Raw genomic sequence first — 72,089 nt, 5'->3', positions numbered from 1 at the left:
AGTTTGCTAAGGTGGGTTTGGGGCATATAAAGCACATGGAAATACAGTATAGGAAGTACATGCAGGAGCGGTACAGGAAGCACATGGAGGTACAGTATATGAAGAACATGGAGGTACAGTATATGAAGAACATGGAGGTACAGTATAGGAAGTACATGTTGGTACAGTATACTAAGCACATGGAGGTACAGTATAGGAAGCATATGGAGGTACACTATAGGAAGAACATAATGTACAATATTGGAAGCACTTGAAGGTACCGTATGGGAAGCACAATGAGATACTGTATAGAATCAGAAGCCCATGGAGGTATAATTATTAAGTACATGGAGATACAGTATATGAAGCATATGGAGATACAGTATATGAAGATCATGAAGGCACAGTATATGAAACACATTGAGGTACAGTATAGGAAGCATATGGAGATACAGTATATCAAGCAAATGGAGATACATTATATGCCACCACAGAACTGGCAGAAAAACTTTCTTGTGAAAGTTGGTGTCAAGATGCTTTCTAAGTAAGATATTCATAATTGATGCTTTTGATGAATTTCAAAAATCCTCCAACTTTCACATATTTCTACTTCTTATCTCCTCTCAATCACATACGCTGATAAAGGTAAAGCAAAATAAGTTCACAATAACGAGATACTAATATAGTTCCCAGGCATAATGAATTCCAGACTCAAACACCTCATATGATGCATGTCTATGCCGTCTAGAGAACATAAACAATAACATATATTTAAAAAGTTGACAAAAAACAGAATAACTATTTGAATTACTCTTCACTTTGCTGGAGATTGATACAGCTCACCAGATACTTGATATCACATGTGCTGAAAGGATCATTTGAATTCTTTATGGTATCACAGGTCTAATTTGAGTTAATTTAGGCTGTAGTTGAAAACAAAAGTACATACTAATGTATCTTTCAGGTAGCGCACATATAGTAAAAGTAAGCTATTCAAAATTAAATTACCATGCAAACCGCAACTTGCCTCTTGCAATGTTACATATATTTCCATAAACTCTTCTTGATACCGTAACCGGTTGAGATAACTTTTTTAATAGAGCAGGCTTTATTATTTAAGTTACAATTCCCATTTCCCAAGGCCTTAGTGTATCTTCAAACTGCAATATTGTTGCTTTCATTTTTATCTAGAATATGGGCAAACTACTAATGTACCATATGCAAACCAGCCAAAAAATATTAATGATCTCTATGCTGAAAATTGTGCTTTAACAGTTCAGGCAAGGAGCAGTGCAGATTCATAGTAGTATAATGCTCATGGTCATACCAAACTAACCTTACCCACTTGCAGTGCAAATATGACGATGTTACTCTGTATTTCTCAGATGGGAAATAAACCTTACAAACCGATCTCCCGTATACAGTATATTTTCTCAATTGGATGGACCAAAAGCAGGGAGCCCTGACAAAGTATCATCTCATAATTCAATACATTTGAACTTTATTACTACATTTTTTGTTGCTTCCGCTAAAATTTCTAACGTCATCTGTAAAAATGTGTGCGTTGTTCATCTAGGATCTTGTCATCCTGTTAAAAAATCCACCCAGGTTAGAACAGATGTAGAAGATTTAATTGCTCCTGCTGATACCATATCACACTATAACGCAGAATATCCCACTTTAATGCAATAAACTTTACTACATCTGTATATACTAAGGATGGACACGGTCCAAATTGAATTTTTGTCAAACCAAAACACGAAAATATTTTACAACCAAAACAAAAATCAAAACATAATTTTTTTTTAGCTCTTGACATTTTGACAATAAATATCATGTGATATTTGTAGCAACCGGACATCCACTGACAATGCGCATTGAAACCTGTTGAGAAGTTTCTTGATCGATTTTAAGGATGCATGAATACATTTCTCTTTTATGCTATTCAGCACAGTTGTCACAGCCTAGTGGAAAAATTCTGAAATCCTTTGTGATGTACTCATGAGGAAACAATTTTTTTACTGTCTGAGAAATACAGAGTGCCGCCCTATCTTTGTCCTACATGTGGGTAAGGTATGTTTCAATATAATCAATAACAATTAAACTGGTATCATGTTAGTAAAAATAGTAATTTTAAATTAGCCAATTTTACTGCATGTAATGTTACAATATAATCATTGTGTCAGTACGAGTTTAAATTATTGTGATAACGAAATATCTATCCATTTGTTCATCTGTTGTACAGATGTAGCCAGACTGTCGCCAGAGCCGGACGAAGAAAAGCAAAATGCTGTTGCTCCATAAAAGCTATGGCTCTCTGTGTGTGGGGGGAGGGTGGTGGTAACTTTTTTGTTTTTGATGGATCCCCCATGGAGAGATTTCCTGCTGCCGGGTGATGTTACACTGGCTACTTCTGTAGGCCTGTAAAAAAGATTGAAAATAATTTGGAACTTAAAAAAATACACTGCTCCCTCATTATTCCTGTGGATTGTGCAGAGGAGTTTTCCATTTACGTTCAAGACCCTTCCTGTTTGTATGTTGATCTAGAATGGGAGCTTAACCTAGGGGTATCACTGATTGCCACTAAAAGTGAAATAAAATGTATAGATTGAAAGTATGTAGACGATACACAGGTTATGAGCTGTAAGCCTCAAAGAAAACCTTACATTCTTGAAATATCCTCTGTGCATCACAGAGAGAGGTGATAAACATATGTACATTTTACATGTTATTTATCAGTATGGTATTGTCCCTACCTTTAGTGCACTAAGCACAGCTGTGAAAATATTCAGCTGCACAGCCTGCTGGCGAACTCCTTTAGCTTGCTTGACACATTCAGCAAAATGATCCAACATTTGCAGCCTGTAATAAACACAAAAACCCAACAGCAACTTGTTGCAATGGGTCTTACACAGCAAAATTCGACACTAAACAGACCATTCTTTTCATATCCATCATTTATTATTACTACCCGTAGGCACAATGAGAAAGCAGGAATTGCAGCAGCAGCTGAACAAAATGGCCAAGTAATGAAAAAGGAGACCACATTATACAGATGAAGCAACAGTAATTGTTTCCCGGCACCGGGGCAAGCTGAAGTTGTGCGTACCACCTCGTCACCAGTCGATTACATCAGGGGGAGTGACGGCGCCTGTGCATTGGAGTGGAAACCTCACAGCTGTGTCTGTAGTTGCATCAACTCCAATGCACAGGCCCCGTCACGCCCCCTAACTTAATCGACTGGTGACTAGGTGGTCTGAATCGACAGAGCATGCTGTGTGACCAGAGACTACTTACCATCCGAACAAGCGGCGTTAGCCGACATGGAGCAGATTGCTGTATTGGGATGTTGCTCACAGTGCGATTTTACTCTGCCAGATTGTAAGTGGCATTTTATTTTTGGGTAGTAAACCTTTTTTTTACAGTACTTCACCATATTGTGCTATTATTAATTTTCAGGACCGGTTTTCTTCTCTGTTCATTGAATTGGACATTCACCTCTGATTTCGACCTAGTAGTCGAAGATAGTCTTCATTTTCCCTTTTTACTATTTATTTAGTATGTATATCTTTTTCCTAGTTATTTGCGCTTCTGTCATTTCTCTTTATATTTCTCTCTTGAGGATCTTGTGGGACCTTAGATAATAAGCAGCACCTACTAGGAGCACTATTACATGTTATATTATTCTCACGTGTAATTTGGAGGTGTTACAGGTGTGCACACCAATTCTTTTGAGAAATATATATATATATTTAGTAACTGGGCTTTGTTTTATAAATGCCAATGTTAAGAGTTACATAGCTGAACGCAAAGTAGGAGCAAATTTGAACGTGTCAACATTGCAGGAAAAAAAAAACTGCAAAAGGTATTGTTTAAAAACAAAACAAAAACACAGAACATTAAAATAAAACAATATTAAAATTCAACGGCAAGAGAGATTTTTTTTTGAAATACAACAAGAAATTATGTTTTTAAATTGATGCTCTAAATGTTCTTCCAGAACGGAGAATAGGCCTGATCTCCCCCCCTGCTCGCGCCCCCCCACCCTCCTCCCACTCGGCTCCGGCATCAAATGACGAAGCAGAGTCATGTGACGTCATGTTGCCATAGCAACACAACGTCACGTGACCCCACAGCGTCATTTGACGCCGGGTTGCCATCGAGTCATATTGCTGGAAGCCAAATCAAGGTAAGGGAATTTACAGAGGCCTTGTGCGGCCCCCTAGCATTTAATTTAAATGCATTCGGGGAAGCACTGGGCCTGTGTAAACACGACGTCCCCCCTAGGGGGCGCACCCCCCAGTTTGCGCACCCCTGGTTTAGAGCTTGAACTAGCATCACATTTTGCTAGGACGTCTCCTTTGCAGAAACTCTGCCTTCAGTAACACTCACCTGAAAGTGACCCAGTTGCTTTAGCAACTGCTTCCCAATTTGCTGCCGCAAATTGAAATGCCACACTGACCTGTGCTTGGATGACACGTGAGGGAACACCACCCCAAAGAGAGCCACAGAAGCATCGATCACAGACACTCCTAGCGGGAGGGGGCCAGGCCAGCTTCTCCGGCTGGGATGCGCAGATATATTGAGGAAGGGTCATGTTCTAAAGCCCCACTTCCAGATGCACTGTTGGGCTGGAGCTGCACAACATGCAAATATCAATTAATAAAAGCAGCAACAGAATAAAACATCTGTGTCACAATCCCCCATAAACCCTCTCTGCCCCCTCCCCCCCCTTGAAGGTTGCGAGTACTGTACCAACCAATGAGAAAACAATTCTCTGGTCTTAAGATGGAAGCTGTACAGCCAACTGGGAAAAATAAGACTGACCTTACAAGAAACAAGCCAAAGACAAGTCTTAGGCCTTGTCCAGGGTGGCGCTGAGCGGGCGCTCCCGCTGGCCGCGATGAAACACATTGCTGCAATGTGTGTGGCCAGCGTGAGCGAGCGTGGCGCTTACCTGCTTGGCGAGACAACCAAATTTGATATAGCTGCTCACTGATGCGTCACGTGAGCAGCTCGCCCAATGAGGGCGAAAGAATAGGAATAATTATAAAGAATTCTAAAATACGAACGCTGAAAGGGGGATGACCCAATCTGGTCTGTTCCATCACAGGGGTAAAATAACCAGAATTATACATGCCCACTGAGTCAAATGACAAACTGGGAAACTGGAAATGTAAGCAGAGATAAGGGTAGTAAACCCCATCATACACTTCCAGCGACAGTGCCTTTTCACAATAAGCTTACAAAAATAATTTAACACTCATTTCGGTACGATTGTTTTGTGAAGGCATCACCCAGCTTTAACTTGGTTCGTTCAATTTGGGACCACACTGATCATGCAACAATCAAGATCATTCGCTACCTTTTGTAGGGGGAGGGGAGGGGGGGTGAGAAATATTGTTTGTCACTCCACATCAATCCCATACCTGATCTTCAATGGATTTGTGGTCAGTCTCCTGCAGCCACGAGCCAAGCAGCACACTGTCATCATAGTGACACAGAGAGCGGAGGAGGGATGTGGTGGTATTGGAAGAGTTGTCGGTTAAGGTGAACTCTGCCACTAGCTCACGAAGAAGCACGTTGAAGTTTCCTATACAAAAGAATGGATATTTAGGTATACATGAATATTTAGAAGAGATAAGAAAACTGTTAATAAATTAAAACAAAATACCATTGCAGATACAAATTAGAGGCTCATTCTATGTTCCTATCACACAGGATGTGAGAACTGGGGGGGGGGGGGGGGAGAGGAGAGGGGTAGGGACCTTTATTCGTGAATACCAAGGTCAAAAACAAGAAGTTGAGAATGACAATTCCAATACGAGAATCTTGTCACATTTTATTGTTTCTTCCTGAGGCTCAAAAACATTGTTGTTCCCAGTTAAGATCCTGGAGCTAGAAGTCCACCAAGTTTTCTATATCAACTTAGCCATTCATAAAAAAAGAGAACATTAAGAGGTTATCTTTACCTTCATACGTCTTGGGGGGCAACAAAGCCAAAATGTCATACAGCCTCAGACGGACCATTGCAGCACTTGCCTTTAGATGTGTCCCATGTGCTTTAATTACAGAAAGGATGCTATAGAGTTAAATCAAGAGGGGAAATAAAAAGTTTGCATTAAACACAATAAATGATTTCAGAAGGACAGTTTATACCGAACCAGGCTCTCTTATTGCAACTACAAATAAAAAAAAATCTAAACTATCTTGAATAGTCAACAGGTTTATTAGATGTTTGAGCACAGCTTCAACAGTTTCATTCATTGGTTCGTAACTCTGTCTTCAAGGCACAGTAGCTGGACCAAGCTTCCAGTAGCATCAGATTATATTCTAATAATATTTACACCAAATTCATTCAGATGTGACTGGCACAATCGGGTTAAAAAAAAACAAAACAAAAAAAAACAGTGTACTGGTCCCTTGGAGCAGCTGTTCCAGGGACCATACAGCGGTGGCAAGTGTGAGCAGGTGGTTTCTTTGGCGTCTCAGATTGCTAATCTGAAGAGGCAATTTGCAACATTGAGGGCCATTGACAATCTTTAACAGAGTTTAGTGCTCACAAAGCAAGCCCTAGCTGGGACTAGTGTTGCAGATGGTGGAGCTGTGAGTGAGGAACAGGTAGGTAGCTGGGTAACAGAAGAAGAAGCAGGGGCAATAGGGAGAGGCAGGCCAGTTCTGAGTTGACAGATCCCAATAGATTTGCCAGATTGAGTGAAGATATTAGGTGTGTCATGGCAGGAATGGCAAGGCTGGGGAGACCGATTCCTTTAGCAGCCTGGGGAATTGTTCATCCAGCACAGAGGACAGGATACTCAGAACAAAAATGTCTTTGGTGGTAGGTGACTCCATTATTAAGAGGGTAGGTAGAAATCTGTTGTTGTGCACACATGAACAGAACCAACTAGTCTTCCGCATGGCAGAAAACTAGTTAGTAAATATATCTGTTGTATCTGTGGTTCCTTAGGGATACAGTATGGCTGTGAACTACTGGTTTAACCTAACCCATTTTTTCCAAACGCCTAAAAACACTTTGCAGGACACACAGTACGAACAAGAATACTTTTCTCTTCTAACCAATTATATGCGGATGTGGCAAAATAATATATTCTATAAAATAATAGTGGAGCACACCTGTGTGCCTCTGGTAACACATGTGTATTGTGACCACATATCAGATGTAAACAAACATTGGTGACATCACAGTATTATCAGCCACACAGGTCATTTCAAAACTACTTTTGTCATTTAGAAAAGAATAGAAGGGGGAAAAAAAATGACACTAACTTGTGATTGGTGCCAATAATTTAATTAAAATAATCTCCTAAAAGCTTTTTTCACCCAGTTTAGTAGTGTGAATAGACCTATATTTTCCGATAGCAATGTAACTTCAGTTTCAGGGACAATATATATTTGGAATGGTCTGCAGTTCAAAAATTGCTCATTAATATATTTACTTTATAATGTTACAGGCGGTGATCAATAAAAACAGAATGGTATATTCTATATTCAAGCAGTGTGAGAGGGTAGCATTTATAATAAAATGCAATCTAGTCCAGGGGGGCGCAAACTTTTTTCCCTTGCGCCCCCGACGGCTGTCCCCTCACTCCCGCGTCCCCCCCAACCCCAACTTACCCGCGCTCCGGCGTAATGACGTCACGTTGCCATAGCAACGTGACGTCACATGACCACGCAGCGTCATTTTGACGCCGCGTTGCCATGGCGCTGCAGGGAGGAAGCCGCCGGAGCCACGGTAAGTTAGGTTTACAGAGGCCCTGCAGCTCCCCCGGCACTTAATTTAAGTGCCTTCGGGAAGCGCGCGGGGCCTCTGTAAACCCCGCGCCCCCCGTCGGCAGTGTCGCGCCCCCCCTGGGGGTCGCGCCCCACAGTTTGCGCACCGCTGATCTAGTCAGTAGTTCTGACATCAGTGAAACACTCCACTATTTGGAAAACAGAGTTTCATTAGCTTGTTACACTGAAGTATAGATGCAGCGGCCGTTATTCGAACAAATCTCGAAATGGATTTCGAGATCTCACCGTGATCCGCACAAGTTTTGCCGGGCAGACTATAATGGCCCATCGGATTAACACAGCAGGGGTCCCTGCTGTGTGAGTCCTACCAGGGTCTGCCTTTCTGTAATAGACGCACAGTAAGAGATAGGCTGAATCAGTCACACTCACAGTGCGCGCCTCTCACAGGCGATCGCGGGGGGTTTATTTAATTTTAAACATTACAGTAATGTAGCAGGGGGTCTCTGGAGCTGAACCGCATTGATTTCAAGTCCGGGGACACCCTACTTCCCAAGATACAGGCCCCGTTATGGGGTGCCGGTATCTCTTATGCATGTAAATGTCTCGCGTCACGTGATCGGGACATTTCCATGCATAGGAGATACCGGCACCCTATAACGGGGCCTGTATCTCGGGAAGCAGGGGATCCCCGGACTTGAAACCAATGCGTTTCAGCTCCGGAGACCCCCTGCTACGATACTGTAATGTTTAAAATTAAATAAACCCCCCGTGATCGCCTATGAGAGGTGCGCAGTTAGTGACTGATTCAGCCTCTTACTGCGCGTCTATTACAGAGAGGCAGATCCCGGCAGGATTCACACAGCAGGGACCCCTGCTGTGTTTATCCGATGGGCCGTTTGCAGCGGCAAAACTTGTGAATATATCGCAGCCTACACGCGGCACAACACAAAATGTACCCAGGTAAATGTTCGGATAATGGCCGCTGCATCTGTAGTAGTTACCAACTATTTGTCTTTTCCACCAAATTTCCCTGGTTCCAATTACAAGCACGCAAAAAAATAAATACAAATTCAATGGTGCAGGTTCCTGATTTAAATGAGATTTAGATGTAAAGACTAATTAAACTGCATAACTTAAGCATTTTATGCAGCCATGCCCCAATTACTTACTGTGACATCATGGTCATGGCACATTCAATGGGTGTCATCAACTTCCTGATCACATCCTCAGTGAGCAGCTCAGGGCAGTGAGCAACAAAACTCTGCATAGCTTGAAAAAAAGTCAATGTTTCATCAAAATATATTAACATAGATGATTCATGATTTAGTCTGCTGTACAAATGGAAAACATTTAATTAATGGCATTTATAGATCCAACTGAAACATTACTGAAATTAAAAAAACGTGTGTATAATACACAAAACAATGTGTATACTATACATTTATACACACATATATACATACATATACACATATATATATACACATATATATATATATATATATATATATATATATACACATACAGGCATACCCCGCTTTAACATACGCAATGGGACCGGAGCATGTATGTAAAGTGAAAATGTACTTAAAGTGAAGCACTATTTTTTTTCCACTTTACGATGCATGTACTGTTCTGCAGACATCATATATATGCATAACTAATGTCAATAATGCATTTGTAACCAAAATAAATACAGTAGGCTTTATAGAAAGAAAATCTTTAATGTCAGCTAATTTTTTCTTACTAGTGCCCCCACAAAATACATACTAAAAAAACCCATCCCTCTAAATACATGTAACCCCACCCCGCCAATACAGTACATATTAAAAATGCCCCCGCCAATACATATTAAAAATGCCCCCGCCAATACATTTTTAAAAGACCCACACCGCCTCAATACATTTTTAAAAGACCCCCCCCCCTATAAATATTTTTAAAAAATCAGGCCGCACGGGTAAAATCATATCTCCTCCAGCACCCCTCATATCACCCTCCCCTGCATCTCCCTCATATCACCCCCCCCCCTGCATCTCCCTCATATCACCCCCCCTGCATCTCCCTCATATCACCTCCCCCTGCATCTCCCTCATATCACCTCCCCTGCATCTCCCTCATATCACCTCCCCCTGCATCTCCCTCATATCACCTCCCCCTGCATCTCCCTCATATCACCTCCCCCTGCATCTCCCTCATATCACCTCCCCCTGCATCTCCCTCATATCACCTCCCCCTGCATCTCCCTCATATCACCTAACCCTGCATCTCCCTCATATCACCTCCCCCTGCATCTCCCTCATATCACCCCCCCTGCATCTCCCTCATATCAACCCCCCCCTGCATCTCCCTCATATTACCACCCTCATATCATCCCCCCTGCATCTCCCTCATATCACCCCCCCTGCATCTCCCTCATATCAACCCCCCCCTGCATCTCCCTCATATTACCACCCTCATATCATCCCCCCTGCATCTCCCTCATATCACCCCCCCTGCATCTCCCTCATATCACCCCCCCTGCATCTCCCTCATATCACTTCCCACCTGCATCTCCCTCACATCACCCCCCACCTGCATGTACCTCACATCACCCCCCACTTGCATGTCCCTCACATCACCCCCCACCTGCATGTCCCTCACACATCACCCCCCACCTGCATGTACCTCACATCACCACCCACCTGCATGTCCCTTACATCACCCCCCACCTGCATGTCCCTCACACATCACCCCCCACCTGCATGTCTCACATCCCCCCCCCACCTGCATGTACCTCACATCACCCCCCACCTGCATGTCCCTCACACATCACCCCCAACTGCATGTCTCACATCCCCCCCTCACCCACCTGCACGTACCTCACATCACCCCCCACCTGCATGTCCCTCACACATCACCCCCACCTGCATGTCTCACATCCCCCCCCACCTGCATGTACCTCACATCACCCCCCACTTGCATGTCCCTCACATCACCCCCCCCCGATGTCCCTCACATCACCCCCCCACCCCATGTCCCTCATATCACCCCCCCATGTCCCTCAATATCACACCACCCCCTGCATGTCCCTCTTCCCTTTCTTTCCCTACCTCAAGCAGCGTGCAGGTTGCGGGCGGCAGAAGCATGGCAGTCAGAGGCGGCACACGCACGCTAGAGCGCGGCTCTGAGCGGGCTCGGGGGAGTGATCGGAAGAACCGAGGGGGGGGGGGGGGGGGGGGGAGTAATCGGAAGAACCGGGGGGGCTCGGGGGAGTGATCGGAAGAACCGAGGGGGGGGGGGGGGAGTAATCGGAAGAACCGGGGGGGCTCAGGGGAGTGATCGGAAGAACCGAGGGGGGGGGGGGAGTAATCGGAATAGCCAGGGAGAGGGTAAGGTGACCGGAAGAGCCAGGGAAAGAGGGAGGGGGGCGGGGGGTGATCGGAATAGCCAGGAAGAGGGGAAGGTGATTGGAAGAGCCGGGGAGAGGATGAACCGGGGAACAGAAGAGCTGGGGGAGCCGGGGAACGGAAGGGCTGGGGGAGCCAGGTGAAGAAAGAGCCGGGGAGAGGAAGAGAGGGCACACCGCCACAGCACGCACACGCCGCCCCCTGGTGTCCGTACTCGCGAAGCACGCGTACGTACACAGGGGGTAAGGTGCAATTAAAAAAAAATGTACGTACTTGCGAGTGTACGTAAAGCGAGTGTATGTAAAACGGGGTATGCCTGTATACACATACATATATACACACACACATGCATACATCTTTATAGCGCCCATCCAAGTACATAGCGCTTTGCAGTAGTAATACACCTGACATCATAATAAGATACATGATAGGAATAAAAGTAGACATTAGGAAAAGGAGTCCTTTCCCCGAACAGCTTACAATGCTTACATATTTAAATACAGGTCTATTTTTTTATTTATTTTTTATTACTCAGACTAGACCCATATTAGGCTGTGATACCTTTTAGCGGACAAAGAGTTTTTCATAGATTAAGTTAGTGTACAGAGGTTTAATTTTCATTGTACACTAGAAAAATAAACTTTTGAAGTTTCGAAAGCTCTGTACATTATAATTTCATCTATGGAGGACTCTGTTTTTCCACTAAAAAAGGTATCACAGCCTACAACACATTTACACTTCTCCAGCACCAATGCGGCTACTAAAACGTTGAACTATAGAATTACCCAATTAAACATCAATTCATTTTTATTCCTAAGTCGGACTGCACCAATAAGGAAATCGGGGGTGTACCATCCTGCTTCTTACCACAGAGAGCTCCAGCGCGACCTTCCAGAGTCACCTGCCAAGTAAAAGAGTCTCCTCTGGCTTTCTCTGCCTCCAACTCTTTTAAGGAACGAGGAAACACATTTCGCCAAAGCAGAAGCATCTTAGGGAGATGGTATCGCACAACTGAGGGGCCTGTGTAAGTTTGAGACAAGAAATTGGTGAGAAGCCATAGGGACTATAGCAATGGACTGTGAACGGAAAGGATGTGAGCAGACAAGACTTGTCTCCATGTATGTTTGGCAAGGATATGACAAGCTTTTACTACAGAGAAGAACAAAAACAAACAAGTACTCACAACACTCACATTTATTTGTAAAAATGCGGGGACTATGGGGAGCTAAATAAGAGGGAGCTTTAGACGGTATAACCAGTGCAGTACTCAGCTTACAGCAGCCCATCTATTCAGGTTCTGAGAGAGAGTGTTAGCTTGATGATAAATCCAAAGGAAGTAGGTTTATGGATCAGGCACCACATTATATTATCACTAACCCAACTACTCTGTTCCCAAAAAGCGCCTATGAGCGATGCACACTTTTCCATTATCCTTTTCTATTATTCCAAGTTACAGAAATTCAACTTTTGCCATAGAAATGAGTTACATAGCAAGACAGGGATTCATCCGGCTGTGATGCAATTACCAACGGATTGGGGTGCGATACCCCGATGAACCCCAGCCAAAGGCAGGTATTCCTTGTGCTTGGTTTCTACTTTGTGCATCTCTCAAACAGGAAGGGTACAGAGAAGATGCAGAGCAGCGTACGTACCTAATGTCATTAGAGCTCCAAGCAATAGCCATCCAGCCTGCGTGCGTTATAACGATAGTCTGCTATTTTGTGAAGCAGTGCGTAACAAGTCTTCGGCTATGCTGACAACCATCTGCAACAACAAAATCAAAATAATGAGACGGACTTCATACAGTATACAGATTGGCAACAGTAATACTCAGGAACCAGAATAACCTTCACTAAACTGCTGCAGTGCATAATAGCATGTGTTGGATTGCTTAGAATGGGTTTAGTTGCCATGGAAGTGAAGAGACCTAGAACATGAGCACAAAGTAGATTGCATTTGAGAAATAACTTGGAAATTAGGTCAGAAAGGTGAGGAAGGGATGTAGATTGGCAATATTGCAGAAATGGAAACAAAATTTGGCGAGGTACCGATTGTGAGGGGTGAGGGAGGAGTACAAAAATGACACCCGTGCATCTAGCTTGGAGTCTACAAAGTATAGTGGAGACTTACAATTCAATTGAGAAATTAGGTACAGATGTAGGGTTAGAAGGAAGGGAACTGATAAGCTCTGTTTTTGACATGTTAGGTTAGAGATGATAATGGGACATCCACGAGCAAATAGCAGAAAAACAGTTACACACAATTGGAATGAAAGAGGAGAGGTCAGGAGATGAGAGGATTGAGAGAGAAAATTGTAGAGGGGGGGGTGAGGGGAGAAGATGGGAGACTTTCTCCTTGGTAACTGGTGTGGATGTGGCTTGACAAAGTCGTGTCGAATAGCGTTGATTTCATCTCTAAAGTGGTTAGCTAGATATAGAGCTATAAGGCCAGAAGTGGGACCTTGGGTGGAAGGACAAAGAGAGTTGAAAGTTGAAAACAGACATTGTGAATTGGTGGATAGTAGATATGTGAGAGTAAAAGTAGTTTTGTTTAGAAAGGATTTGGGCAGAATTACAGGCAAAGAGAATTAATTTGCGGTGCATAAATCAGCTTTAGAGAGTGATTTCCTCCATTGACATTTAGTGAGGGAACAGAGACGACAGAACATAATATTAAGCAAGTAACCATCACAATGTGAAGCAGAGCTGGACAACCGCTCAGAGACCAAAGAATGAGGTCAAAGAGGAAATAAGAGGAAGCTGGAGTATTAGGGTTATCAATAGGAATATTAAAGTCTGCTAGAATGAGTGAGGAAGTCAGGAATGAGCAGGAGTGGAAGCCAGGCAACAAAATTGTCTGCAATACGGAGAGACAGGGGAGTGTTTTTTTCAAATGAGGGTAACGAGAGGGAAGGACAAGGGGGTATTACTTGGAAAGTGCATCAATGAGAGAGAAGAAGGCCTCCTCCACCATGTCTGCTCCCTGGTCAGGGGTATGACTAAAGGAAAGGCCACTGTAAGACAGTGCAGCAGGTGAGATAGTAACAGGTGGCGTTAGCCAAGTTTCAGTAATGTCTATTAGGCTGAACGAGTACGGTATATACACATATAAATACAGGCATACCCCGTTTTACGTACACCCGCTTTACGTACACTCGCAAGTACGTACATTTATTTTTAGTTACACCATACCCCTTTGTACGTACGCATGCTTCGTGAGTACGGACACCAGGGGGCGGCGTGCGTGCGTGCGCACCTCTCATCAATACTGCAACCTCCTTCATTGTGGTCCCTAACTGAGTGGGAGTGCAGGTAAGGGGTAAGGGGGAACGGGGCCAGATGGCAGGGGGAACGGGGAGATCGGGCGCACCATCAATCAGCTGCTATAGCAGTGATTCCGCCCGCACTGCAGCTCCTGGCTTTTCTCCCTCCGCTCTCCTCCTCCCTTCTCCCTCCTCCCTCCTCCCTCCTCAGAGCTCGCTCTAGCCTGCTGCTGCTGTAGAATGGAACTTTGCATGTGAGTTACAGGCTACGGGGAGGAGGAGGAGGTGCTCTTCTACTGCATTCTGTGCTTGTGTGTGTGTCTGTCTGTGTGTGTGTGTTTCTGTGTCTGTGTGTGTGTGTTTCTGTGTCTGTCTGTGTGTGTGTGTGTGTGTCTGTGTGTGTGTGTGTCTGTCTGAGTGTGTGTGTCTGTCTGAGTGTGTGTGTGTGTGTGTCTGAGTGTGTGTGTCTGCCTGAGTGTCTGAGTGTGTCTATCTGAGTGTGTGTGTGTCTATCTGAGTGTATGTGTGTCTGAGTGTGTGTGTGTGTCTATCTGAGTGTGTGTGTGTCTATCTGAGTGTGTGTGTGTCTGTCTGAGTGTGTGTGTGTCTGTCTGAGTGTGTGTGTGTCTGTCTGAGTGTGTGTGTGTCTGTCTGAGTGTGTGTGTGTCTGTCTGAGTGTGTGTGTGTCTGTCTGAGTGTGTGTGTGTCTGTCTGAGTGTGTGTGTGTGTGTGTCTGTCTGAGTGTGTGTGTGTGTGTCTGTCTGAGTGTGTGTGTGTGTGTCTGTCTGAGTGTGTGTGTGTGTGTGTGTCTGAGTGTGTGTGTGTGTGTGTCTGAGTGTGTGTGTGTGTGTGTCTGAGTGTGTGTGTGTGTGTGTCTGTCTGCGTGTGTGTGTCTGTCTGCGTGTGTGTGTCTGTCTGCGTGTGTGTGTCTGTCTGCGTGTGTGTGTCTGTCTGCGTGTGTGTGTCTGTCTGCGTGTGTGTGCCTGTCTGTCTGCGCGTGTCTGCGCGTGTGTCTGCGCGTGTGTCTGCGCGTGTGTCTGCACGTGTGTCTGCACGTGTGTCTGTGTCTGAGTGCGTGCGTGTGTCTGTGTCTGAGTGCACGTGCGTGCGTGACTAAGTGCGTGTGCATGCGTGACTGAGTGAGAGTGCGTGAGAGATTGTGTGACTGAGGGAGTGCGTGAGAGATTGTGTGACTGAGGGAGTGCGTGAGAGATTGTGTGACTGAGGGAGTGCGTGAGAGATTGTGTGACTGAGGGAGTGCGTGAGAGATTGTGTGACAGAGGGAGTGTGTGCGTGACTGAGGGAGTGCGTGCAAGCCAAGCTGATCAAGGACCTGAGTAAGGCCGTGCGTATAGTGCCGGCGATGCCACCCAAAAACAAACACATTGCTGCCGCCGCCGCGTGCGCTTATAGTAAGCGCGAGAGCGGCAATGCGACGGAGCAGACTTTGGAAGCCGGGAATATTTGATTTTCAAGGGCTGTCACCTCATGTGACAGCCCCTGAACAAATCAAATGCCCGGGAGCATATAACTTTCGCTAGCTATGATGGGTGATGTCGCCGGTCGCGGGCACTATACGCACGGCCTAAGGAAGCACAGCATTGTAAAACACTGTACAGTACTGTACAGTATTGTACTGTACTGTTTTCACCAAAGTCACAAAAAATAAGTCCCAAAAATATATCAGTCAGTCAAATAAATGCACCTCACCTTCATGCCCTTTCAGTAAAAATACTGTACAGTAGAAGATATGCCCTCTCCTTCATCCTTCCTACATATTTTTAAAATAATTTTCCATTCATCCATGTTGTATCTGTCAGCACATAAGAAAAATCAGCTGACATTAAAGATTTTATTTCAATAAAGCCTACTGTATTTATTTTGGTTACAAATGCATTATTTACATCAGTTATGCACATATATGATGTTTGCAGTACAGTACATGCATTGTAAAGTGGAAAAAAGGTAGTGCTTCACTATAAGTACATTTTCACTTTACATACATGCTCCGGTCCCATTGCGTATATTAAAGCGGGGTATGCCTGTACACACATGCACAGACACACAGTTTGTGAGAGACATAAACAATGAGCAATATTTACCAAGCGGTGCTAAGCTGCAAGGCTTACAGTAACCTAGTAATTATGGCCCATTAAGTATTGAAAGACCAGATACATTTTGTTTCTTACCTTTCCTTTGGCGTGAGGAATACCCAAAGGACACTGATGTACACCGCCTAGTAGAGCAGCCATTGCAAAGCTGTAACCGCTAACCGCTTCAGGGGAATTCTTCAAGTTGTTTAGTCTTTCTACACACCTGTCCAGCAGCGGTGTAAGCTGAAAGGGTAGTGCCACAGCAACACAGCGCAGGCACCATGCAGCTGCGAGTCTGGCTGCCATGCTGGGGTGAAGGAGGACAGACGTCACTGTGTCCAAAAGTCCTAAATACAAACGGCAAAAGGTTGAAACACTTCATAGCAGTGCAAAGGGGAAACACGAAGACAAACTGCACTCACATGGTAGTTTCAGCTTTATGTGCTAAGCAGTTTTCTTGATTTGGCTTGTTTTAAAAATAGCCTTTGGGGCAACGCAGGTGTAGGCTGAAGAGGTTCAACATAGAGGGGTGTTAGGCCAAATAACAGGTGGATTCTCATATTTCTTCATATCCTCTTAAGGACTTTAGCATGTGAGAACGTATTTAAGTTTTCTGTTTTTATCCCATTATTTTCTGAAACGGTCTTTGAAACGCTTTTTCTTTAAACAATCACTATATATATATATATATATATATAACAAAAGAAACAGCGCACAATCCTAGGGCATTACCAGAAAAATTGGATTTATTATAAAAAGTAGGGGGGAAGACAATGCCCACTTACAAGATGGATTAAATAGAAATCACATAAAGGTTTCTTTATAACTGTGTGGTGGTACGGCTTTAAATGCCCACCGCCAGCTGAGGGAACCTCCGGATTGTAGCCCGAGACACCATCTGCCTCTCGGGCTACGACACACACACACACACACACACACGCACGCACACACGCATGCACGCACGAACGTGTAACCTTTCCACTCCAAAATGTTGTCCGATATGGAGAACTGGTTGAAGGGTCCCTGTGTGTACAGGTCAACGTAAGAGCAGAATGCACAATAAAAATATTCATTACTATTACTGTACTAAATTAAACTGATGCCAGGGAAACCACAATGCAGGTTTCAATCACTAAATGAATGGTAAAAGCAATTATTTGGAGATGTGGTGCAGGCTTGGGAGACGAAGCAAAACAAAAACACACACCTCAAAAATGACTAGTTTAGAAGCCTGCTTCCATTATTTAGACTTTTAAGGATATTTTAGCAAAGAATTACAATGTACGTCTTGCTTTCTAATACATCCACACTATTACTGCCCTCACTTACAGAACAGGTACCTTGAGTAAAGTTCGGTAGTAGAATTCAGAGTTGATAATGGTATTATAGAACTCCAGGGTTATCACTTTGTAGGATGTATTAACCATCTCTTAACATTTGAGAATTCATGTATGTGCAGCCATGTAAGTTTTTCATGGCAGGGACTACCCAATCACATTGTTTTCAAAATGATTTATTGTTGACACTGTTACTAGCCAAAGTTGTATTTTTCATTTCCAAAAATGCTAAAAAATAAAACTCTGCTTCATTGTTGTACAGAAGTAGAAAATAATACACACAAGATGTTAATGGCTATTTTTTACTTTCTAGGCTATGTACGGCTGCTTATAGGTTTATACATATTGCAGAACAAACCTGTGTAACGCCAACTCTCACTTCTCGACTGATTGATCCTCCGCCTTTCAACATTTCTCCTCCACTCTTAAGGAATCCGGAGCCTCCCCGCAGAAATCCTGTGGCCATAAGTTCCAACACCTCCTCTAACGTGGCCCTCTTAACATTCTGTCGCATGACTTTAGTGAATAAGATAAAAAGTAAAACAAAACAAATTAAAAAAGTTCCAACACCTCCTCTAACGTGGCCCTCTTAACATTCTGTCGCATGACTTTAGTGAATAAGATAAAAAGTAAAACAAAACAAATTAAAAAAAAAAATCTAACTTGAAATGTACAGGTCATTGACGATGGCATTAGGAATGGAGCTCTTGTAGAGAAATAGAGATGTGCAAGGACAGCTGTCTAGGGATTTACACTAATAGTGTCTTCATCCCTCATTGGACTCTGGCTTTACTGCTGGGTTTCCTAATCCAAGAAGAAGTTTGATGCTTTGTTATTAAGCCGCACATGGCAAGACTCTACAATAATGAATTTCTGAGAGATTTCTCCTTGACCACTGGAATTTTACTAGAAGTACTTTGCTGGTTACTGACTGGGGATTTTGGTTATTCCCACCCACCTTCTGTACGAGTCCTAATGAATGCAACCGAGCTGCTGTAAACCTACCTGTTGCTTGCTTTGGCATTAATGCCGTGGCCATAACCGTTCCCAAGAGTTTAGAAACTGCGACTCTCACTCCATAGATGGAGCCTTCTAAGGCCTTAAAACAAAGTGTTGCTACGTTCTCCAGCTCGGCTGTCCACATGAAAACGGCCTCGGTCTGCAGCTCCAGCAGGCACTGCGAAAAAAAAACATTACTTAAGTAATAATCTCCGAAGAACAGGGCATTACTGGCCAATAATTCCCTGGCTGGAAGAGTTGAAGGCCCGAGGCGCAGCCAAGGGACTTTAACCCAGACAGGGCATTATTGGCCAGTAATACCATGTTCTGAGGGGATTATTACTATTATAGGCTAAATGTAGGCTAATTATGTTTTCTTTACATTTTTCATAAAAAAAGATAGGACACTTTTGTAGTCATATTGATTTTTATCAGCATGATCATCTACATTCTTATGTTTTTACTGCAAGTTTATTAAAAGAAAATTGTACATACACACAACCACCCTTTATAAATACACACACACACACACACACACACACACACACACACACACACACACACACACACACACACACACACACACAGCAGCCCCCCCTATACACACAAACACACTCTGCAACCCCCCTCTATACGGAAACACACTCTGCAGTCCCCCCTCCTGTACACCCACAAACACACACAGCAATGCCCCCTGTAAACCCACAAAACTGCAGAGACACACACACATACCAAAACACACTCAACTCGTATTAACTCAATACGGCATAAACTGCAATACTAGGCAAGCTCCACAGGCAGCGAAAGGGTTACATTTAAAATGTTGAGCATTTCTATATAGCCACTTCATAAATCTGTTCCTGATCAACCCCATCCATAGAGGAGGAGCATAAATAAGTCTCAAATACCTTTTTTGTGCTCAAATTCAGTTTTAATGATCAGTACACTTAAGCCTTAAAGAATTTTACTGAGTTTTTAATGAAAAAAAAAAAAGGCACCTTTACAACAAATGTGAAAATTGAATATTCTCTAAAAGTAAAGTAGTAGAAGACTATGAGGCTTATTTGATAAGCTCCAAAGCACACCGATGTTGAAGTCTCTGGCATATATGGTTTAGTACTAAATTAAAAAATCTAACCCACGTGAATAATTGCGATAGGTATAATATCTGACATACTGTTGAACAATTATATCCAATAGTGTCTTTAGTATGTTGGTTCTTTCTTCAGAAATTACGAAGATACCTCTCAGATCTTAAGCTTAAATGCAACAATATGCAGGTAGTCTTTGTTATCCAACGTTTCTCTTTTGCAACAAATGGAATATCCAACGCTTTACAATGCAACCCTAAGGGCCGGTTTTTTAAGCCAGAATGCGTTATCCGATGCCTGAATGCGTTATCCAACGCTCACCCCCACTGATTAACATGGGACTCACTTTACAACGGTTTTACAATCCAACGCTACTTCCAGAACGGATTCCGTTGGATAACCGAGGACTGCCTGTACATGTATAATTACTTTCGTTCTACAATTGCTATTTAAATCTGAATAAAATACTGCTTTTTCACCAGCACAAAATGGTCATTTGCTACAAATTTGAGATAAAGCTACAAGTATCATCAGAAAATCATAAAAAGATTGACTACCCATTTGGAAGTTCATTAGTTATGTTATCAAGCAAACACAATAATATCCATTTAGTATTGCTTTGCATGATTGTCTACACCAGTGATTTTCAACCAGGGTTTCGTGGAACCCCGGGGTTCGCGAGCACCCCTCAGGGGTTCCACAGCCGCCAGGGGGGGGGGAGAGCTGGGAGAACTCTCCTATGCTGTCCCAGGGCCCCGCGGCGGAACCCCCACATAGCAAGGACCCGGCGGCTACGGAGCTCAGCAGCAGCCACACGGTCACTGCTATCCTTCCTCTCCCTGTGTCGGAAGTCGTGTCAACTTCCTGCTGACAGGGGGGAGAGGAAGGATCAGGCAAGAGCACGCAGCTCCCTCAAAGAGAGAGAGAGAGGGGTGTGTCAGTCTCTGTGTGTCAGTGTTAGAGCACGTGTCAAAGAGTGTGTGTGTGTAAGCGAGAGAGGGAGTGTGTGTGTGTATGCGAGTGGGGGAGTGTGTGTGTAAGCGAGTGGGGAATGTTAGCGAGTTGCAGAGTGTATGTGTTTGTATAAGCAAGTGGGGGAGTGTGTGTCAGCGAGTGGGGGGAGTGTGTGTGTGTAAGCGAGTGGGGGAGTGTGTGTAAGCGAATGGGGGAGTGTGTGTGTAAGCGAATGGGGGAATGTGTGTGTAAGCACATGGGGGAGTGTGTGTGTGTAAGCGAGTGGGGGAGTGTGTGTGTGTGTGTGTAAGCGAGTGGGGGAGTTTGTGGGTGTATGCGAGTAGGGAAGTGTGTGTGTGTGTGTGTATGAGAGTGGGGGAGTATGTGGGTGTATGCGAGTGGGGGAGTATGTGGGTGTATGCGAGTGGAGGAGTATGTGGTTGTATAAGCGAGTGGGGGAGTGTGTGTAATGGGGGAGTGTGTGTGTAAGCGAGTTGGGGAGTGTGTGTGTGTAAGCGAGCGGGGGAGTGTGTGTGTGTAAGCGATTGGGGGAGTGTGTGTGTGTGTGTAAGCGAGTGGGGGAGTGTGTATAAGCGAAGTTGGGGAGTGTGTGTGTGTAAGCGAGTTGTGGAGTGTGTGTGTGTGTGTAAGAGAGTGGGGTGTGTGTGTAAGCAAGTGGGGGAATGTGTGTAAGCAAGTGGGGGAGTGTGTGTGTAAGCAAGTGGGGGAGTGTGTGTGTAAGAGTAGGGGAGTGTAGGTGTGTGTATAAGCGAGTGGGGGAGTGTGTGTGTATAAGAGAGAGGGTGAGTGTGTGTGTATGCAAGTGAAGGAATGTGTGTGAGCGACTGGGGGAGTGGGTGTGTGAGCAAGTGGGGGAGTGAGTGTGTGAGCAAGCGAGTGAGGAATGTTAGCGAGTTGCGGAGTGTGTGTGTTTGTGTAAGCGAGTGGGGGAGTGTGTGCCAGCGAGTGGGGGGAGTGTGTGTGTATGTGTAAGCGAGTGGGTGAGTGTGTGTGTGTAAGCGAGTGGGGGAGTGTGTGTGTGTAAGCAAATGGGGGAGTTTGTGGGTGTGTAAGCGAGTGGGGGAGTGTGTGGGTGTGTAAGCGAGTGGGGGAGTGTGTGGGTGTATAAGCGAGTGGGGGAGTATGTGGGTGTATAAGCGAGTGGGGGAGTATGTGGGTGTATAAGCGAGTGGGGGAGTATGTGGGTGTGTAAGCGAGTGGGGGAGTGTGTGGGTGTGTAAGCGAGTGGGGGAGTGTGTGGGTGTATAAGCGAGTGGGGGAGTGTGTGGGTGTATAAGCGAGTGGGGGAGTATGTGGGTGTATAAGCGAGTGGGGGAGTATGTGGGTGTGTAAGCGAGTGGGGGAGTGTGTGGGTGTGTAAGCGAGTGGGGGAGTGTGTGGGTGTATAAGCGAGTGGGGGAGTATGTGGGTGTATAAGCGAGTGGGGGAGTATGTGAGTGTATAAGCGAGTGGGGGAGTATGTGGGTGTATAAGCGAGTGGGGGAGTATGTGGGTGTATAAGCGAGTGGGGGAGTATGTGGGTGTATAAGCGAGTGGGGGAGTATGTGGGTGTATAAGCAAGTGGGGGAGTATGTGGGTGTATAAGCGAGTGGGGGAGTGTGTGTGTGTGTGTAAGCGAGTGGAGGAGTGTGTGTAAGCGAATGGGGGAGTGTGTGTGTGTAAGCGAGTTGGGGAGTGAGTGTGTGTAAGCGAGTTGGGGAGTGTGTGTGTAAGCAAGTTCCACAGCCGCCATGGGGGGGGGGAGAGCTGGGAGAACTCTCCTATGCTGTCCCAGGGCCCCGCGGCGGAACCCCCACATAGCAAGGACCCGGCGGCTACGGAGCTCAGCAGCAGCCACACGGTCACTGCTATCCTTCCTCTCCCTGTGTCGGAAGTCGTGTCAACTTCCTGCTGACAGGGGGGAGAGGAAGGATCAGGCAAGAGCACGCAGCTCCCTCAAAGAGAGAGAGAGAGGGGTGTGTCAGTCTCTGTGTGTCACTGTTAGAGCATGTGTCAAAGAGTGTATGTGTGTGTGTGTGTAAGCGAGAGGGGGAGAGTGTGTGTATGCGAGTGGGGGAGTGTGTGTGAGCGAGTGTGTGTGTGTGTGTATGTGAGCAAGTGGGGGAGTGTGTGAGCGAGTGGGGGTGTGTGTGTATGTGAGCAAGTGGGGGAGTGTGTGTGTGAGCGAGTGGGGGAGTGTGCGTGTGTGTGTGTAAGCAAGTGGGGGGTGTGTGTATAAGAGAGAGGGGGAGTGTGTGTGTATGCAAGTGGAGGAATGTGTGTAAGCGAGTGGGGAATGTTATCGAGCTGCGGAGTGTGTGTGTGTGTAAGCGAGTGGGGAATGTTAGCGAGCTGCGGAGTGTGTGTGTGTAAGCGAATGGGGGAATGTGTGTGTGTAAGCGAATGGGGGAATGTGTGTGTGTAAGCGCATGGGGCAGTGTGTGCGTAAGCGAATGGGGGAGTGTGTGTGTAAGCGAGCGGGGGAGTGTGTGGGTGTATGCGAGTGGGGGAGTGTGTGGGTGTATGCGAGCGGGGGAGTGTGTGGGTGTATGCGTGTGGGGGAGTGTGTGGGTGTATGCGAGTGGGGGAGTGTATGGGTGTATGCGTGTGGGGGAGTGTGTGGGTGTATGCGTGTGGGGGAGTATGTGGGTGTATGCGAGTGGGGGAGTATGTGGGTGTATGCGAGTGGGGGAGTATGTGGGTGTATGCGAGTGGGGGAGTATGCGGGTGTATGCGAGTGGGGGAGTATGCGGGTGTATGCGAGTGGGGGAGTATGTGGGTGTATGCGAGTGGGGGACTGTGTGTGTATGCGAGTGGGGGAGTGTGTGGGTGTATGCGAGTGGGGGACTGTGTGTGTATGCGAGTGGGGGAGTGTGTGGGTGTGTAAGCGAGTGGGGGAGTGTGTGGGTGTATAAGCGAGTGGGGGAGTATGTGGGTGTATAAGCGAGTGGGGGAGTATGTGAGTGTATAAGCGAGTGGGGGAGTATGTGGGTGTATAAGCGAGTGGGGGAGTATGTGGGTGTATAAGCGAGTGGGGGAGTATGTGGGTGTATAAGCGAGTGGGGGAGTATGTGGGTGTATAAGCAAGTGGGGGAGTATGTGGGTGTATAAGCGAGTGGGGGAGTGTGTGTGTGTGTGTAAGCGAGTGGAGGAGTGTGTGTAAGCGAATGGGGGAGTGTGTGTGTGTAAGCGAGTTGGGGAGTGAGTGTGTGTAAGCGAGTTGGGGAGTGTGTGTGTAAGCAAGTTCCACAGCCGCCATGGGGGGGGGGAGAGCTGGGAGAACTCTCCTATGCTGTCCCAGGGCCCCGCGGCGGAACCCCCACATAGCAAGGACCCGGCGGCTACGGAGCTCAGCAGCAGCCACACGGTCACTGCTATCCTTCCTCTCCCTGTGTCGGAAGTCGTGTCAACTTCCTGCTGACAGGGGGGAGAGGAAGGATCAGGCAAGAGCACGCAGCTCCCTCAAAGAGAGAGAGAGAGGGGTGTGTCAGTCTCTGTGTGTCACTGTTAGAGCATGTGTCAAAGAGTGTATGTGTGTGTGTGTGTAAGCGAGAGGGGGAGAGTGTGTGTATGCGAGTGGGGGAGTGTGTGTGAGCGAGTGTGTGTGTGTGTGTGTATGTGAGCAAGTGGGGGAGTGTGTGAGCGAGTGGGGGTGTGTGTGTATGTGAGCAAGTGGGGGAGTGTGTGTGTGAGCGAGTGGGGGAGTGTGCGTGTGTGTGTGTAAGCAAGTGGGGGGTGTGTGTATAAGAGAGAGGGGGAGTGTGTGTGTATGCAAGTGGAGGAATGTGTGTAAGCGAGTGGGGAATGTTATCGAGCTGCGGAGTGTGTGTGTGTGTAAGCGAGTGGGGAATGTTAGCGAGCTGCGGAGTGTGTGTGTGTAAGCGAATGGGGGAATGTGTGTGTGTAAGCGAATGGGGGAATGTGTGTGTGTAAGCGCATGGGGCAGTGTGTGCGTAAGCGAATGGGGGAGTGTGTGTGTAAGCGAGCGGGGGAGTGTGTGGGTGTATGCGAGTGGGGGAGTGTGTGGGTGTATGCGAGCGGGGGAGTGTGTGGGTGTATGCGTGTGGGGGAGTGTGTGGGTGTATGCGAGTGGGGGAGTGTATGGGTGTATGCGTGTGGGGGAGTGTGTGGGTGTATGCGTGTGGGGGAGTATGTGGGTGTATGCGAGTGGGGGAGTATGTGGGTGTATGCGAGTGGGGGAGTATGTGGGTGTATGCGAGTGGGGGAGTATGCGGGTGTATGCGAGTGGGGGAGTATGCGGGTGTATGCGAGTGGGGGAGTATGTGGGTGTATGCGAGTGGGGGACTGTGTGTGTATGCGAGTGGGGGAGTGTGTGGGTGTATGCGAGTGGGGGACTGTGTGTGTATGCGAGTGGGGGAGTGTGTGGGTGTATGCGAGTGGGGGAGTATGTGGGTGTATGCGAGTGGGGGAGTATGTGGGTGTATAAGCGAGTGGGGGAGTGTGTGTAAGCGAGTTGGGGAGTGTGTGTGTGTGTGTAAGCGAGTGGGGGAGTGTGTATGCGAGTGGGGGAGTGTGTGTGTATGCGAGTGGGGGAGTGTGTGTGTGGGAGTGTGTGTGTAAGCGAGAGGGGGAGTTTGTGTGTATGCGAGTGGGGGAGTGTGTGTGTGGGAGTGTGTGTGTAAGCGAGAGGGGGAGTGTGTGTGTTTGTGTGTGTAAGAAAGTGGGGGTTTGTGTAAGCAAGTGGGGGAGTGTGTGTGTAAGCAAGTGGGGGAGTGTGTGTGTAAGCAAGTGGGGGAGTGTGTGCGTAAGCGAGTGGGGGAGTGTGTGCGTAAGCGAGTGGGGGAGTTTGTGCGTAAGCGAGTGGGGGAGTTTGTGCGTAAGCGAGTGGGGGACTTTGTGCGTAAGCGAGTGGGGGAGTTTGTGCGTAAGCGAGTGGGGGAGTTTGTGCGTAAGCGAGTGGGGGAGTTTGTGTGTAAGCGAGTGGGGGAGTTTGTGTGTAAGCGAGTGGGGGAGTTTGTGTGTAAGCGAGTGGGGGAGTTTGTGTGTAAGCGAGAGGGGGAGTTTGTGTGTAAGCGAGAGGGGGAGTTTGTGTGTAAGCGAGAGGGGGAGTTTGTGTGTAAGCGAGAGGGGGAGTTTGTGAGTAAGAGAGTGGGGGAGTGTATGTGTAAGCGAGTGGGGGAGTGTATGTGTAAGCGAGTGGGGGAGTGTATGTGTAAGCGAGTGGGGGAGTGTATGTGTAAGCGAGTGGGGGAGTGTGTGTATGCGAGTGGGGAAGTGTGTGTGTAAGCGAGTGGGGGAGTGTGTGTGTGTGTGTGTATGCGAGTGGGGGAGTGTGTGGGTGTATGCGAGTGGGGGAGTGTGTGTATTGTATTGTATGTCTTTATTTATATAGCGCCATTAATGTACATAGCGCTTCACAGTAGTAATACATGTGGTAATCGAATAAATAACAGATAATATAAATAACAGATCATGGGAATAAGTGCTTTAGACAAACATAACATTAAGGAAGAGGAGTCCCTGCCCCGAGGAGCTTACAATCTAATTGGTAGGTAGGGAGAACGTACAGAGACAGTAGGAGGGAGTTCTGGTAAGTGCGTCTGCAGGGGGCCAAGCTTTATGTATCATGTGTTCAGAATGTTCACAGTGCTATTCGTATGCTTCTTTAAGCAAGTGTGTCTTAAGGTGGGTCTTAAAGGTGGATAGAGAGGGTGCTAGTCGGGTACTGAGGGGAAGGGCATTCCAGAGGTGTGGGGCAGTCAGTGAAAAATGTTTAAGGCGGGAGAGGGCTTTAGATAAAAAGGGGGTAGAAAGAAGACATCCTTGAGCAGAACGCAAGAGTCGGGGTGGTGCATAGCGAGAAATTAGGGCTGAGATGTAAGGAGGGGCAGAAGAGTGTAAAGCTTTAAACGTGAGGAGAAGAATGGAGTGTGAGATGCGGGATTTGATTGGAAGCCAGGAGAGGGATTTCAGGAGGGGAGATGCTGAGACAGATCTAGGAAAGAGTAGAGTGATTCTGGCAGCAGCATTTAGGATAGATTGTAGGGGAGACAGGTGAGAGGCAGGAAGGCCGGACAGCAGGAAGTTACAGTAATCAAGACGGGAGAGAATGAGGGCCTGAGTCAGAGTTTTAGCAGTCGAGCAACAGAGGATGAGAGGGGGAGTTTGTGTGTGTATGTGTGTGTAAGCGAGTGGGGGAGTGTGTGTATGCGAGTGGGGGAGTGTGTGTGTAAGCGAGTGGGGGTGTGTGTGTGTGTGTGTATATGTAAGCGAATGGGGGAGTGTGTGTATATGTAAGCGAATGGGGGAGTGTGTGTGTGTAAGCAAGTGGGGGAATGTGTGTGTGTAAGCAAGTGAGGGAATGTGTGTGTGTGTGTGTGTGTGTGTGTGTGTGTGTAAGCAAATGGGGGAGTGTGTGTGTGTGTAAGCAAGTGGGGGAATGTGTGTGTGTGTGTAAGCAAGTGGGGGAATGTGTGTGTGTGTGTAAGCAAGTGGGGGAATGTGTGTGTGTGTGTAAGCAAGTGGGGGAATGTGTGTGTAAGCAAGTGGGGGAATGTGTGTGTAAGCAAGTGGGGGAATGTGTGTGTAAGCAAGTGGGGGAATGTGTGTGTAAGCAAGTGGGGGAATGTGTGTGTAAGCAAGTAGGGGAATGTGTGTGTAAGCGTGGGGGAGTGTGTGTAAGAGTGGGGGAGTGTGTGTGTGTAAGAGAGTGGTGGACTGAGTGTGTAAGAGTAAGAGAGTGGTGGACTGTGTGTGTAAGAGTAAGAGAGTGGGGGAGTTTGTGTGTGTGTGTAAGCGAGAGGGGGAGTTTGTGTGTGTGTGTGTGTAAGCGAGAGGGGGAGTTTGTGTGTGTGTAAGCGAGAGGGGGAGTTTGTGTGTGTGTAAGCGAGAGGGGGAGTTTGTGTTGTGTGTGTAAGCGAGAGGGGGAGTTTGTGTGTGTGTAAGCGAGAGGGGGAGTTTGTGTGTGTGTAAGCGAGAGGGGGAGTTTGTGTGTGTGTAAGCGAGAGGGGGAGTTTGTGTGTGTGTAAGCGAGAGGGGGAGTTTGTGTGTGTGTAAGCGAGAGGGGGAGTTGTGTGTGTGTAAGCGAGAGGAGGAGTTTGTGTGTAAGCGAGAGGGGGAGTGTATGTGTAAGCGAGTGGGGGAGTGTCTGTAAGCGAGTGGGGGAGTGTATGTGTGTGCAAGAGGGGTAGAGTGAGGGGGGAGGGGAGAGTGTGTGGCGGAGGAAAGAGACAGGGGTAAGGGGGTGGGGGAGAGAGACGGGAGCGACGAGAGAATGGGGGCGAGGGTTGGGGTTCTTCAGAATTTCAAAATCGAATTCTGGGGTTCCCCAACCAAAAAAAGGTTTAAAACCACTGGTCTACACAGTATATTATTTGTTTTGTAGCTTCATGCAGTTCTTATTCACATTACACAGTGGTTACTCACCTTGGCTACAGCACATCGTACAGCCATGGACCTGTCAGTCAGAAGGGAACGAGCGTTCTTGTAGATGTCTCTGTGGCTGGAAGATGCAGCCCCTCCGAGACCGCCAAGGACCTTCTGCAAACTCATTAGGATTTCACTGCGACCCTGCGACTTAAACGGCACAAGAGAACAGTCACAATACCAGATAACGTAGGACAACTTAAGCTTTATACAGTTGCATTCGCCCTTCTGTCTAAAAGGAAGTAAAGATAGATAATTGCAGCGACTATAAATCATAAATAAAAAAATTAAAAAAGTTACTTAACACTAGGTTTTAAATAAAAGAAAATAGCTACTTTATACCAACCTGAATATAGCAAATTTATGTGGAACTCTATTTTGATGTTATTTTCAGTGTATGTATGTGTGTATGTATGTATGTATGTATGTATGTATGTATGTATGTATGTATGTATGTATGTATGTATGTACCGTGTATGTGTTTCACTAGATGTGCTAAAACTGAGCTTTGTCTGTGTTTTATGTTCTGTCTCTGGTTTTAAATATATATTGCCATGCTCAGTAGCACTCCTCTGTGACACTCATATGCTTATATATATGGTGTGGTTATTTTGGGGGTTCAATAGGAGCTTGTTAGGTGTCCAGTATATATATATATATATATATATATATACACATTACAGCATAGCAGCAAAAAGGAGACAGCACTCAGGTGAATGAAAATGAATGTATTAAATACAGCACATAACTTGGAGTATAACTTGGAGTTATGTGCTGTATTTAATACATTCATTTTTCATTCACCTGAGTGCCGTCTCCTTTTTGCTGCTATGCGGTAATGTATACTTTTATTATTTATATGGGACATGCACCTATTCATTATTGAATTTCTATTGGAGTGCCAGTGATTTTTTATCACATATACATACATACATACATACATACATACATACATACATACATACATATATATTTTACATTGAAAACCGCATGCAGTCGAGTTGATCATAGTTTAGTCGCACCATCCTGGAGACACCTTCACTAGACTGATGATTTCCAGAGGTTAGATATGTTTCAGATCACTGCTTAACCAATAACGGAGTGTGATGGCATCTTTGGAAAGATGACTATGAGCACATGACTGTTCCGCGTACTCCAGCTACATCAGAGGTACTTGTAAAAAGCCAAAAACAGCTGTTACGATATGACTGCTCTTGAGAAATGTCCTAAGGGAGGACCGAAATGTTGAAAGCTTCATAAATAAATTGTATTATTCATGCATCGAGACCCGTCACCCTGCTTATATGATTTTGTGTTCAATTTTCATTAACTTCTTCTTACCAAGGCTCTAGAGCAGGAGTGGCCAACTTCAATACTCAATGTTCACCAACAGGTCAGGTTTTCAGGCTATCCTAGCTTCATCACATCAGTGATCAATCAGTTGCTCCGTTAGAATGGCAGCCACCTGTGCTGAAGCAGGGATATCCTGAAAACCTGGCCTGTTGATGGCCATTGATGAATGGAGTTGGCCACCCGTGCTCTAGATATTCGTAGAAACTGGGATCATAAACTCGAGAAGTTTTTAGAAGGCCATCTAATTGTGCATCTTACCTCAGCACTTTTCAGTGACTTTAAGAGGTTATTCACGGTTTCAGGAAAGGAGCTTCCCAGCATCCTACCCATCTTCTCATAAAATGCTCCGACACAAGCAACAGCGGCCCTGAAAGAGGCAGAAGCTATCAGTACCCATTTCAAGTACATACATCAAAATAAGCGTTTAGAATAAGTGCTAATGTATGGTCCCGTGTGTGACCCGGATATATAGATACAGATAAAATATACACAGATGCTGGTGACCCTGATAGTACCTCAGCAGAACAGTTTTGTCTGTAATTAGCATTCAGTTATGCATTTGTTACAAATTGTTGCCAGAGAAGGACCGCGGCTGATTAAATAGTCTGCTTCAGTATGTACAAGACTATTAAAAAGAATATTAAACTAAATACCTTCCAGTCCAGTGTACCAGACTGGTTGCAATATGGATATGAGGGACCTTGTAATAACTGGCACATGCAAAGATAGATGGATAGCTTGTGCCTCAGTGTGGTATATATGTTGGAACCAGTCTCATGTCTGTCAATGATGTACCGGACAGACAGCTGTATATATAACCACAACTGATTGAATGGTTACTCTAAGAGAGTACACGGTGGAGTTAGTAGTGAGTGATCAGTGCACAGTATCTCAAACTCACATACTAAATATTTCCAGAGGTTGGTATACCTAGAAATAGTACTCAAATCTTAAGGGTAAACAAAATAAATGAAATAAAAAGGTCCTTAAAGGCGACGCAGGGTATTAAAAATGAACACTAAAGCTACTGTGTAGCTAGGGAAAAGAGGCTTCAAAGTGGGAGCCTTAGACACCCTAATGGGTTAAGTATACACAAGGTCTCCCACAAGGCGCACTAACAGTATCTAGTTAGTGCCATAGATAGCCTAAGCCTATGTGGAAGCAGTGAAACAAATGTATAATACAAGCTAAACTGTAAGCTGCTTCTCAGGGTCCTCCGTGGAAACAGCACAAATAGTACAGTAGGGATAAGCAGGTATCTGGGTATATTGCTAATATGTCAGTAGGTGTTTAAAAAGATACCCGAAAACCAGTTGGTAATAGTGACCTATGTATAGGGTATGTATATATAAGTAGTGTCACCCAGGTTGCTCAGGGAAGTGGACACAGTTCAAAGGGTATCAGGCAATCAGACTTATCAGTTGACCTGAATATATACACTATTCCACATTTAATGTAATGGAGATCTATACAGGTCGCTGGGTATATACTGTGCATATGTGCAGTGTGGGTGCAGCGGATATGGTCTCCAATACACTCAAACATGTAAAAGTACCAAGATAGATAGTACCTGAGTGGATGAGACCAGAATGCGTTATGAACACTGCATCAATCGGATTATATCTACAGAGATTCCACCCTGCGTGGTGTATTCATGAACACCACAGAACGTTAGCTAGCCGGGTGGAGAGAAGTATATCTCATATAGCAGCAAGCCTAGATATAGCTCAGCCCTGTGAAGGCTGCCACGGGGCGCAGCAAGCCTAGATATAGCTCAGCCCTGTGAAGGCTGCCACGGGGCTACGCTAGACGCCACCGCACTGACACATGTGCTGACGTCACAGAGGAGTGGCCACCACCGACGGCCGTTTCGCGTCGCACTGACGCTTTCTCAAGGTGGCCCCGCCTCTATGGTAGCCGAACGTTTAAATAGGCGAGCGTAGCCTTGGCAACAGTGGCGCTAAGTTAAGTATATGTGTTAGTAATAAAACATGTGTTTGTGTTGCTATTTATTTGTGTGAAAGTTCTGGCTGGCTTCCTGATAGAACCTGAGTAAATTCAGAACAGTAAGGCAGCAAATGAAGGGTTGCCGAGACGGATAAGTGAGTGATTGTATGCAATAGACACTAAATGGTAGAATGGAGGCATATACCATCAGGGGTAAATATGTTTACAAATATATCAATAAATCTATAAACATATGCCATCCAAGAGGCTCATGGTGATACGGAACAGAGAGATAGTACCTAGCTGTAAATGTGCCAGTACATAATGCTGGGATATGGAGTGGATACAGTATAGGCTATGGTGAATAAGGGGTGTTACAGCCCAAATGCTGGAGCCAAAGTGAATATCACACTTACACCCCATGGTTATCAGATCCTGGCAGTATGAGTACATATGGTCTTATCGTGATGTCAAAAGTGGCATAAGGTATAAAAAATATTCTAACCAATAAATGCGGCAAACATAAATCCCTTATTTAAACCCTGCGGATAGAGTTCCTAGGGTATAAATCCACTTTGCCTCGTTTTTGAGGAGTTCTCTGTCCCAGTCACCCCCTTCTGATTGTTTCTGGGAGTTGGTATATGCCCTTAAAACGTAAGTTGGAAATGTCACCTCCATGTGCAGTGTTAACGTGTTTGGCAAGTGGGGTGTCAGTTTTATTGCGTATGGTCCCTATGTGTTCTAGGACCCTACGTCTCAGCTGCCAACTTGTTTTCCCCACATATTTCTTGCCGCATGTGCACACTGCTTGGTAGATCACCCCAGTAGTTCTGCAGTTCACAAAATTCCGTATTTTAAAGGTTTTACTATCATCCCAATTACCAAAGGTTTTGGTGACCTGAACGTACTGACATGCACGGCACCCCTTGCACTTATAGTTACCCGGAGATCTTTTGTCTAGCCAAGTGCCTGAAGTGATGGGTTCAAGATGGCTATGGACTAGAAGATCCCTGATGTTAGTAGATCTTCTGCTGACCATAGTTGGTCTGGGTTTCAAGACTCCCCGTAGATCCGTGTCCTCTAAGAGAACATGCCAATGTTTGTTGACAATGTTAAAGATGGTTTTCCATTGTCTATTATAAGTGCCAATGAGGCGAATTGTTTTTTGCTCACGTGGTTTGGGTTTGGGATTCAGCAGAGATGCCCGGAGTGTATGCTTGGCTCTATTATAAGCCTTCCTAACGCTGTTCTTACTATAACCTCTCGAGAGCAAGCATTGGCACATAGATTGTGCTTGTGATTCAAATTCTTCATCATTCGAGCAATTTCTCTTAACTCTCAAATATTGGCCAGTTGGAATGCCATTTATGAGATTCTGAGGGTGATGACTATCAGCGTGGAGTAAACTATTAGTTGCGGTGGTTTTACGATGAATTGTAGTCTCAATTCTACCATTGGTTGCACAAGTTATTTTAAGATCTAGGAAGACTATGCTGTCAGGCCCTATATCGTAAGTGAGTCGAAGGTTAAGGGAATTACAGTTAAGTTTGTTGATGAAGTCAACAAACAGTGTACGAGGTCCCTTCCAGAGAATAATGATATCATCAATGTATCTTGCCCATAAAATAATATGGGTAGTGTAGATATCATTTTCTTCAGAGAACACTATTTCTGCCTCCCACCACCCCAGGTACAGGTTCGCATATGAGGGGGCACAAGTCGTCCCCATTGCAGTCCCCTGTACCTGGTGGTAGAGTTTGTTGTTAAACAGAAAGTAGTTCTTCGTCAGTACAAACCAAAGCAATTGTTCAATGAATTTGTTATGGTTATTGTACAATAGGCCTCTGGTTTTCAGAAAGTACAGTGTGGCATTTATGCCATGTTCGTGTATGATGCTCGTATATAAGGCCTCAACGTCCATGCTAATGAGTGTTTCATTATCAACCACAATATCATCAATTCGTGTGAGAATATCTGTGGTATCTCTCAAATAGGACAGAAGTGCTACCACGAACGGTCTCAGTACTTTATCCAAATAGACACTTGCCTGTTCACTCAAGTTGTTAATCCCGGAGACAATTGGTCGTCCCGGTGGTGGCCTCGTAAGCTTGTGGATTTTTGGGAGGCTATAGAATGTGGCTATTTTAGGGACCTTACTGTACATGCCATTCAATTCACGCTTGTTGATCACTTTATCTGCTAAGCCTGTATTGAGGATGGTGAGTAATTCCTGATTGTACTGAATAGTTGGGTCCTTACTCAGGACCTCGTAGCAGGTTCGGTCGGATAGGAGCCTCAGGTTTTCTTTGATACAGTATTCTCCTCTCTTCCCATAATCACAATGTTCCCCCCTTATCAGAGGATTTGATGACTATTGACGAGTTTGAACGTAGATCATCCAAGGCCTTTCTTTCCTGAGCACTAAGGTTACCAGTGTTGGTAGCATATCTAATATTTTCCAAGTCGGTAACCACCAACTTGGTAAATACCTCCACATTGGGACAAATTCCTAATGGAGGAATAAACGTGGCTCTGGGTTTGAGATCTGTGAATGGCCCCTCACCAATAGGTCTATTGGACTCTTCTTCAAGTGAGGCCAGGTTGAGAAGGTTCTCACGGTCAAGTTGGTCTAAGTCAGGTAGGCTTAGGTTCTTATTAATAAAGTCCTCTCTCCGTTTAAAGAACTTATGTAACAATAAATTACGCCCAAAAAGGTTAACGTCCTTCACCCATTCAAAGATGTTACGGTCGGATGAAGGGGAAAATGACAAGCCTTTTGAGAGAGCTTTCAAGTGGAATTCGTCAAGGGCTAATTGAGACAAGTTAATCACTTGACTATTCTCCTCCTGTGATGTTGTCAATACCTGCGCCTCCTTCTCGACCGCCTCCTCCCTCCTTGACCCCTGAAACCCCATTGGTCTCTGTCTTGAAGATCTACTCCTCTTACCCCTTCGTGTCTTGGATTTGGAAAAGGAATTACACTGTCTGTATCCTTGCCTAAAAAAGAGTTTTGCCCACCTTCAACTCCTGTATGTCTAAGTTCTAATTCGCCCTCATCGTTGGAAGTGTCCCAATCAGTGCTGGAATCATTGGGTGTGGGCCTGAATGTTTTTTTAGGGTTATCGTGTTTGAACACATACTCATCCACTCAGGTACTATCTATCTTGGTACTTTTACATGTTTGAGTGTATTGGAGACCATATACGCTGCACCCACAATGCACATATGCACAGTATATACCCAGCGACCTGTATAGATCTCCATTACATTAAATGTGGAATAGTGTATATATTCAGGTCAACTGATAAGTCTGATTGCCTGATACCCTTTGAACTGTGTCCACTTCCCTGAGCAACCTGGGTGACACTAATTATATATACACATACCCTATACATAGGTCACTATTACAATATACCCAGGTTACTATTAGCAATATACCCAGGTACCTGCTTATCCCTACTGTACTATTTGTGCTGTTTCCACAGAGGATCCTGAGAAGCAGCTTACAGTTTAGCTTGTATTATACATTTGTTTCACTGCTTCCACATAGGCTTAGGCTATCTATGGCACTAACTAGATACTGTTAGTGCGCCTTGTGGGAGACCTTGTGTATACTTAACCCATTAGGGTGTCTAAGGCTCCCACTTTGAAGCCTCTTTTCCCTAGCTACACAGTAGCTTTAGTGTTCATTTTTAATACCCTGCGTCGCCTTTAAGGACCTTTTTATTTCATTTATTTTGTTTACCCTTAAGATTTGAGTACTATTTCTAGGTATACCAACCTCTGGAAATATTTAGTATGTGAGTTTGAGATACTGTGCACTGATCACTCACTACTAACTCCACCGTGTACTCTCTTAGAGTAACCATTCAATCAGTTGTGGTTATATATACAGCTGTCTGTCCGGTACATCATTGACAGACATGAGACTGGTTCCAACATATATACCACACTGAGGCACAAGTGCCTCATCTATCTTTGCATGTGCCAGTTATTACAAGGTCCCTCATATCCATATTGCAACCAGTCTGGTACACTGGACTGGGAGGTATTTAGTTTAATATTCTTTTTAATAGTTTTGTGTGTCTATTCCTTCATTCATTTTACCCTTATATATTAATAAAGGTCATTTTATTCATTTAAGTTCATTACCACACGAGTGCTTGTTTAAAAGGGGTCCTTTCTTGCCTAGGCAAGCGTAGTTTTTGTTACCTGATTTCTTTACCCCTGGCACCGTCTCTTAGACAGTAGCTTGAGGTTACATCCCCTCTTCCCCCCATCCCATTTATTTTCAGTATGTACAAAACAGATGGTCACCCTACTGCAGCCTTCAAACTTACAGTTTAGTTGGTAGATAGGCAGCAGTGTCGTCTTTACTCTTGATCATTTCATTGCACTTGTCCAGGATTTGGAAGACAGTGAAAGTGTCTCCAATGCTGTAGAGTGTGGCAAGGTTCTTGGCTAATAGTTTGCGAGTGGGCGGTCCTGGGGAGCTGCTTATGAGACCGGTGACCTGTTCCACGAGCTTCTTCTGGTTGTCTTTGATGTCCGTCTGTGATAGGAATGTACTTTTATTTAGTTTACATCTCGTGTATGCAGCACAATACAAGAAGTTTGCAATCAACACATTAGTTCCTGAAACACAAAAAGGTCGAACAGCCTTGCCCACGGTCACAAGGAGCAGACCCACAGCTCACCAGTTTACTGAACAGCGCCTTAACCCTTCATTGCCAGAGAATAAGCAAAATATTGGTAAGTGAGAGATTCCATGTTCTAAATATACACATTGAATAAAGCATTGCCAAGCAATAAATCCCTTTCACTAAATTGGTATACATAAATTGAGAAACAAATGTCATGTGAAAGGCTTCGGGGACAATATTTAACTTTGTCCATTAAGTGAAATGCAATCAATTGTGCTGCCTTGTTTGCAGTAAAAAAAAAGCAGTTAATGTATTTGTGCTAGTCATTGTGCCATCAAGAAATAAAATATGGGTGGTATTCAGCACTCCAAGCTGGATGACATTTAAAGGGTCAAGTCCTCAGTAGGAACCAAGTGTATTGATGGCAGTGACATGGTTAAGGGGTTACATCTGGGTGATCGATTACTTGAAACCACAATCTGACATCTATAAGTATTTATAAAGACATTTTTTTTACAGTTTGTTTGGAAACATGAGCTGCGACTCAGGAGGTGTTATATTGCCTCTAGTTACTACCTTCTGTGTTTATCACTGTTTCCAACATGCATTTGTCCACACAAAACTCTCCTCTTGCCCCTCTCCTTATCTTTGTTGGCTCTCTGATAAGGACAATGAGGGCTATGGGTAAATTAAATACTTCATTGGAAAACTCACACTCATTCAGAACGCCTTAAGACATACAATTTGTAACTAACTTCAAATGCAACAAAAGTAGCCAGATCTTAGCTTTTAGCATTGTTACATGTATTTAAGGATGCAAATTTAAAATGGTTAAAAAGTGTTTTCAAAAACGATTGTGGTTGGTTACATGGGATTTAACTGTTTCCAAAGAGATAACACACATATAATGTATTAGAATGTTAGAAACAGAAGGAAATATAGAAGATACTAGCTGATATACCCGGCGTTGCCCAGGCGTGGAAGGGCAGGGGGCATGGAGTGGAAGGGCGGGGGGGGGGAGGGGGTGTGGAAGGGTAGGGGGGGTGAGGGGCGTGGAAGGGCGGGGGAGGGACCAAGGGGCGTGGAGGGCAAAGGTCAGGGGGGCAAAGGGCAGGGAGGGGCAGGGGGGCAAAGGGCAGGGAGGGGCGGCAATGGACAGGGGGGGCATCACAGCCACAGGCTGCACCCACTGACACAGGGAACTTCACAGCCACAGGCTGCACCTTGTCCCACACAGAGCAGCACCCACTACCAGGCTAAGGACAGACCCAGTCACGTCCTGTACAAAGGCCGTGGCACTTACACACCCCCTGCACACAGGCCGCGGGTGGCACTGACCTGCCGGTAGCCGCTGTCCGTGGGGTTGAAGTCGCTGCCCCTGGGCCGCAGGGAGAGCTGCAGGTGTGGGAACCCGTGCAGCCAGTACAGGAGGCGGGTCACAGTGCGGAGAGTGCGGGGAGAGGACACAGCGGCATCCCTGGGAGGAGAGCGCGGGGGCGCGCAGCGCGTGCACACAATTGAAAGCCATGGGGGGTGTCCCGGGTGCTCGATCCGCTCCCCCGCTGACTGTAGCGGCCCCGGGGGGGGGGGGGGGGTGGTGAAAGCGCGGGAAACAGGGAGACACGGGGAGAGGAGGTGTGCGCATGGCATCCCGGGGAGGAGAGCGTGGGGCGCGCGGCGCGTGCTTGAGAGCTGTGGGGGGTGTCCCGGGAGCTCGCTCCGCTCCCCCGCTGACTGGTGGGGGGGGGGGGGTAAAAGCGCGGGAAACGGGGAGACACGGGGAGAGGAGGAGGTGCGCGCGGGTCACGATGAGTTGTAGGCTGATGTTCGGGGAGGAAGAGGCGGAGCCTCCGGGACCGGCGGGTAAGAGAGCGGGAGATGTGTGTGTGTGTGTCGTCACTCTGCCTCAGGCCAATGAGAGGTGTGCGGGGGCGGGCGGCCCAAGGGACCAATGAGATTTCCCCTAGGGACACAGGAGATGCAGACAGGCATACAGTGCTTTCACAAATATATAATAAGATATGATGTGACTTCAGTCAACTAAATGCATTATTGTATAATGAGAATTAAGAATCTATGGGCAGCACTACTATGTGTCACGGGAGACCAGGTTTATTAACACCTTTTTATGACGGGATCATTGATTGAACAAAGCAAGGAGGTAAAAGAAATTGTAATTTATTTCAGGAAAAGACATACACACAATGTAACACAATTTACAACGTTAACACACTTACTGGGAACAGGGCTAACGAATACATCTATCCTAAGAATGAAATTCCCAAAAATGACCTCTGTAGGAACCCTTTTCCTTGACCGGTAGGTACTCACGAAAGTCCTGGAACTGATCTCGGCGCAATGCCAACTGCGACCGCTACGTTCTCAAAAAGCGGGACTTAGAAACTTTTCTGAGTTGAAAATCTTTAAAGCCGGCTCGAGTCTATTCAGTAGAGAGCATCTTTGAATTTGCCGCTGTTGGTTTGGCACTTGGAATCTGCGCTCCTGATTGGCTGCAAGTCCCTTTATGGGTTTCAGTGTCTCCCTCACTAACATCTGCAGCCTATCAAAGCGTGGGAATTCTCCTGCCAGCCAATCACCGATTTGCCAGTATTGTAAAGCTGGGTGGGCACCTTTCTCAGTCTGTCAAGGGGCATGCGCCAACCTGGCACCTCTGCCTTTTTGCATACTGAGCCCACCCGCTGTCCAGGCTCCACAGAGTATGGGTTCTGGCAAACGGTGGTCGGATAGCCCCGTGTTAGCCCAGGAGGCGGGTACTCAAGCAGAACTGCAGTACCCCTCCTGTTCTAACACCTTGGCATCCCTGAGACTTTCAAGTCCTGACTTCTCACAGACCCATAGGCACCAAGCGTGGTAGCCATCTGGTCTGCTCGGAAGCCATGACTTGGAAATCCCACAGTTCATTTACAGGTTACCAGTACATATACCTATTAAATATAATCCTTTAATAAAATATACTGTGTCTTATGTGTGGTAAAATATATAAGTCTCTGTTCTGGTGTCAGGGATGGAGTGAGTGTATATAGCACCTACCCTCACTAGCCTCATACTTGGCACACTTTAGAAAAATAACTTGTAAAACTTTTACACACACGAACCACTCTCAACTTTATCACTTACCTGGAGTGCCCCCTGAACCGCAATACTAGGTCCAGGGTACCTGGGCATGTATCTGGGTACCACTCTTTATACTAGGGACCCCATGGGTGACCGTAGGTATACATTAGCCCCTTCATGCCCGTTTACCTTGTCTGGAAGATGCTGCAGCAGGAATCCTGGCGGTGAGTCACAATAGCGTTTTCAGAGTCAGGGTTTGCCCGGAGCAATGTGCTTGGCTGTATCCGAGAATCTCACTCGATTCCCGGATCCAATTCCTGGGGTATCCCATAACTCTGGAACCCCGATACATAGCCACATTCTGTGAAGAATTTCTCCGACAAACCAGCTCTGAAACTTACAGCCTAGAAACCTCCCGATCCCAGCATCCCAGGAAAGGCAAAACACACATGATTCTTTATTGTCGCATAATTTGCACCCAGTCACAGTAATGCATTTAGGACATCTGGGTCCAAGAGCTGACACTCTAGGACCTCAACTCACGGATCAGGGGTAAGCAAGTGGGCTGAACCTTTATTAGTGAGCTTGGTTAACCCCTTCACCGTTACACTATGGTGCTCAAAACTTCACAGACCAGTGTTTCTGTGCAGGCAATACATATTACTTCTTTGCAACTTTTTCTGTGTACATCAGCGCCGCCCCAAAAGCGGGCGCCTGATGGGGTTCTCCCAGACCTGCTCCCATCTGCACAGAACCAGCGTGCCAAGGATTAACATTTGCTTGTACTATGTGGAACATCAACTCTACCCAATGGAATGTTAATGAGCCAAGAGGGCAAAGGCCTTTGAATTCACAGCTGCATTCAATCTGAACCATTTCAGTGTACATCTGTGTCGCCCCAAAGGCTGACAGACTTTGGCGCAGCCGTTGGACAGTCAAAGGGTGTGAGCTGTTTGCTGATATTAAAGGTTCTTATTTCAATCTGAAACTCAACAGCCCTTTTATCCCCTCTACCCAATTTTCCAACTCGGTCCATGAAATGTATAACTTCTGTTCTTGTAATGTAACCATATATTGTAATAACTCTATGCCAAGGACAAACCTGAAAACGAGGTTCCTACCTGGTAAAACATTTTTATATAAAAAAAAAAAAACTGACCTGTTGACCTAAATAATTACCGCCTCATTTTTTTAAATACTCTTACTTTTCAATTAAATATAATTTTCCAGAAGTAAATAAAACACAAGGATAGGATCATTGTTGAGCCTTGCAGCCACAAATCTACCATGTAAAAATTGCTTACAAAAAATATTTGAGGAACACTACTTGGCTCAGGAGTTGCTAGGGCAAGTCCAAAGCTGCAGAGGCCAGGGCTGAGGCATTCAAGGAGCCGTCCTACAAGGCAGCAAAAAAGTGAAACAAATTATTAATCATGATGACTCAATGAAAAACATGACTGAGGTTCCTATGAATAATGTGCATCTTTCTATTATCACCAGGTCCTACGTAATGGCTTGATACAGTGGCTCAGTGAGTAAAGACACTGACTTTGATAACGACACAGAGTTTGAAAATGGAAACTGAGCAGGGGTTCAAATCCCGGTGTCAGCTCTTCGTGACCTTGCACAAATCACTTTATCTTGCTGTGCCTCAAACTAAAAACAAATTGAAAAGCTCTTCAGGGCTATATACAATGCTGCATACTGTGCACTATACTGTAATTGTGAAGTGCTTTGTGTTTAGAAGAAAAGGGCTATATGAAATAAAGTTATTATTGTCACCCACCTTTGATACGTGAATGAGACCGCAGTCACCATTATTAATATATGCACAGGAGTGAATGACAGGTGCTACAAGGGTATTTATACAGTAGTACCAGTGTTGATCAAAAGAATGATCAGAAAGAATCCCCTTATATATAGCACTCAATTGTCATATATATTATTTAGAGTGGACACAAATGGTCCTGCTGTAAATTACAACAAATCTATTGTTGTAATTTCCAGCAGGACCATTTGTGTCCACTCGAAATAATATATATGACAATTGAGTGCTATTTATAAGGGGATTCTTTCTGATCATTCTTTTGATCAACACTGGTGCTACTGTCACCCACCTTTATCTGTTTGGCTAATAACGATAGCATAATTAGTTCTTAAATAGAACAGCTGCGTTGCACAGCGACATATATATTCCCAATAGCGCTATGTACATTAATGGCGCTATATAAATAAAGACATACAATACAATAGTGGTGCTATTTTTCTTGCAGAACCTAATCCTCAATACAATAGCTGTAATGAAGTCACTAGGATAGCAATATAAACAAGAAAACTTCCATAACGAAAAAGTAGCCGACACTGACATTCTACCTCATGGCTTTTTGCTATAGGACTTTTCTGTAATGTGTTTCATTTGACTGTGCATATTATTTTTGGTTTCGATTATTTATATGATTTATCAAAGCGCGATACAGAGTATCACTCTCTTTCTGGCTGTAACTGCCATTCAAATGTTTTTGGAAGTTTCTTACCTTTTTTGCCTTCGTTACAGTTTACATGCAAAAAAAATAAAATAAAGAGTGGGTCAGCAATTTGCTTGTAGGTAGAGCTCACAATGGGTCTTATCCCTAAAACACACCAGAGCATTTGGTTACCATGGAAATACAGTATGTCCAGCAACAAATATACACATACTGTACTTGTGTTACATTTAACCGGTTATCTCTCTTTGTCCTTATCTAGGATTGCCCTTTAAGCACTTTTTAGATAGAATACTAGTTATGTAATTATTCAAAGGAAATACAACTGATTTCCACATAAAACATGTAATGAATGCTGAACACAGACTTCTTGGTGTATTAATTAAATGCATTGACAGAATGGGTGACAGTTTATAAAATGGTAATCAAGAAACCTACCCTGTTTGCAGCGGTAAGTACTTTGTCCAGGAACCGCAACCATTCAAAGATGAAGACAGACTTCTTAGCCTCTGTGATCTGCACCAAGGCATCTTCCTTCAGCAGCAAGCTGTGAGCCAGCTCAATTCCTGCTCTGATGCTTTGTCCACCTCAGATCCCTGATGCCTGAGGAAGACAAACAAGTTAGCACCTATTTCCACACAATGTCTTACTGCTCTCTCCTGGGCAGACACCCGCTAATGATTTGTAATGGATATAAGAGCCCCTGCTACCACTCCCCTGGGTATTTGCATCTCTCTAAATCCTCCCCAGATTATGCACCCTCCTTTATTACCCTTCCAGGTTACACTCTCCCCCATTATTATCCCTCCCCAGGATATACAGCCCCTTATCTCCCAAACCTCAGGATATATACCCCTCTTATTTCCCCTCCCAAGGCTATATGCATCCACTTTTTTTTTATCACTCCCCAGGATATATACACACATCCCTTATTCCCCTTCCCCAGGATGGGTGGATACATCCATCTCACATTAGCCCTCTCTGGTTATACAGCTGCTGTCAGATGCCTCTGCGGATTCCTCTTCCAGGAAGCTTCTTCTCTCCCTTCACCACACGTCGTGAGCGCGACAAACAAAAACGCGTCATGAGCGCGACAAGCAAAACCGGCTGCTGGTCCTCGGCCGCGCGTTGACACAATCACGTTTGCGGTAGCCATCTTGCATACGGTCAACTGTGCCCCTGACAGCCTCGCTCCCCGGCAACAAATCAATAATATAAAACCCCACACTAGATGTGACAATACAGTAGTTTGCACCACTGACACTGAGATTTTTAACACCAATAAATATGTATTTACAGTGTATCGTTTTAAACACAATCTGTACTATAGACACGAATACACGGTTATCTCAGCATATGGATCTTTCATGTCAACTCACTTCTTGAGGCGCGGCGGGCAACGTCTTATTTTGCCAGAAACAGTGATGACGGGAGAGTTGTTTTGCCAGTAACAGTGATGGCGGGAGAATTGTTTTGCCAGTAACAATGATGGCGAGAGAGTTGTTTGCCAGTAGCAGCGAGGGCACGTTCGGTGCGGTCACGCGTCAGATATCGTACGTTGCAGACGTCACCTCGCTGACATACTTGACTATAACTGCTGCCGTCGTCTCCGCGTGGTAAGAACACGGGGTCACGTGGAAGGAGGGGCGGGGTGAGGTTATATAAAGCCCCGCGCAGTGTGACGCTGCTGCAGTTGTTGTGTTGGGGAGAGCAGTAGTGTGTTATACGGCACATTATAAGGACACGTGTTATCTGTAGGAGATAAGTGGAGGGGGTGACATTGACCTGATGGCAACGGGTTTGCTTTATTAAGGCAGTCCATAAAAAGCAGCCCTCCCACGAGGGAAACATAACCGCAGTGTATAGCAATCCTCGGCACGTGCGCAGCAGATACTGTGCTATCTCTAGTAACCCAGCAAGACCCATGCACCGGCTGAAAGTGTTTCTGTAACCTGCAGCATGGTGGCATTCTGTATTTTAAGTTGACCTTGATAACAGGGCTGGGTTTTCAAGGGAAGTGAGCGCCATCGCCTTATGTAAGCAGCTAACCAGAAACTACAGTGATTTGTACAATTATTTGGAAGGGGGATGAAAGAAATACAAATGAGCCTCTCAGATATTTCTATATTAAAGCTAATTTAGTTACTGTAGGCTTAGATCTGTTCACCCCCCCCCCCCCCCTTAGGTTTCTGGCAACTTATTTCCCTACAAAAACACCACTGACAACAGAAATAGAGAGGCTTTTCTTAAGAGAAGGATCAACCCATGCTTTGAATTAAGGGATATTTTTAACAGATGGCAGAGGTATATGGAGTATAAACAGTACTGGTGGATTATGTACATGACTATCATCAAACTAAGTAGTTGTCTAGGAGCTCTTCATTAGGCTACCACATAGAGACAAGTCTAAGGGAGGCATTTCTGTATTAAAGATTCTCCCAGACAAAATATAAGTACCATGCCATAACTACCTTTTATGATGTTTTATTATCTAAAATAAATAAGGCACATCCAGTGAACTAGGGTTTGGAAATATAAAAAACTACAATAATTAGTATAAAACAAATGTGATCCATATATGTACAATAGAAAAATATATCAACTCTTAATTATTGGGGGGGGGGGGGGATCTATAATGTATAAAAGGGGAAATGTAGAAGGCATTGGCTCTTAACATTTATTACAGATTAAATGTTTTTTTTTTTTTTTATCAATTTCATTTTAAAATAAGTCACACTTCCCCCTGTCCTTGAACATTAGAGATGGGTGGGGAAGTGAGTAAGAGGCAGAGCGCAAACACTGGGCAAAGCGATCCTCCAGGGGTGTATCACTGCATTTGAGGGTTGGGTGAAATATAGGGGTCCAAAGATCCTGGTTTACTTGGCGGCTCTGCCTTCTCTGAAGATGCCTCGTCTGAAACTGCATATTTCTAGCTTACCTTAAAATGTCAACAATTACTATGGCTGACTGATACAGCAGTAATAAAAAATGTACATATCGACATCGTCATTTTTTTTATTATTGCAATATTACTATCATATCAGTATAACGCCCAACTCTACAGTGACGGTTGAGGGATTAAGTACTTGGCCTAATATGGTATGCCAATAATGAACTGATCAGTGACAATCAGTTTTATGAGCACAGAGTGGGGAAATCGTTACTACTATAAAGGGTTTTTTTTTCTGTTCAAAGCAAATTTGTTGTTGACTGGGCCTTAGTATTAAGAAATAACTTTTTAAGTGCAGTTTGGGAATAAGTCCAATTAATAATATGTTCTTGTATAGCGCTGCTAGTTTTACGTAGCGCTTTACAGAGACATTTTGCAGGCACAGGTCCCTGTCCCATGGAGTTTACTATCTTATGTTTTTGGTGCTTGAGGCACAGGGGAGATAAGGTGACTTGCCCAAGGTCACAGGGAGCCGACACGAGTAAAGAGTTTTAGTGCGCGCTGGCTGTCAAATGTCTCCCTGGAGATACCTCTTTAATGCTGCTCCCCGTCTCCCGTGATCAGCGAGGCTTGAGAGGACTCACACACATATAACAAAAAGAATGGGGGCGCAGAGAAGGAAAAGAATAACTGAAAGTGCATAAGTACATTTATAAATTCATATTAAAATAACAAGTACACAACTTACGATAAAAGTGGAATCATATGGATCCAAGTACACAGAATGGGTATATCACTCAAACGGAAGGTCCGTAGTCCAGGCAATATCCCCCTCTGGATCGCAGTTGGCGTGTGCTTAGGGGAAGTTCTAAACTGGCGTCCACGTGTAGTGATCCCTGCACTCATGTAGGCAGTGCTAGGCGTATAGCGTTGTCACGTAATTACCCAGCATGCAATGGCTATCCTATGCGTTTCGTGTCACACTACATCAGGGGGACAGGGAACAGGTTCCCCTGCTTCAAACTCCGTGCCAGTCAGTGTCTTTACTCACTTAGCCGCTCCTCCAATTGACAATAGTTTAAAAATAATGTTGCTCTCTTTCTCCCTCCTTTTATCTATTTTTGATTTAAAAAAAATTATTTGGGATTTCTTTCTTTTAGACACCAAACATTCACAAAATATGAATGTAATTGAGATTTTTGTTGCATGAAGTGATTGGTTTATATACACATCCTCTCAAATTTTCAATATGTGAGTTATCTGAGTGACCCTTACATCTTACTTTTTGTTTTGGGTAATTCCAGTGTGTTACCTCCATATGTATAGACTTGGGTACGGTACCTCGCATCAGCGGCTAGAGAAATATTCCTCAGGCTGAGGTCTCCCCTCCCCCACCCCCCCTTTGCTTCGAGGAATCAAAATTAGATTGTGAAGTCTGCAGAGATTTAAAGTGTCTACTGTATTTTGACTTTTACAGAATATTGCATAGTTTGTGTTATAAATCTACATATATCAGTTATAATACATTTTGCACCATACGAGGCTTGGCCAAGTATACATAAAAGGGTTGAATGTCTTTCTACTTTAAAAAAGGGCTTTTTACCAAAAATATCCAGGTATACGACTACATTGAGAGCAAAGATTTAATCTAGCCCATTGGTCTGCAATTGGGATTTGTGAACAGCCAATTCATGTACACAACATCAAAATAGTGCTGTGCTATTAAATGTAGTTTTCCAAATTCCTTGTTTTATTCATTTTAGTAATGGGTACTAGAACACAATGGGTGATGCAGTATGTATGAAGACTTGCAAAATGAAGCATGACTCAAATTAAGTCCTGCAAAAATGTCTATCATTTTTACTCTGTTTTCACTTTGCTGGCACCTTTAGTGAGTGGTTTGGGGAGTTGTAATGGCTGAAGAAAATGGATTAATCTTGATAAACATTCCCATGATCAGATGATAGCATGACAACAATCTACTGTACAACAAACTTGGAAACGGGAAAAAAAACTAGAATGCATTTGCTATATAAGGAATTAGGGTGTTATCCGGTTCTAAGGAAAGTTCAAAGTTTCAGCACTTATTCTAATTATATTGTGTCCATCTTCTGCTGTTGTACAGTATTACATAACTGCAGAATAATTAGTGTGCATATTAATCATTTACTCACATGGTGCAAATGCAGCACAGGAGTATATAAGAAGCAAATCAGTGATGTCAAGATAACTTCTTAGAAAGCAATATATGATGGTAGAATATACTAATATAACATATTAAGTCCCTGTTTTTAGGGTATTACAATGTAGATTAGTGGTTAGAAACCTACATTTCAAGATAAATCAACCTGTGCCCCTTCCCGTCTGTCCAGTTTTTATTTCTATTTAGTATAAACGTACAGGGGGTTATTAGACTGCAGCAGATGTAAGTTATTTGAATAATGATGAGTGGTGTCGTGAAAATGTAGATGGACTACCGCTTTAAAATAAACCTTAAGACCACTATTAAGTTACGTTTTAAAATCGCTTACACAGAATGTGCCAAAGGTGTATCGTAATTGTATTTTATGCATACATCGATAATTTAGTGTACAGTATGTTTTTTCTTAAAAGGTTGTACTTTATTCATAATATACATTTTTAAGTAAATCAAACTACAGTTTAAGCACAACACCCCCCCCCCCCCCTCTGTTATCAGATTCCAGGTTGGTCGTCAGCATGGAACCCGTCGCCAAGAAGATCTTGAAAGGCATTATATTGCTGGAAGTGGCCGGTGTGGTTGGGGCATACGCTCTGTTTCATAAATTGAACGTGAGCCAAGGTAGTACTGAGGTGCACACAAAGTTACACAACACAAAGTACCTGCAAGTAAAGACAACTGTATGCAGTCTCGTACACAGAATAGCACCTGCAACATATCTATTTTTTTTTTTAATGCGAAATAATATCAAAATGTGAATTTTCATCTTTGGGTATTTATCTTGATTTAAAGGGGCAGTCCCACGTGGCAGGTAAAAAAACATGAGTATATTCCACTAACTTAGAAAAATTAAACTAATCTTAAAGTAAGTATCCTGTTAAAAAAAAGCACGTTTTACTTTTCTCCAGGCCCATTGAATTCATGCATACAGGTAGCTACTTATCTGTTTAATCAATGATGGTTTTGTAGCCCTTTTTCTGACGCCTTCCTAAGGGACTACTGGTACTGTACACAACCTGCGGCTCCAGGAGATCTGAGCCTCCGCTAGCTGGGAGCCTGGGGTAACGGTTCTAGCGCAGCGCCTCCACTTGCCCAGGATCCCCGTTATGTAAGATTGCCCTGGGCAAGAAACATACCATACAGTGCGTGCAACCAAGTTTTACTATGCATAGGCAGTCTTATCTTATTCTCTATATAACACTGGCGACACACTTTATTCGAGCTCGGCTAGTCCCACGAATTCGGGTATACCCGGGTGTATTGAGGTTTGTGACTGTTTTCTGCCCGAGTGCATTGGGTTATTTTCCAGCCAGGGATTGAAGCATTTTATTCCCGCTGGCTGCAATACTGCACAGTATATATATATACTGCATTACAATTCATGAATTTATGCCATCTGGTAGACACGCGAAGCATTGCAGCCTATTAAATCCTAATCATTATCATTTAACAGATCAGCCGCCCGTCAGCCGCCCGTCAGCCGCCCGTCAGCCGCCCGTCAGCCAGGCATGAACCCAGGCTGGGAAGGCAAACACAACGGGGCTTGTCAGAGGTGAGGAGCGGCGCATTCCAGGTATCTGCCAGGTACATACTGGGTATTTGCTCGAATAAAGTGTGTCGGTGCAGTAACATCACACATAACTTGCATATATATTATAACGTTAGAGTCCTTATACTATAGTGGCTCAGCCACACCTCTAGGGAATTTGTCCGGTATAACAGTGGCTCCGCCACGCTCTTATAGAGGTTGTCCTTGTAAAGTATTGGGTAGTATGCTCAGTCCGCTAGCCACTTGCTAGTGTCACTACAGAGGTATTCCTAAGGCGGGATCAGCGCCTGATGAGCGGTGTTGGTGCACTTTCCATTACAATGTACCTTCCGGTCACGGCGGTGACCGTTCCTTCTTCACAAAGGATCCGTGCCTCCGCTCCTTGTCCTCCCGATGTCGCGGTGTCCTGCCGTCTGATCCCAGATGACGGCGACCGGCCACAACTCGGTGCGTTGTCCCTAACTAAAGTGACAATTCCTTCCGCTATCGATCGTCCCTGCAGTACCGCAGCCTACGGTGACTCAGGGAATTCTCCTATGGACCTGAGGGGAATAGCTGACCTATGCAGGCGGGTCACTGACCCCCTGCACTCACACTACCTCCTCCGGCTCTGTCCTCCTCTCCTCCCTAGCGTGGTCTCCCTCTCCACTTCCTCTTCCTTCTAATCCCAGCTTTCTCATTGGCTCCTAGCGTCAGGTGACTGATCCAGAGCTCCTGGAAGTTGTAGTCCATTAATAGAGCGTTTCCCTTATTGGCCTGGCGTTCGCGCGCTCCATCGCGCATGCGCGACCTCCACTTTGTTAGTGCCCTCTGCAACATTGCGCAATAACATGGCGGCACCCTGTACTATCGTGCCGTCGCGGAACCTGCCGCACTCCCTCCGCGCGCACACATAAAGTACCTAACACACCCTTACAGTTTTATACCTATTCTTATACCCAAAAGGTCGAAATAGATGTTGCCTGTGAGTAGGTTTACTGGCTACGCACTTCTTTGCCCAGGCTGTGCTGGAAAGCTGTGTAATACAGCAGGCATAAGCTTTTAGGTCCATGTTATAATGGATAAGAAGTAAAGAAGGACACTGCTCATTTGCATGTCATTACCCAGAGTACCTGGCTACAGTGGAAGCACTGTTAAGCGATAATGGTGAAAGACAGGGTTGCAGACCTCTGAGCTATGCAATTTCACCACATAGCATTTTTATTTACTGTATGTACGGTGGAGGGTTTTTGTCAATTTTGTTTACCCACCATAACTATTTTTTGTCTGGTTATACCTATTTCACAAACAATGGACAAAACAAATACACAAATGTACCTCTAATTTTGAGAAGAATAAGATAAACAATGTAAAGACCAACAGATTTGGTTAAGGCCTACCATGGAAAATACGGTTAAAAAAAGATTTGTGAAATATTTTTTTTTAGATTGTTCATCTCCATTTAACCTACTAACATGCCACTGTCCTTCGTTCTTTTTTTGACTCTGCAGGGACTGTTCCTTTAAACTCTGTACGTTGAAGTGACATGGTGTTAGTTAGTTTTGTTTAGACAGCTTGTACAATTATCTTAAAAAAATATTGTTTTACTCTGGTTTCCACATGGTTTGATAGATCCAAAACAAGGGATGATTCACTCAATATGTAATAAGGTGAGAGATAAAGAGGATGAGCCCCAGCTCAGCTAATACAGTGTTAATATGTTCTAGAGGGGTACTGTCAGGGAATAAAGATGAGGCATATACAAGGAAAGAAGAATCCATAAATGACTCACCCAACCTCTTCCAGATTAAATAATATATTAATGTTAATAATACTTTATTAATGGTTAAAACCTTCTAGGTCCTTCAAAACCAAGTGATAACCCCTGTTAGGGTTTATGGTGTAGAAGTGTCCTTACATTTAAAACCTCAATAGCGCTGGCATGTGGCATAAAGCCATGTATGAGACAGTTGGTATGACATTAGCCCACCCATGAAGAAGTTCCTCCCGGAACGAAAAGCGCGTCGGGTGATGTGCTGCTTTTCACGTCACTAAGTGTGACTGAGACGCAGGTCTCAGTCAAGGCATTAGACAGGCAGTGTGTTCTATTACGCTAAGCTCTGGCTAACAATCTATAGCTAGATAAAAAGATGTGGACCCACAAGGTAAACACTAGCAGTCAGTATATTAAACCAATACTGTCTATGGAGCACTAACTCGATTTCAGTATACCATTACTGAAGCCGATACACAAAATATAATCTGTCCGGTAAATAGAGGCAGGCATGTGAGACACAGTACGCTACAGCGTCTATCAATAGTAACAGCCTACCCTCATCTTTACTATTTGGATAAGCATTCAATTAGAATGATAAATATTTGATGGTTGTGACAATTATCCACACACCTATTTTATCTGTATATACATTGAACACGATCACTCTTCTGGAACCAGGATCACATGTACAGTAGGATGTGAATGACTCCAGTGATTTAACGCAACCCCTTTTGAAAGCACACAAAGTCCTTCTATATTCTTTAACTTTATTGGGGGAGTCAACAGAAATATAAAAGGTACTTGAAGATGGTGTAATGTAGTGCGTGTGCTTCAATAGCTGATGGTGCCTTGGTATAAAGGGGGGCGGGTAAAAAAGGATGGCCTTTGCAGGGGTGTAATGGAGGAAGAATGTACTCACTAAGCCAGCTTGTTAGATCTAAAGCACATGTTCCTGTGACAAGCAGGAAGAGTCAAAGGACCATTCCATAAACAGAAATGGGTAGGGGAACAACAAGGCTAAACCAAACGCATGGTAATGAGAATGGGAGGTTGCCAGGGCAACCAACTGGTGGGAGTGTAAAGATAGAAAGTGTCAATAATGTATCTTTACACATGCAGCTAGCTGCTGGAACAGGGGAACTAACAAGCAGCTGAATTAAGGAGACAGAAATCTGTGAGCTGCAAAGAGACACAGAAAATGTGTAATCCTGTTCCAGGACAATCACAGATAAAGTTACTTCCTGACACAATCCATGAGACAGTTTTTTTTCACGGTTTTTTTTTTTCATTTCTGGGCTCTAAAACGGCCCATGACTTATTTTGTATATATACCGTTCACATAATTATCACTAACAGTATCACAAAATTGGCTATTACCAGTCTCGCCATATATCAACTTTAGAATATCAATATATTATACAGTGGCTCTCTTGGGATCAAATATTATTACTAGGAATGCTTTAACATCCTATTACAGCTCTTACTGATCATACAGACAGTAACATTCATTTCTAACTGACCCTACCAATAGAGACACCAATATATAGGATTCAGGATACTGACTCTTCAAAGGTCACACAAACTGTGTGACAACCATACATGGCTTTATGCCACATGCCAGCGCTATTGAGGTTTTAAATTTAAGGACACTTCTACACCATAAACTCTTACAGGGGTTATCACTTGGTTTTGAAGGACCTAGTAGATTTTAACCATTAATAGTAGTTCTCAGTAATAAAGTATTTACATTAATATATTTATTTAATATAGTAGTTTCATAAAAGTTATTGTAATTTGTTTTAAGAACTTTGTAAATCAGCAAAATGTTTGAGGGAAACTTGTTGATTTGCACTCAACACTTCTCAATTTTTGTATAAAAATATTGGAAAAGTTGACAAATTCGATTATTTTCAGGAACGTTTCTAACAAGTGGCTTTCTACGTAAGATATTTGCTTTTGAGGATTTTTTAGTGAAGTTTGATAACTTTAATAACTTTTTTGGAAGCTGCAAATGGCCAACATTTGCTAAGCTTCACCAATCTGTAGAACAGGTGTGCAAACGGGGGGGGGGGGGGGGACACAAAATGTTGAAAGGGGGGGCGCTGCGCTTGCAAAGGCCCCGTGCTCTTTTCCACAACATTTAAATTGATTGCCTGGGGAAGAGCGCCGGACCTCTAAATTGCTTCTTCCGTTCTCTCCAGCTTCTCTTGACACTCGTCGCTATGACAATGCAACAAAATGCCAACGCATCACATGACAACGCAACATCGCAATGCCATGACGATAACGTCTCAACGTCACAGAGAGAGATGCCAAAGAGGGGGGGGGGTGTGGAAGTTAAGAGCAGGCAGAGGATGCTACTTAAAAATTTTGCACACCCCCTGCTCTAGAAAATATTTTCCTTTCGATCTCTGGACTCTCACCGTTTCTATTTTTCTACTTCTGTCTAAGTACTGTAACGGATTTTCTGACCTGGCCTGACCCACCCAATCCCATATTGGCCCCTGTGGTCTAACCAGTCCCCATTACAGTGTGATGTCCGGTGGTGCACCTGTTGGCAACAGGACTCCTGAGTCTCCCGCATGATGTTGTGTGGGGATTGCCAACCCAGACAGGCAGCTGAGGTAGTGTGCTTGAGTCCTACCTAGATCCAGTGCAGCGCCTCCACCTCATCAGGATCCCAGCGTGAGCTTGTGGATGGTCCTGATGAGGACTCCTCTGTGGTGCTCCTCTCTGTGCAATGATTCCACACTTACACACGAGAGTGTCTTTAATCAGGAGCATCTTTATTGAATACGGTGGGCCAGCTGCCCTCCACAATGGGTGTATTTAGCCCTCCATTGTTCACCGTACTTCCCTTTGAAAGGTATAGTCCTCCAAATGTAGGGATTCCCTATCCCCGCAGGGATATCTACCCTGTGCCAGGTCCCTGGTCACAGTCTCATAAGCAGCAGCTTAGAACAGAATCACTCTTAACTCCTTCCAGAACTGGGAAGAACTATTACCTAATCCTTCAACAGCTTAGCAACTACTTCTGAACTCCTAACTTTTGATCAGTGCTGTGCCTTATGTATCCTCAGGGGGCTGACACAACTCTGACATCACTAATTATGGATTCAGAGCATGTGACCACTCCCATCCATACATAGGGCACCTCACCAGGGTGTGAGGGCAAACCTCCATAATTACTGCTGGCATGCCCATAATTTACGAGGCCTTATTGTCAGCAGGAGAGATGACTGCAGCCATTTTACAGCATGGTTACAGTACTCTCTGGGACTGATTGTAAAAACTCCAAGGCCAGTCGCACTTTGGGTGAAAACTCCAATTGACTTGAATCAGCGTTTCTGCCATCAGCTGATCCGGAGTTTAAGGAATCAGACCCTTTATGCTCAGTTTGTTTTCTTATTTGTGACTCAATGGGATTAACTTTGCTCCTAATCTTTTCAAGTCTAGGTTGTACCCTGGCTAAACAGTAAATGTATTTAAATTTCACCCAGCATCCATCTGTCTAAGTCTTCTGGTGCATGTGGGAGACAGACCGGGAGTCATAAAAATGCAATGACGAATGTCACTCTCAGTCTGACAGTATCTCCCGATAAAGTAATTTGCTCGATACCCTGCATCATCGTGTTTGACTATCCCGCATCGTGCTTTGATGACTCCGGCCTTAACTTCTAACAACAAAGCTCTGTAACACCATATGTCATAGGTGGCAAATAAGTGAAAGACTGTAAAGTACCATCAACTCTAAAAATAGGTCAAACATTATACAATAGCTGTTGTCCTATCATCTTCTTGTATTTGTTTGTCCATTTTTGGTACCGTTTTAGCCCCAGTTGTTTAGATCTTGTACCATTTAGACTATTGAGGCATTATGTGGACCTAAAGTAAGGGGTGGTTACATTTAGATTAGAAATTTGTGTTAAAATACTCACCTTTTATAAAAGTATTCTATATTGTGATTGTTACAATAAATATAATATGAATATAGGTGGGTTTTGTACATTTGATTGTAATGTGTTCCACTGATAAATCGCTAATCTTTCTGCCTTTCACTAGATTTCAGGTATACAATGAACAGAAGATTTTCCTCTGTTTTAGAAGGTACATTTTTTTCTTCTGCTTTTATATAGTTCACGGTGGCACTGCCTTGCAGTCTGTGCTGTTATAATTGGTAGGTTTGTGAGTTAAGTCTCAAATTCTGTAACGATTCGAAATTCACTTCTTCCTAAAAGTCAGATAAAATGTAGGCAATAGAAAAGCAGAAGAGTGGTAAGGGGAGTCCCTGAAATGAACTGTGGAAAATATAAGGCCAATCACTCGTAGGTCAACATTGAAATAAACAGAACTTTTTTTTTTTTTTTTTATAACTTTCTTTTATTGGTTTTTACAATGGTAGTACAGTCCACAATCACATTGGTATCATTTAGTCAGCTTTATGACATACAACATCGAGACAAACATGGTAGGGGGAAGACGTGAGAGGGGATGGGGAGGGGGGGAGGGGGGGCAGGTGGGGGGGCAGGTATCGGCGGGAGGGGGGGAGGGGGGGCAGGTATCGGCTAGAGGGAGAGTGTAAATTCCTCCGGGTTTTCCATTGCCGCTGACTCTTTCCGCGTGTTTAGAACTGACTCATTAGTCATCCCGCCAAGCCCAAAGACCAGGGGCAGTCGGAGGTCTCCTGCCTTTGTCCTATATGTCGAGCTATGTGTCAACCCTCTCGTGTGTCTGTTCCGCCACCGAAGGAGAGCCCATCTGCTACTATCAAAGCCAGACGCTGGCATTGCTCATCCCTGGGATATCGTTCTGTGCCAACCACAATGACCAGACTTTTTGAAAATTTGAACCAGTGTCGTTGACTAGACTTGTCAACTTTTCCATCTGGCAAGCGAACCAAATTCTATTCCGAATTTTGTCTATCGATGGAATTGCATTCTGATTCCATAACGCTGCGGTCTCGCACCTCATCGCCGTAGCAAAGTGTGCTATGAGTTTGTTTCCTGATCTAGATACCTCGTCAGTGGGCTTACCTAATAAGAAAACCCACGGATCTAGTTGAATTTTGAGGCCCAAGAAGACCCTTTGAAGCCAATCTCTAATTTGTGTCCAGACGGGTATGATTCGTGAACAAGACCACAGCATATGTACCAGATCTCCCTGTTCCCCACACTGTCTAGGGCAGAGAGGGGAAGCTCCCGCGACAAATTTTGCCAATCTAACTGGGGTGAGGTACCACCTCAACAATACTTTATATGAGTTCTCCTTCAGTGTCGTACAAATCGAGCTGCTGGCCGCAGCGTTGAAGATCGCCGTCCACTCTTCGTCTGCTAACGGTCCAGTCAAGTCTGTTTCCCATTGAGTCATGAAACTGGGTCTATGTGAGTCATCAATGTCCGCCCTGGCCACCTCCCTGTAAAGGGCAGATACGAGTCCCCGTGTATCGGTTCCCCGATCACAGAGCTTTTCAAAATTAGTTAGCGGTGGTCTGTTTGGGTGTTTGGTATAAAATGCCCGAACCTGGAGGTATCTAATAAAATCTGTGTTGGGTAAGCCCGTTTCTGACTGTAAAATCTCAAATGTTTTGATTGTGTCTCGGCCCTCCAGGTCCTTAAGCCTTCTTAAGCCCCCTTTTTGCCAGTGTGTGAAGTTCCTGCCGATTAGCCCTGGAGCAAAGTCCGGATTGCCATACAAAGGGGCCATTAATGAATCTTTAGAGGTCAATGAGTGCCTATCTTTGGTCGATTCCCAGACCGAGAGAGAGTTCAACACAGAGGGTAGCGGATTCTTTAGCTCTTTCAGCCTAACCTTGGGATCCCAGATAATATCCTTGAGCTCTAGCGGGGCACATACCTCCCTCTCCAAAGCTACCCAGCGCCTCAGCTCCGGATCACCATGCCACTGCGTTATTTGGCACAGTTGGGCCGCTTTATAGTAAGCCATCAAGGTCGGCACTGCCAGACCTCCAGTTTCCTTAGGCCTTTGCATGATTGACATTTTTATCCGTGGTTTTTTATTTTTCCAAATGAATTTCGTAACTGCTTTCTGCAGTGCTATAATGTCTGATCTTACCACGGGTATCGGAAGAGTTTGGAACAGGTATAGTATCCTGGGGAGAAGGTTCATTTTCACACAGAAGATCCTACCAATCCAGGATATCCCATAAGCTGACCACTCTTTGAGTTCCTTTGTAAGGGCTCTTAGGAGTCTCGGGTAGTTCTCTTGGTAGAGATTGCGGTTATGTTTAGTGAGAAATATTCCTAAATATTTTATAGCTCTGGTCTGCCATTTAAATTGAAAGTTAAGCTCAATTAGCTTCTCTGTCTCTTTTGGAATATTTAGGTTCAGCGCCTCCGATTTCGATTGGTTAATCTTAAAACCGGAGATTCTGCTGAATTTATCCAGTAGCCCGAAGAACTTTTTTTTTTAACACAACTGGTCACTGTAGAATCACTTGAGTTATTATTTAAAAAATAAGTTTTCTGTTTTAAAATGATGGCTTCACCATAATAAGTTGATTGTATTGAAGTACCACATTTTCTGTTTGCATTGAAGGTTTTTGAATGCACTACGATAGCACTACTGAATGTGGAGTTACTGGACAGAAAAAGGGGAGGGTGGCTGATTTTCTAAGCATGGCCTACAGGCATTGTCTTAATTTTTAACCTTTTAGAGTGACATTTATGAAGGTCCCTGAAAGCCACAAGGGCCGGCACTCCAGGGACCCTGAATGTCATACCTTTTTTTGCTCGTTCTCGAATGGGAGATTGCATTCATGATTGGAAAGGAAAAACACTCCTATTTCAGTCATCGGAATGCTGGTTGTAACTGATTGCTATTGAAGTGATCACGTGGTTGCGATCCCTGTATCATATAAGTTAAATTAAAGCAGCAATACGGGTTTTACTTTATTTTTTTATTACAGGATTGAAGCAGGGGTTTTCGGAGCTGCACTGTATTCATTTCAGCTCATTGGACCCCCTGCTTCTAGAGATAACGTCATCCAGTGCGGCATTCTATTGGCCCGCGTGACTGGGATGTTTAAACTGAAAAGAGATAACCGTCACACCCTACAAAGTTAATTCTGGAAGTAAGGTGTCCCCAGAGCTGAAATTAACACAGTTCAGCTCTTCGCCTATAATAAATTTAAACAATGATACCTGTATTGCTGCATTAACATATTAGTAATGTGTTTAAATATTCATATATAAATCACACTAGAAAAGTTGTTTTTCACCCGAAGTAAAGAGTGGCATGAAACACCTAATCTAAAAAAACCTTTTGTTCATATATAGTGTACTATAAATCCAATGAATGGTCTGGAATATATGGCACACGGGAACTTGATGCAGAAACGTGGTCTACAATAAAAAAATAGTTTTGTTGGTCATAGATTTTATGTTAAACAAGTATTTTAGAAAGTTTGTAACAGTAATGTGTCTTTTTTTGCAGGTTTTTTGTGATGGTTATTACACAAACTTCTGCTGCATCTACAAAATCAAGCAATGTAGGATTATTCAAAATAGTCAAGTGAAATCCATCTTCATCCACATGAACAGTGTGACAAACATGTGGCTAGTATTTAGCCTTTGTGTTGATACGTAGCCGAATAAACTCGAGTTGTCCACTTCTGTCATTTATTTGCGAAAGAGAAGGGTTTGCCTTTTAAACAGTGCTAATTTTATTTAGTACCATTTCAAAGGCACTTAACAATTAAAGATGGAGAGATGTAGCCACGTTGGCTATAGTTTTGTTCTGCCTGTTGCATATACTCGCTCCACAAGGCTTTCTGAAGAGTTCCTCAATAGTGCTGTTCAGCTTACAGTTTTGTAATTTCTTTTTTTGTGGCTTAGACCCCTTTTATATGTAGAAGTAATATTGCTATTGAGAGCAAGAAATTACAGTTTGGTATATATCCCGTTTAGTAGATCAGTCGATTAAAACCATAATGCTCATCATTGCATTCGATCCGCGACTCGCATAAGCTACTTTCATTTGCGCGGCCCCATATTTCTTGCGTAAGGATCACTACAAAACTCCTATTGAAAAAAGGTCCAACGCTCAAATGGATATACATAAAACATATACAATAAATACCCTATACATTCAGGTATATGTGCTTACACTTTCAACCTATGACCCACCTGTCACTCTATCCCTAGACACAGGAATAAGGTTTAATTGTGCTAAAAGATACCGTAGCCGGTACGAACACTTGCAAAGTGCCTATTTCCACACCGGCTCACATTTGGGATTTTCTAGGAATGCACCGATCAAAAGCATATCTCTTTCTCCCCTCTTGTTTATACATAAAACATACATTTGCAAAAACAAACAAACAATTTATTAAACAAAAAACACTAAAATAAGAATCTCACAAGGGTGGTGTATGGGGAAGAGAAAACAAATATCCGCAGAAATGCACTTCCCCCCTCCCCATAGAACAGAATAGGAGAAAAGCAGGAAGCAGCCTAGAAGACCCAAATCCAAATGAGGACTGGCACCATGTGTCACTATCGACCCTTCACTTGGCCCTTTGTAAAATAAGCCATCGACTCGCTATATGTACACCTACAGTGCGTGACGTCACCGCGTCAATTGTGTGACCATGAAGATCAGTTAAGTGCTCCCTCTGTGCAACAAAGACATGAGGAAGAGACTGATCAGGGGCGCCCCCCAACGCCAGCAGGCCAGTACCACCCTGCACAACAGGCGTCTATGGGAGCATCCCATCACCCAGCAATGGAGCAAGCCACTCAGGTTAAAGCCCAGAGTCGAGCTGTGGGAGAAAACCACGGATCTCCATACGCATACTCCGCAGCCCTTTTTCCCTCTAGCATGAAGGGACTACTGGTGCTGGCGTTACCTGTGGGCTCACAGAGAGCTGAGCCTTTGCCACTAGGAGCCTGGGTTAACAAATATATAAAGTGGCAGCGCCTTCACCTGTACAGGAACCCAATTATATGAGATAACCCCGAAGAGGAACCAATAATAACAGCTCACAGATTATGCAATAACCTTTTACTGTCATATAAACTAATCAACACAGAGGATATAATTACTACTGGTTACAGTTATCACTAGCCACGCAGGGCTTTGTCCCACCACAGTATACCCCACACAGTGTCCACAATACCAGGAGAGTCCCGGGGTCGCCTCACCCTCTGAGTGTCCCCCAAAAGATACCCTCCCTTCTAGGTGTGATCAGCGCCTTACTGTACAGTAGTGTTGGTGCACGTTTGGTGAACAGGTACCTGCCGGTTGTATCCGCACCCTGGTGCACTGACAAGAAGAGGTAAAGGGATCCGCCGATCCTGCGATATCCTCCGCTGGCTGAACACCTCCCACTGAAGTGACACTTGCGGTGATAGTAGCTCCAAAAGCAGCTGTGGCCCTAATCTGGCTAACTAGTAAAGGCAGGGTCCCTAACTAATGGGGCCTTCCCTAGAGCAGCCACAATCTAGGGTGAGTTGGGCATAGCTGGGGCCTAAGGGGTGTCTCTGGTCTAGTGCAGAGGGTCACAGACCCCTGCACCTACACACCTTCCCCTCTCTGAGTCCCGGCTCCAACTGCCTTCCTTGATTAAATGCGCATAATGTAACTGCCTCTGCAGAAGATCGTTGCCGCGTGATTGGCTCCCTGATGTCACATGCCCCTATGCCTGCTGGGGGCTATAGTCCCTTACAGAGCATTCTAACATTGGAGGTAAGGGGAAACACCAGAACCCCCAACGTCCCCGCTTGGGAACAGCGCACATAATATGACCATACACATTTTACACAATAAAAATGCAGATCATATATACATCTTATCATATACATCAGCTCTACATAAGATTATACATTTTGCTGAACATCACTATGACAGATCTCACTTTACTGTGAGCCCACTGCTGAGCCTCATAATGGGGTGCCCCAAATTGATCATAGGTCATACTCATTGGAGGTTAACCAACTCGTTGGCTCCTGCGGAGCTGCTCTGCGGTCACTCCCTCTGGAGAGTGACTAGCATAGTCCTGAGGCTCAGCCTCTTCTCTTGAGGGGATCAATATCTGCACAGTCTGTCTGATGTACAAAGCACGGGTTCTGTGGATCCAGAGGCTGACTCACTGGAGCCACCCTATTTGGCATTTGTCTATAGGGCCCCTTACCCGGAGCTCCTACTGGAGATGCCCCGGTGGTCTGGGGGCCCCTTTGAGATGTTCCCTCCATAGGATCCTCAGAGTTGGTGTTATCTACAGTCTCTTGACCAACCTCCGTTGAGTTCGGCTCATCATCCAGTGGAGTAGCTAGTATTTCAGTTCATCCTCTCCTATTTGTGGAATGGGGAGCAGATGATTTCTGTGCCACACCTTTACCCGGCCTTCAGAATCTTGAATACGATAAACTGGGAGGCCAGGCATCGGTGACTAAACTTCGTATACTCATCTCTCCAACGAACAGCAAGTTTGTGCTTCCCAGGAATCCCTAGATTATGAAGAACTGCGTCTCCAGGACGAATTTCCTGATGGCAAACCTTATGGTCGTAGCGCTGTTTGTTACTGGAATTCAATTGAGCTGCAGCTCGTTCTGCTAATTGGTAGGCTTGTTGTAAACTGTTATGCAACCTTGTACGTACACAAATTCCTTCCTGTTGGATACCCCATCGGTAGATATCCTCAGACATATCCACCGGTAGCCGAGCTTCTCGTCCGAACATCAGAAAGTAGGGAGTGTACCCTGTGGATTCATGTTGAGTGCAGTTGTAGGCATGCACCAAGGATTCCACATGTTTACTCCACTTGTGCTCGTTTGAGAGCCTGTCAGAGTGCCGACCATATGGAGGAGAGTTCAGTTAATCTTTCCGGCAGAGCATCTCCCTCCGGATGATAGGGAGTCGTTCGGGACTTAGTAATATTTAGCAATTTAAGCAATTCCTGTATAAGCTTGCTTTCAAATTCCCGACCTTGGTCGGAGTGCAACCGATTGTGTAGTCCATAATGAACAAAGTACATTTCCAATAATACTTTGGCTACGGTATCAGCCTTCTGATCTTTGGTTGGGAAAGCCTGTGCGTACCGAGTATAGTGATCTGTAATCATGTACATTATTGATGCCTCTGGTGTCAGGCTCAATACAGAGAAAGTCCATGTATACGAGATCCATGGGCCTGGAGCTTTTCAGATGCGCCATTGGAGATGCTGGTGGGTAGGGTCTTCCTTTGGACGCACCGGGAGCATCGCCGGCAGGGCTGTTCTACTGCCTCGTGCGTGGCCAGAAGAACCGAGATCGTAGTAGCCCAAAAGTTTTGTCCACTCCCAGATGACCATGATCATCATGCAATGCTCGAAGAACCATAGGTTGTAGGTTCCGGGGTAGAACCAGCTGTCTTCTATCGGGGTGATTGTGTTACTGCACCCCCCTGTAAAGCAGACAATTGTCTAGCTCAAATTTGTCCACTTCTCTCATTAGAATAGCCACTGTGTCCTTGGGAGCACGTTTTAGTAAGGCAGGATTATGCTGCTGAACGGCTTGACGGACGATACCCGCCACTGTGTCCCGGATTTGGTATTGCACCAGATCCTTCCACGCGATAACTTTGTCGGGCTTGATGTTCATTCCCTCAGGATGGCAATATGCAGTCGGAATAGCCTTGGACAGGCATCCCAAGGAGTCCGCCACCCTCAGCTCCGAGAAAGCCACTCTATCTTCCATGATAGCCGCTGTGAAGCACATAGCGTGTATTCCTGGTCCAGGGATCTCTTCCCAGATGCTATCGTCGTCGACGGTATTCAGCCCCGGGCGTCGGGACAGTATCGGCTCCAATGTTCAGAGGCCCTGGTTTGTATTTCAGTGTAAACTGGTAATTTGAGAGTGCCGCCAGCCATCGGTGGCCAGTGGCGTCCAATTTGGCGGACATCATTATATTGGTTAATTGGTTATTATCCGTCCGTACTTCGAAAATCACGCCATACAGATAATCATGGAGCTTGTCCACTACAGCCCACTTAAAATCTAGAAATTCCAATTTGTGTACTGGATAATTCTGTTAACTAGGGGTCAAACTGAGGCTGACGTAGGCCACTGGTTGGATGCCAGCCGGATACTTCTGATGCAAGACGGCCCCCAGTCTGTTGAAACTTGCGTCGACATGCAGAATGTAAGGCCTCTCAGGGTCAGCATACGGCAGGACAGGTGCTGTGGTCAGGTTCTGTTTCAATCCTATAAATAGACACATAAATCCAAGGGGCAAGAAACCCTGGGCTGCACTCACGAGAAAAAGTGGGAGGGACCAATAAGTCCCGGGCCAATAGCCCTGTATTACGCAATGCAAAACAAAAAAGGTTTATTTAAATATATATATACAAGGAAAGGTACATCAGGGGGTGTGGGGTAAACGGAGAAAGAGAAGTGTGTTAAAATAAGAGGAGGATAGGTGACCAGGGAAAAGTAAGCTCCCAATATCAGGTATGCTAAAGGTATATATGGGTACCCAGTATATATGATACTCAGGGTATTAGCTGACTTGAGATTTATATGGCCAAGACGGACAGAGTGTATATATTTATAGCAGTTTAGCATTCAGCTGAGGTACATATATGCAGAGCTAACACCAAAGGTGTATATCTTAGCTGTTAATGTCCTAAACTGACATGAGATAGGGACATCTAGTAGACGCCCATACATCTGCGCTGATGCGGGTGCATATAAATGTACAGATAATCCCCCACAGTGGGGCACCGCAGACATAAACACCCTCCTGCAAGAATGCCAGCTGTTCCGGTCTAATACACTTTTGTATAACGTGCATATACAAGCACACAATCCCCACTGGTGGGAAGCCCTGGATATAAATAGCCTCCCACAAAGGTGTCATACAGTGCTGCAACACCACACACAAAGTTGTATAGCCGGCATGAAAAGTGTATGGCTCGTAAGGTAAAGACTCATACAACCCGTTCCGCCGTGTGTCTGCTGCTAGACCCGGTACACAAAATATCCTGGTCGCCTCCACCTACGTCAAAGGGATGACGTCATCTAAAACCGACGGACCGTTTCGCATAGGAACCTATGCTTCGTCAGGGATTAAAGTGGTAAGTGAGACTCGCTTCACTAATCCCTTAAATACCTGTTTTAGTAACAGGAAATGGGTGGTCCCCTGATAGTTAACTCCTTGTTGATATCTTAATGTGGATGTTTGGTGGCATATTCCTCACAAAAAGGTTTGTAAACCAACTACAATGTAATGCTGCGCTAGAAGTGTCCTGCAGGTTCCTGCAAGAGTAATTAGTAGAGAATGTATGGAGGATTTCTATTTTCCTCAGACCTCCTGTTAATTTACTTAGTTGCATACACAGAATATTGAGAAAATAATCCAGCTGATGGTTACTGTATCAATGTTGGTATGTGCCCAGTCCTGATAAGTAGCACTTACCCCCAAAAAATCATGAACATGGTGATATGCATTAAACATACTAAAAACCATGGCTGTTGTTATTGTGTCAGAATTAAACTCAAAGGGTATGTTGCATGATGGGATGCGTGTGACTGGGGTGTAGGAGTGTACGCCCTTATATGGAACCACCTCTAAAGTCAATATGGTTCCGAAGGAGTATATGACACATACATATACAAGATGTACACAGTAACATGTATTCCCGTATAACAACTAGTGTGTTGAAACCTCGTAGGAGGTAAGCGCCCCATCCTGATAATAGCATATATCCCCAAATAGCCATAAAACATGGTGATAGGCATTAAAACAAACTGAAAACCATGGCTGTTGTTGTTGTGTCAGAATTGAACTCAAAAAAGAGGGGATGCTTGTTAGTGTGGTGTAGGAGTGTTAGCTCCTATATTGAACCACCTCTAAAGTCAATATGGTTCTGACAGAGTATGTAACTCATACAAATACAGGATGTAAACAGTATCATGTATTCCCACATAACAGCTTGTGTGTTGTAACCTCATTAAAGGTAGGTGAAAAAGGGGTGACATGTAAGGTTAATCTAATAGGTCTCATATACATGTAGGGTGTAGGAGTGTAAAACCTTGCTTGGAGCCACCTCTAAGAGTCAATGTGGTTCCATAGAGTGTATGACTCAGTTAACAAAATAGATCACCGGATCCCATAACATGTTAATATACTGTAGGGGTTCATAAGAATGGAGTGTAAATGAAACCCTCATTGAGACCATCTGGGTACAGTGTTTTAAGTGTGTAGATCCACTTGCACTCAGTTTGCATTAGACGGCGATCCCAGTCACCTTTCCTTGGTCCCCAGCTTACATCTTCAATACCACAAAAGGTTAGAGGATTCAAGTCACCATCGTGGGCCACGTTGACATGTTTAGCCACAGGCAGGTCTTTGCTGTTTCTAATGGACCCTATGTGTTCAAGGATCCGAGTTTTCAGGTGTCTGTGGGTTTTCCCCACATATCTCTTTCCACATTTGCATGAGATCAAATAGATCACCCCCGTGGTGAGGCAATTAATGTATTCCCTAATGAAGTAGATTTTAGATTTAGGGCCCAAAAAGTTCTTGGTCCTGGGCATATAAGTACACGCTTTGCATCTACCACACGGGAAGGAGCCAGTAGGCTTTGTATCCCCTAACCAAGTTCTAGGTTGGTCCCCACGATAGTGGCTATGTACTAACGTGTCCTGAAGGTTACGGGCTCTTCTACAGGTCATTGTGGGATTTTCTTTAAGTACCTGTCTAAGGTCACTGTCCTCCATTAGGACATGCCAATGTTTGGAAAAGATTCTCCTGATATTCTTCCATTGGTTGTTGTAAGTCCCAATATACCTGATGACATGTTTGTCAATGTCTTGATTCGTTCTCTGACCCGTCACTAGAAGTTGCTCTCTTGGTGTTTTTCTAGCCCTTCTATAAGCTTTTTTGACAATCCCTTTGCTGTATCCCCTTTGCAGAAATCGTGTGGTCATATCTGCAGCCTGATGGTCAAACTCCTCTGTGTTAGAACAATTCCGCCGTAATCTTTGGAATTGTCCTATGGGGATGCTGTTTATCATATCTGGGGTGGTGGCTATCAGCTACCAAGAGGCTATTTGTGGAGGTCGCCTTCCTAAAGATAGTTGTTTTCAGTGTCCCATCCTGATTCTTACTTATGGTTAAGTCTAGAAAGTTGATTTTGTGACTGTCTACTTCATAAGTGAGTTTCAAGTTGTGGTTATTAGTATTGAGGACCTTTATGAATTCCCAAGAAGTTCTTCTGTGCCACTCACACAACAGTATGACGTCGTCTATATAGCGGGCCCACAGAACTATGTGACCCGTATATGTATCCAGGGCCTCGCTGAAGACCACAGTTTCCTCCCACCAGCCTAGATATAGATTGGCATAGGTGGGGGCACATGTGGTCCCCATTGCGGTGCCCTGGATCTGGTGGTATAGTTTGTGGTCAAACAAGAAGAAGTTCTTAGTAAGTACAAATTGCAGTAGCTTCAGGGTGAATTCATTGTGTAGGGCAAAATTCCTGCCTCGGGATCGCAGGAAATGTGAGACTGACTGTATACCACATTGATGTGCAATACTGGTATACAGTCCCTCCACATCAAGTCCCACCAGTAGAGTGTCTGGTTCTACTGTGATTCCCTCCAATCTCAGTAACACATCCTTAGTGTCCTTAAGAAAGGAGGGAAGCGAATGGACGAACGGACGTAAAACCATATCCAGGTATTGGCTGGCGTGTGATGTTAGATTACCAATTCCCGAGACAATGGGTCTTCCCGGAGGGGGGGATCTACCTTTGTGTAGCTTGGGTAAATGGTAGAATGTCGCTAGTAGAGGATTGGCAATAATTATAAAGTCATGTTCCTGTTTAGAGATAACGTCATTGACTAGTCCTTCTGATAAGATTTTTTTGAGCTCTGTTGAGAAGGTAAGTGTTGGGTCATGAGGTAAGATAGTGTAGCATTTTACATCACTTAAGAGGCGGATGCATTCAAGTTGGTATGCCCCTTTATCAAGGAGTACGATGTTACCCCCTTTATCTGAGGGCTTGATAACAATGGATGTATCACTCTGTAAATCCTTAAGGGCTGTACGTTCTGGGTTTGTCAAGTTACTAGGGCCAGTGTATTTGGACAGTTTCTCGATGTCGGCTGTAACCAATTTTGAGAATACGTCCACATTAGTACTTGTCTCAATAGGTGGAGTGAATTTGGACTGATTTCTCAGATCAGAGAATGGTCCCTTGCCAGGTTCCCTATCACTTTCTTCCAAGATACTGTTCATGGCCCTCAGACAGGAGAAGTCTGCTACATCAAAATTCTCTAGTGGTGTGTTACGATACTGATGTCTATTCCGTCGTGAAAAGAATTTATGTAGTAATAGCTTACGAGTAAATAGATGTATATCTTTTATACATCCAAAGATGTCTAGGTGGTTAGTGGGTGAAAAGGATAAGCCTTTTGCCAAAATACTCATGTGCGCAGGACTGAGGGTTTTACTGGAGAGGTTGCTCTACTGGGGGCTTAAAAACCCCCCCTTTGGATTTATGTGTCTATATCATTTTTTTACCCTATGCACCATGAATGAAAATAGACTTTATATTGAATAGTTGGAGAGCGATAAGCATTTGTGTGGTTTTTTTCAATCCTATAAATGCCGTTTCACAGGCGGTTGTCCACTTGTCGCCAAAGGGTGCTTGAGCGGAGTCTGCTTTCCGGCCGGTGTCTTCTGGATATATCTTAAGACAAAGAAAACAGTGAATAATATTAAATAACACCTGTTCAACATCCCAGTTTCATTTGCAACACTACAACAGGTGTAATGATTTCCATCCAGATGGTAGCAAAAACCATCCATCATTATCCAATAAGTGTCCTTAAAGAGGACAGAAAGAGCAAGAGAGATAGAGGGGGGGTGGGGGGGCAGTGAGAGAGTGGTAGGGGAAGGATACTGGATCCCGCTTGGTCGCCCAGAATTATCACAGATAATTTTGTTTTTAGATCAACTCCGATCACCGACTCAGCCATGGGTCCCATGTTTTATAGAATTCATCGGTTGACTGCTTCAAAAAGGGGGTCAGTTTCTTCATTAGCATCACCTCATTTATCTTTCTCTCAACAGTTTGTCTAGAGGGGGGAGATATCTTCTTCTAGGAGGCCGCCACAGCGCATCTAGCTGTTGTCAGAATAAGTTATATCAGCCTTCTTATTGGGCAGCCAATATCTTCAACTGGTTTAGCCAAAAAAATAGTCAGTGGGTCCATAGAAATGGACACATCCGTTCTTTCTTTTTTTAATAGATTGGATAACGATCCAATATTTCTATTGCCGGACACGTCCACCAAATGTGGACCATATAGCTTCTCTGCCCACAACCCCTCCAGCACAGATCAGACACCACAGGGTAGATTTGCTTCAGCCGCCAAGGCGAGAGGTTACCAATGAATAAAATTTTATATATATTTTCTTTAGTTGCTGTGCATATGGAAGTTTTTGCAGCAAACTCCCATACAGTATATCCTCCCAATCATCCCTTTCAATTTCTATTTTCAAATCCGCTGCCCATTTGAGCATGCAGTCATGATCATGTGAATTGACCAAGGCCTCCAAACTGGCTTATATTCTAGTTATCAAACCTTTTTGGTTACTACCTCTCCTACATAGTGCTTCAAAACTTGTGAAGGGAGTAAATTCTAATTTTGGGGACATTTTTGGAAAAAAATTCTGATCTGTAGATATTTAAACATACTAAGGTCTGGTGCCTCATACCTAGTTAGGAACTCTTGGAAACTAGAAAGTTTTCCTTTATGCACTAGGTCGGCAACTACTCTAATATGTTTAGCTTTAATTTGGTCGAATTGTTTATAATCACAGCCTGGGGGGTAGGGTAATTGGGATTATTAAAAAGCGGAGTGAGTTGCGAAACGGGAGACACAAGATTAAATTTGCCCTTAGACGGAGACCCCGCCCCCAGAGTGAGACGGATGGCAGCTTAAGCCTTGAGCTCCATCCCTCATCCCCGACAATACACTCATAAAGCAAGCAAAATGAACCTTTATCACCCCTAACTACTTTCACAATACCATTAAAACATTAGAGATGGCACCGATGCAGGCAAAAAAGAAGGAGACCTCCGCAAATATCTGGGCCGATCGAGCTCACGGAGCGTGGCAGCAACAATGGCGCCGGATTCAAATGCAGGATCAGAGTCAGAACGCGATGAAGACACAGCGGAGGGACCGGAGCAATTACCTGTCCGCCACTGTGATTTTGAGAGGTTGTATAGAGACATGAAAGCCCTTATACACCTGGAAATGCAGGACTTAAAAAAGGAGGTGCAGGGGCTCGGTGAGCGCACCGGATCCCTGGAAGAGAAAGTCAGCACCAATACAAAACTGATTAAAAAAGCTGACAAACGATCCACATACTTACAAGCACAAATTTCGGAATTGGCTGACAGACAGGAAGATGCGGAGAACAGGGACCGCAGGAATAACATTAGGGTACGCGGGATCCCTGAAACCGTCACCGATGTGGAGGATTTCATCTCAAGATGTATGGCGGAGTTACTCCCTGACTACCCACCCAATGAAAGAATAATAGATCGCTGCCATCTTGCCCAAAGAAGCAAACCAGCAGCAACAGAGCAGCCGAGATATGTAATAGCCCGGCTGCACCATTATCGCACCAGAGATGCTATCCTACAGAAGGCCAGAGTGGCAGAAGCCTGCAGATTCGAGGAGATCACAATGCAACTCTTCCAAGATCTCTCACCGCTTACCCTGGCCAGGAGAAAGAAACTCCAGCCCATCACCCGCACACTGAGGGACAGAGCCATCAGATATAGGTGGACCTTTCCGTTTGGCCTGCTGGTCATCCGCAACGGAAGGGCCATCTCCATGAAGGAGATAGAAGAGGGAGCTGAGTTCCTACAAAAACTAGGGATCAAGGAGAACTCACCCACGAGCCCTAGAGGAGAAAAGCCCAAAGAAACGGATTGGCAAGTGGTGGGGGCTGTGGGCGAAAACCGGGAAGCTCTCACATGAGCTCGCTTAAAGTCTCGTATCTTGAAGTTACCTCATGGTTAGAGGCTAGTTAATAAAGTTATATGTTGCTCCTGAACTGTCTCCCCCCTTGATTAACCCCGAGTGTGACGAACAAGGAGCTGGCTGCTTACGTGGCTATAGCCGGACTCAACACTACATGTTATGGGACCCTGCAACCCTCCAAGGCATTCCTGCAAGAAACACCAACTAAAAAGTTGAAAATCGTACCTGCATACATCATGGCGGCGGGCGGTGGAACACAAGCTGCCCATCATGGCGGAAGAGCTCGATGGAGTCCACGAGGCGGCTTTACGGAAGTGCTGCAAGTTTCGGCGGGAGAGCTAGGGGAGTGGCGACCTTCCTCGCGGGCTTCAGGTGAGAAAATGGCGTTCCCCGGAACAGCGTCACCGGAAGTGTGCTGGGCGCCATCTTGTAGGAGGCTAAAGAGAGATTACCGCTGACGTCATCTCGGAGCGCCGAACACCATCTAGTCTCGCGAGAAGAGACTCTGACTCATAAACCGGGTAAGGAAGAGGATAAAGTACCAGGAATGCAGCAGAGGGACAACTCTACCTGATGGCTGAGGAAGAAGAGAAGGCTTGGACTACATCCTACAGCGATCCGGAAGGAGGGCCCACAAACCACCACACCACCACGTTGCAAGCAAGCAAGGCCCATCATGCAAGCAGCGGAGTAGCGGAGATAATAAACACTGTCCCCAGGCAAATGTAGCTGTGTGCCCATTCATTCCCCTAGGGCCCCCCACCCAAAGACACGATACCAAATTGTGGGTGTTGGGAGGGTCATAAAGCCACACTAGCTTATTAAAGTGGCAGTCCCCCTTGAAAAAAAAAGGGGGGGGGGGAATAAAAACAAATATATTAAAAAAAGACTCGGGACCGAGAGGGGTGGGGGGGGAAGTTGCAGTATCTCAGTTAAACTGCCAAAAGAAGGGTTCTGTTTTTCCGTTTCTTCATTTATCTATATTATCTATAATGAAGATGAATCACCTAATGTTGTCGGGGGGAGGGTGGAGTGCCCTCCAGTCTCAACGAGGGTATGAGCCTCCACATGGGCGCGGGGGGTAACTCCGTCCGGCGGCCCATGAAAGTCCTCACTGAACCAGCAACGAGGAGCAGTAGAGGGGGATGGAGGTCCATCCCGGACTACGCTCGTGCTGTACATTTAGGAGAGGCAGAGAAGGCACTTGGGGAGGACTGGTCTCGCCCTATTGCCGGATGTGCTAATTGTGTGTTTTTATGTTTCGTTACATGTGTTTATCTGTTCCCCCAGTGTACTTTCCCTTGTTCTTCCCGGCTGCAGTCCGAATCCTCGGAAAGAAATAGAAGATTCTCGACGCTGACACCATGGGCTTGGACGGTTGATTACAAACGAGTAAAGGTTTGGAAATACACTCATGAGTAAAGAGATCACTATTATTTCACACAATGTGAAAGGCTTTAACAGTCCAGGGAAGCGCAGTCTAGCTATGGCGGACTATAAGAAAACAGACCCTGACGTAATTCTATTACAAGAAACACACTTTTCGAAATCCAGTTCCCCGAAATATATTGACTATAGGTTTAGGAATTGGTTCTCAGCTTCATCCAAAAAAAAAAAAAAGAGGAGTAGCCATTCTACTACATAACCGTTTGCCCTTTGCGATTAAGACCATTAAGAAAGACAACAACGGCCGATTTCTGATTATAAGCGGCGAAATAAGAGGTCAGCCGATCACATTGGCAAACGTTTATGCTCCAAGTGAAGGCACAGGCTTTCCTGGAAAGGTTCTTCTCCATCCTCCAGAGGATGGCACAGGGATGCGTAATACTAGGGGGCGACTTTAATCAGACACTAGATCCAGTAATGGATAGATGCACCCCGAGCGGTAACGCTAACTCAAAGATTAGACAAACCTGGAATAGAGGGCTGAGAACTAATAATCTTTTAGATATATGGCGGGAACAGCACCGCCAGGACAAAGGATTTACATTTTACTCCCACCCGCATGACAGATATAGTAGGATAGACTACCTCTTTGTATCCAGTAGAATGGTTTCACAAATCTCCCACTCGGGCATCCACGATATTTCGTGGTCAGATCATGCGCCGATAGAGCTGCGGTGCTCCGATTTTATTCTGGACAGACCAGGAGCGAACTGGAAACTTAACGAAGTTTTACTAAAAATCCCCGAAATTGCACAAAATGTGGGGGATAGAAGCAGGGAATATTTCCAGGAGAATATGGGAAGTGTAACTTCGCAGGCTACGCTATGGGAAGCCCATAAGGCGACTCTGAGTGGAGAGCTCATAAGGATTGCAAGCAGGCGAAAGAGGGAGAAGGACAAAAAAATCAATCTAGTTACAGAAGGAATTGGCAGTCCTCTCAGCTCGACATAAAAATAACAAAGATGCAATGACCCTTAAGGAGTTGCTAGACACCAAAACCAAACTTAATATCTTGCTGACCTCCCGTGCTGAAAAGGAGCTGACATGGTCTAAGCGGAAATTTTTTGAGAAAGCAAACAGGCCAGATACCCTACTTGCCAACAAATTACGAGACAAAAACCACGTCTCCCAAATTCAGATAATTCGAACAGAACAGGGGGATCTGACCTCTGACCCCAAAAAAATAGTTTATGAATTTAAAACATTATGAAACCCTATATGATGGGGCAAAGGTGGCACACACGCCAACCACAAAAGCACGACTAAAGACGTTCTTAACAGAGGCTCAATTGCCTAAAGTGACCAGAGAGGAGAGGGACGCACTACAGGCAGACTTTACTATCGAGGAACTCCTAGAGGTAATGAAGTCATTAAAAGCAGCCAAGGCCCCAGGCCCAGATGGCTTTTCCAATCTCTATTATAAGAAATTTCGCAAAATATTAGCTCCTCATCTACTAAAACTGTGTAATTCTTTCCTGGATGGTGCCCCCATCCCGAGCTCGATG

The 72,089-nt window shown here is 44.7% G+C and overlaps 2 protein-coding genes and 1 long non-coding RNA gene across 12 annotated transcripts in view; 1 reads left to right on the top strand and 2 right to left on the bottom strand.

The window, feature by feature from the left end:
- LOC142493143 (uncharacterized) overlaps positions 1–4,508 on the bottom strand; it is a 12,504-nt gene extending 7,996 nt beyond the window's left edge. Inside the window, exons 1-3 of one of the 2 annotated variants that reach the window (XM_075596695.1) lie at positions 4,442–4,485; positions 2,736–2,841; positions 1–2,400 (exon numbers count right to left, since the gene is read on the bottom strand). The exon at positions 1–2,400 is cut by the window's left edge and continues 7,996 nt beyond it. The gene's annotated coding sequence lies outside the window, so the exon portion shown is untranslated. Of the gene's footprint in view, positions 2,401–2,735 lie in introns of both variants that reach the window. The other variant, XR_012801017.1, reaches the window with a different exon arrangement.
- Positions 4,509–12,774: 8,266 nt separating this feature from the next.
- Positions 12,775–43,265, bottom strand: LOC142493144 (HEAT repeat-containing protein 5B-like). 8 transcript variants are annotated; one of them, XM_075596697.1, is made up of 13 exons: positions 42,711–42,858; positions 42,179–42,343; positions 41,792–41,887; positions 40,562–40,653; positions 37,521–37,748; positions 35,880–36,091; positions 29,851–29,959; positions 28,240–28,389; positions 18,815–18,986; positions 18,168–18,325; positions 16,569–16,819; positions 16,090–16,192; positions 12,793–12,881 (listed from the first exon to the last, which is right to left on the bottom strand). In XM_075596697.1, the coding sequence occupies exons 2-11, from the start codon at positions 42,219–42,221 to the stop codon at positions 16,802–16,804; spliced, it is 1,278 nt and encodes a 425-aa protein (XP_075452812.1). In that variant the 5' UTR covers positions 42,222–42,343; positions 42,711–42,858; the 3' UTR covers positions 12,793–12,881; positions 16,090–16,192; positions 16,569–16,801. The 8 variants fall into 8 exon arrangements, with proteins under 8 accessions (XP_075452814.1, XP_075452811.1, XP_075452816.1 ...); XM_075596699.1 differs by lacking the exons at positions 16,090–16,192; positions 42,711–42,858 and adding an exon at positions 43,120–43,265 and having other exon boundaries at positions 12,775–12,881; XM_075596696.1 differs by lacking the exon at positions 16,090–16,192 and having other exon boundaries at positions 12,775–12,881.
- Positions 43,205–57,762, top strand: LOC142493146 (uncharacterized). 2 transcript variants are annotated; one of them, XR_012801019.1, is made up of 5 exons: positions 43,205–43,356; positions 47,329–47,451; positions 54,198–54,242; positions 57,431–57,512; positions 57,588–57,762. It is a non-coding gene; the product is annotated as an uncharacterized LOC142493146 (long non-coding RNA). The 2 variants fall into 2 exon arrangements; XR_012801020.1 differs by lacking the exon at positions 54,198–54,242.
- Positions 57,763–72,089: the final 14,327 nt, after the last annotated feature.

This window comes from Ascaphus truei, chromosome 4, assembly GCF_040206685.1.
Source record: "Ascaphus truei isolate aAscTru1 chromosome 4, aAscTru1.hap1, whole genome shotgun sequence".
NCBI classification, from domain to species: Eukaryota; Metazoa; Chordata; class Amphibia; order Anura; family Ascaphidae; genus Ascaphus; species Ascaphus truei.
The sequence above is the reverse complement of the archived record's forward strand: the minus strand, read 5'-3'. Positions and strand labels throughout refer to the sequence as shown.

Coding starts and splice junctions, on each gene's coding strand:
- LOC142493144 (XM_075596699.1), bottom strand. CDS start 42,221: ATGGTTGCGGTTCCTGGACAAAGTACTTACCGCTGCAAACAGG. Junction 29,960..35,879: donor GCCTATCTACCAACTAAACT/GTAAGTTTGAAG, acceptor TGCCTCTTTCAG/GGCCGCTGTTGCTTGTGTCG. Junction 18,987..28,239: donor TACGATGTGCTGTAGCCAAG/GTGAGTAACCAC, acceptor TTTTTTTCGCAG/TGCCTGCTGGAGCTGCAGAC.